The sequence below is a fragment of the Clinocottus analis genome, unplaced genomic scaffold (genome assembly GCF_023055335.1).
Source record: "Clinocottus analis isolate CAN_PGR_092001 unplaced genomic scaffold, fCliAna1.0.p SCAF_27, whole genome shotgun sequence".
NCBI classification, from domain to species: Eukaryota; Metazoa; Chordata; class Actinopteri; order Perciformes; family Cottidae; genus Clinocottus; species Clinocottus analis.
The window spans coordinates 1087535-1158656 of NW_027176009.1; the positions used below are offsets into that span (position 1 = coordinate 1087535).

A 71122-nucleotide genomic window follows, 5' to 3' on the forward strand; every position below is an offset into this window, starting at 1 on the left:
TTTTAAACTAGACTTTTCCATCACTTTCTTAATTATAACTCACACAATGTCCCCACCATACAGGCTGATTGGAATTATGAATGGAAACCACACACTCCAATCCAATGCTTCAACCAGGCAAAGGGGGCACCCTCAGAGGGCCCCTGCCAGCTTGTAGACCTACTGAGCATCAACTGTTTGTTCAAAGTCAATTTAAATTTTCTTTGGTAATATACACCCCCTAATTACAATATCTGTCATCAGATGGATGATTGCATAGAAAGTGTGAGGAAAGCTAAAACATAAAAAAGAGTTGCTTTGGTATCAGGGCTGCAGCAAGATACAAAACATATTTATGTATGTATTATTTCAATTATTATTTACTTCCTACAGTATAAATGTTGTTCCAAAGCCTTCTCCGCAGTCTTTTTTTTAATGTATTTATGTGGGAGCAAAACTCGTCGGTGTGGAACAAAGTATGGCTCTTATTTTGAAAAGTAGCCGGATGTGGTGTGTTTGTGTCCGTGCCTCTTGACACCGGTCCGAGCAGCAGGCTGTCAGTCGCAGTCTAATAGTCTCCACTCGCTCGCACCATCCAGGCGGGCAGCGATGTGACAGAGCGGCTGCTTCACCCCGGACCCCCCGTCCGCTCAGGATGGACCAGAGGAGAGCTGAGCCGGACCGGAACAACAGCTTCAACCCGGTTTCGCTGTACGGGGAGTTCACGCTCACAGGTAACCGGAAAGTCCGGTGCGCCGTGAGCCTGACCGAGAGGGACCTCGTCGTCCAGAGGCTCACTTCGGCACCTGTCGGGCGAAGCAAGGTGGTGCTCAGCCTGAAGGACTGCGTCGGCTGCCGTGCTTACCGGGAAGATGACAACGCGGACCCTGCGGCGTACTTTGCGGCGCACTTCTACCCGCTCAAGCGGCGCTGGGTGAGTTCCGGGGTCTCGCGCCAGAGAGCCGAGCAGTGCTTTCGTCTCGCGGCGCTCCAGGACCCGCGCGCCAACCTGGAGGAGGCGGAGAAGTGGGCTCGCGCTGTCCGGGAGCGCGCCGCGCGCCAGCAGTCCCTCCGGAGGAACGGTGAGTGCTCGTTTTGGTAACAAGGGGGGGAAGTTTAGTGTGGGGAGGATCACTGCGTGTGATGGAGGGGATTAAACGGTGTGACGCGAGGCTGTTTCATATAATTGATGTATTGAGCACATGTGTGCTGATAAAGTTGAAGGAAAAAGAAATACTAGCCCAACATGTTGTTTAGATTGAGACAAGTAGTTAGTGTTAACTTGATTATGAAACCCTCATAAAATCACTATAGATAGATAGATAGATAGATAGATGATTTTTAGTTGAGATACGGCTTCTGTTAGATACCTGAAAATAGAGTTCACTAGAAAATGTACCCTAAAAAATGATGAGCTATATTGTACCTGGTGATTATTGTATTTATTGATTCGTCTGCAAAAGAAGAAAAGTCTCATATCCTCTCAGATAAAAAGCTAAAACCTACAAGAATGCTCTGCACTTTGCTTGTAAAAAGAAATAAGCAGACGATCATCAAATTAGGCACTGATTATCTGCTGATGGATTCATAGATTAATCCCATTAGCTCTGTTTTATTAGCACCTGAGAGAAATGACTTCCATGACCTTTAGTAAGGCGACTTACCATGTTTCTTCTTCATTCCAGCCATTGTTTTTAATTAGTTGTATTTTATCCATTTTTTTCAGTTTATCCATGTTTAAAGAAAAACACTTTTGGAAATTGTCAATAACAGTGTCACTTACAAATTGTGACATGCAGACTTACATTTCTTAAGGCATGGGGATCTTTCCTCTCAGCAGCTATTTAGAAAGCAAACAGCGATATTTGCTTATTTGCGGCACAGAAGTGGCTTCTTGTCACTTCCTCGGACTAAGATTCCTTAAATGAATAAATAAAACAATTGGTCACATTTCAGTAACGTACTTCAAACCACACCTAGTGAGACAAAAGAAGAGGATGGCATTACAGCTGCTGAGTTTAGGATGCATTTCCTGGAACCGCTTTCTTCTCTCTTCCCTTTATCTGTCCCAGGATCTCATCACCTTTAACCTACTTGTGAATACAACAATAGGACTGGTGTGGTGGTGATATCGGTAACCCGGGACTACAACCATTTTAACATAAAAGACACCTGAGAAACGTGATTGCGTAATGTGCTATTGAGTTCATATAATGCCAAGAGGTATAATTACTCCGCTGGGAAACATTCTCTAATTGGAGATTTCTAAAGATAAGTCGTCTCGTTATTTGTCCACCTCACCGAGCTGTCCCAGCTTATTTTTTTTTGTTGCCTCGCACAAACTTTTTTTCTCCACACAGCAATGATATCGCTGGCACTCTGTGACCCAGATAGCATTCCCCCAATCGCGCGGATGTATTTTTAACGAGACAAAATATGCCGCGATTCTACCCTGCCTGTCAGAAGAGGAAAGATCAGACTCTTAGCAGCTGAAAAGACACTGTTATTTACTTTGAAAAGCATTGTGAGTCCACTGAACCTGAGACGTTCACTGAGCAACGTCTGTTCTACCTTGGGACAGAGAATCAAACACAAATGGCTCCATAGTAATGAAATACACCTGTGCCTCCATCCAGTCTACCCACATGTTGAAACACCTGCTGGATCAGGAGCAATTTCTATCAACTTAATTGTATTTCATGTTCTCTGTCGATAAGCAGGTTTCATCGTCTGTCACTAGTTAGTTTGAAAACTCAAACTGATTTACTAGTTTTTCCAGCTGCCTTGCATTGTTGAACAATATGTGATATTTACTCAGAGGATTTGAGGAGAAAGACTAAATGGTAGGTTTGTCAAATCAGCAGTATAATTCATCACAACTGCTCGTCGGCCGGTCGAGCAGCTTCGCACGTTCCTTCTCCCAACTCGCTTTTTTTGACATCGTAAGTGTTTGTGTGTGTTCAACTGTTTCTGTAACTTTCAGAAGCCGACCATTACACCTTTTAACCCACTTGGCGCAGTGATTCATTCTGTGCAAATGTGAGAAAGAGAGCTTAAGTTAACTTCTCATCCAAGTTTTCTTCAGTCACTTTTCACGAGAACAGCCCCTGTGAGTGCTCTCTGCTGTCGGAGAGACGGTGTGAAGGCGTGCACCGTTATTCACCAAATTTAAAAAACAACTGTGGCTCACTGTTAGGGCAGGGTTGTCCTTCAATCAAAGGATTAGAAGTTCGACCCCAGTCCATGTCGATGTGTCGCACCGCTTCACCCCAAGTTTCTCCTGCAGGCCGTGCATTGAGGCGTTTTAATGGGTGTGAATGTTAAAGTCCTGATGAGCAGGCGGCACCTCGCATGCTAGCCTCTGTCATCAGTGTGTAAATGGGTGTAAATGGGTGTGAATGATGACAAGTAGTGTTAAAGCTCTTCGAGTGGTCGGAAGACTAGAAAAGGGCGATACAAGTACAGTCCATTGACCATTTAAAACCGTTATTGGCGTGTAGAGAAGAAAATCAGACCGGCCGTGCGTTGTCTTGTTGCTAACCTATGACTTTTGTATGAGGGATTTAACGAACGCTCAATTAGTCAGTGAACAGTTGATTAATACCATTCAGGTAAAAACATCAAGAAACTACTGATTCCAACCCTCAAAAGTAAAGACATACTGCTTTGTCTTAAAGTTTTGTAACATTATTGTGCTAATTGGTTGGACAACAATTGTTGACACCATTAATTGATTAACTGGCAGATTAATCAATGCCAAAACTAATCATGAACAGCACCAGAAAACCCCATGAGGTACATATTTTATTGAGGGTTGGCTGTCCAGAAGTAATTAAGTCAAACAGGACCGGATGTGAACCTCCCACTGGGCTACCTGCACACGTGTCACATGTATGAGCAGTTCTGGGGTCAGTATCGCATTCATTTCCAACCTCATTCATGCGAAACGGGTCTTTGGTATCTCTGGAATGTGACGACAGGTTTCTGGTCTGAGAAGCCGTCTGCAGTGAGTTACTCATTACGAGGACGGCCTCGTGAACCGCACTAAATCATGTTCGGGAGCTCTGCGTCCAAACCATTAGTCTAAATGAGCTCAGCGCGGCCGGCTTGACCGTGTCATCGATATCAGTTCAAATGTCGTTGGCTTGACTCCCGGCGTCCTCGCAGAATTATTCAGAAAGCATCTGTTTTCCACAGATCCCTTTACCTCTGTCAGGTAGATACTGTTCCACTAAAAAGGCCGACTCTTTGGCGTGCGCTCTCTGGTATTTGAGGCGGTTGTTGAGAGCTGTCTGACAGATCGCGGACCAAAGACAACGCCGGCGCAAAGCCGGGGAACATGTCACAGCACCTCCGTCTACTTGTATTCTGAGCCAACTGGTTAATCAATGTAAATATGAAAATTGCTCCTTTGTTTTCTTATGCCTCTTTATAATTACAGATTTACAGACAAGCTACTTCCTCACAGCAGAATATACTGCGTGTCACGGCCAGCCGGCTGTCGGCTCGGTCTTTGTTGGCACTTATCGCTGCACTGACTCAAGATCCTCATAAATGTCCTCCGTGCTCTGGCAAACACAGCTGACAGATCAGATGCTTTGCCAAGTATCTCCCAAACAATATTGATCCGACGTTGTCAATGAATGGATTAAATTCAGCTGTGGACAGCATTATCATAATGAGTCAGGCGGTGGCAGCAGGCCATTACTCGTATCGATTAAATCAATCACTCTGGGTTCTCGTGTGGCTCGAGCACTCGAGCCACTGTTTACCTGTGTGGGTTACCCAGAATGCATCAGGTAAAATGACACAGCACTGTCTTCCAGCAGACACAGGCTCAGCGGCACTGTGGTCCAACCGTTTCTAGTTTTTAAGAAGCATCTGGGTCAAACACAGTAACATGTAAATATGTTAATAAACTCAGTGGCATTATTAATATAATATAGTATGTATTTCAGTTCTGAAATGTAAAATGATTTTAGAGCTGGCTGAAAGGGAAATTGTGAGATTATGTTCAGGAAGAAATAATCCTGTTGGGGAAACTTTATTATCGTAAAGACCATGTGTTAACGTTATATCTGAAGAAGGCTGTTGGTATACGCCTGAAACCATGGAAACGGGAGCGATGTAGCGTCAGAAGCACCTTATTCAACCGTCTCGGGGGGACCGCCGCCGCTCCTTTTAGCAGCAAAATCCAGGCCTCTTCTATTACTAATACATTACCTCTGGCCGAGACAGAGTTGAAGCTGGGACGACGGTTCGTATGCTTTATTACGCATCATTTAATACACGCAAGCAAAACAAAGAGGTTTATGCTAAATTATGGAATCATGTGAATCCTGTCTAAGTCTCGAGGTCATATGTGAGATCCGGAGAATGTATGTTTGCTTTTGAAGCAGTCCAAAAAGGAGTAGGCATGCGTCATTTCACATTTGATAGTTTGATATCAGATCCTATTTCAGAATGCTTTTTTCCCCCAATAAGTTAATGGTTACAGTCGGGCAGACCGTCGCTCTTCAAGATTAAAGTCATTGGAAGCACGCCAACATTTTTGGGAAAGATTTGGGAAGTTGGGGAGGTAAAGGACCCTCCCACTAATGGTCTGTCCTGCCCAGTGTCCTCCCAGACCCAGCGATCATGTCGGGGACAAACACACCACGAAGAAGTGAGGAGACATGTCGGTCTATTGTTCAACATTTCAACGGTGCTTCCAGCTTCTCAAACCTGATCGTTCGCTGCCTTTTCTTTCTCTGTGACTCTGCGATGTCGTGTACAGCAATAAACTCTAATTAACCTTTCTATATTTAGAATATCTATGAAACGCTGCGGTCCAGAAAACTCACGTTAAACGCCCTTCGCTCCGTCACCGTTCCAAGGAGGGCATCCGGTTCAGAAGCTGTGTGAAAAAATAGAGAAATCAAGACTAAATGAAGACATATCAAGATGTGACCTTGTTCTCTAAGAAAATGTAAAAGGCATTTTTTTTTAGATTTATCGAGAAGATTATCAACAGATCAATAATGAAAATAATCATTAGTTGCAGCCCAAATGATTGAGAGAAAAACATCTAAAAAAACATGCTCAGGCTTATGATGGTTACTGTCTGACTCATTGTAGTGCAGATCAGGATTATGTTGCTGACCGGCAGAAGCTGATTCTGTCGGTCAGCAACATGTTCCCGATCTTTCACTCAACGTGAACCAAGTTAGTTGTAAACTTATTTTCACAGAAGTTGTGATGAAAACACTGATCCCATCACGGCTCACACCCTCGTGATGAATCGGTCTTGAATGGACAAAAGTGATGTAACTTCCTGATTCCCTTACGACACAAACCACATGTTTCATTGCTTCTAGTAAAGGAAAAACTAAGTCTAACTTTAGTTGTACAGCAGCACAGTCCCATGTGTGTGTTTTTCACTGGAATATTAGAGGTGTGTGTGTGTGTGTGTGTGTGTGTGTGTGTGGCAGCAGTCCTCATTGGATGTATGCTGCGATAGAGCTTGATGCGCTGTCAGGACCTCTGATTCAGCAGCTCTGCAGCTCTGAGTCTTGTAATGACAGCGTCTGGCCCTCTATCTCTTTTACCACGAGCAAATCTGAATGATGGAGTGTATACAGGTGAACTTTTGGCATAATGCACTTCAGCGTAAAACCCCACGAGACTCTGTTCCCGTCGTTGTCGCAGAATGTTTACATCTCAAACTATACCGCTTGGCGTAAAGCGCTTTCGGTGCTCACCCAGTTTGCTATTCTCAGAATCAGCCTTTCGAGTCATTTCATGATACGCCGACAACAACCACTAATTGACCATTCAGCCTACAGAGCAGCTGGTTTACCTCAGAGAAAGTCTGCCTTCGCCTGGTAAACGAACATGTGGTCGTGTTTTTTTTGTTGTTTTGAATGGTGGGAAGTCCATTTCCTCCATATGCTGGCACACTGCACGCTTTATGTGCATTTAGCTGTTTTTCTTTTTAGTCTGCAGTAATGTCATGTTGTTCTCTCATGTCTTGGGTTTTTATTCAGAACTCGCTAATAGTTGCAGAAAGTAAACTGTTAAACGTAGTGCCAACCGAGCTGACAATAATGAAGAATTTAAGCCCGAGGAAATTAAATTGAAAATAAATAAAACATTACAGTAAGTGGCAATGTAACCAAGTGACTTTTGGAAAGTTTGTTTTTACACAGCAGCCTCACCACCCCTCCCTAATCCCACCCTACAGCCGAAAATACTCATAAGGACACAGACGGGGGTTACATCCTCTCTCTGCGTTGCCGACCTATCTCTCTGTCTCACACCTCCATCTCTTTAGCGTAACAATGCTGTATAGAAAGACGTAGTTGATGGACGGTGCGGGATGATTTTTTTTTCAAAAACCTCAATGTCATAAACTCTCTGCCTTTCCTAATATAGACCTACAGCGAGCTAACCACTGCCGCCACCTCCTCCTCCGCCTCCTTCCACACCCTTTGTGGTTCTGGCTCGGCAAAAATCTGCTGTGTTCAGCTTCCACTTTTTGATTTAGAGACGGCACCGTGGACGAAGAGTCACCACCTCACTGCACCTCCATGCTGCTGCAGTGAGGCCGGTTCTAGATGCACAAGGCGCCTTTGCTTCAGGAGAAAAGTCCCGTATTCAAAAGTATTATTCATTATCAGTAGCTAGTACTACGTGTATGATATACATGTATGTGTATATAATACAGTTCAATATTCTCCTCATCACATACAAAGCCCTCCCTCTTGAACTCCCCAGCACCTTACACATCCTCCATCACTTGCCATTTTCAAAACTACACTTAAAACTCACCTTTTATAATCTGATTTAACCGGTGGTGCAGTTTTATTTATTCCTGTTGTAATGTCACCTCTCAGCTCTGCCTTGTTTATGTTGTTATTGCTTTTATTGTTTTCGCCTTTACCATGTAAAATATCTTTGAGTACCATTTAAAGCGCGGTACAAACTAAATATATTATTATTATTATTATTATTATATAGTTGTGTAACGTGTGCAATATTCTTCTCTGAAATGAAGTGGCTCAGTACAAAGTAGCATACAATGTAAATACTATCGTACCTGTTCATTTTACTTAAGTAGATAAACATACCATGGTTATTAATATATCATTAGACAAAAAAAAGGATTACTCAAACCTTTTAAATAAAAAATCTCCACAATGAAAATAGCATCAAAATGCACTAACTAAATCAAATACTAAATCAAAGTAGTTTTGCTGCGATATACTTTTAATCTGTTTTTGTTTGTGCTGTAAAAGGTCTTAAAGTAAAGACAAGTGGCCAAAGCTCTGCTGCACTACTGTGGCCATTGGGCTCGTTTGATCACACTACTCGGCTAAACTGCAGTCCAGTCGGGATCCGAATCTCGGGGCTCCAAATAAAGTATGGCACTCTGGATGATATCTGAGAGGACTCACAGCAGGACTGAACCTCTAATCATGATATGTCCCCTGCTTTGTGTTGTATCTCTAAATTGCCATCCTGAGGTTACAGCTGGTATGTAGTTAACTGCGGTATGAAGCTCAGTTTAGAGGAACAGATTGGACGACAATCTCATCTGCAAAAAAAGGATGTTTTTCCCGAGATTCAGCTGGCTGGATTCAGCTGCTCGGAGCTAAAAGATGACGGCCGTGACATAAAATCATCTCCCAACAGTTTGAGATGTGTGTTGTCAGTTTGAGTCGGCTTCAGCCTTTGATTGGCGCCTAAAATGTGTTGTTTTTGTGCTCTAGATACATCAGACTCTGTGAGATAGAGACTACCATAGACATGAATATGAGAAATCCCTCAGCTGGCCAAGGACAAAAGCTAACATTTAGTAAGATTGGACATATCTGTCAAATTACAGGGGTGATGGAGGGTGTACAGTAGCAGGTCAAACACATGTTAATCCATTAATCCTTTAATGTGGAAACTGGATTCCCTCCTAATGGGTGTTTGTAAAAGGCTTAAAGCCCAAATCACCAATGAGACAGAAATGAAAGAGGAGTGGGACGCAAACCTGTTTTTAACTTTTCACTTTTAATATCAATTCATCCCAAATTCGATCCCTTCAAATGGTCCGGATAAGATGCCTTGAGGAAACGAGGTTCTGTTTCGATCCAGTGAAATCAGATCTGAGCATGTGTAACTCCTTTTTGAATTAGTTGTATTCATTGTACTATCGTTGGTATTGGACTTTATTGAGGTGTAAACCGCTGGTTTGTTGACACTTGTTGACACACAGTTCATTTTATTCATTAGGAGATATTGTAGCTGTCAGAAAACGCTTCTTGTTATTATGGTCAGAGCGATTTGAGGTGAACGCGGAATACAGAGCATCGTCTTGTCCTTCAACTGAAATGCAGTTTTGAGTCCTGATGTCTCATCTGTCCTCTTAATTCCCCAATAAATCTGGACATAGTGGGACCGGTCCCACCGAGTTGCAAATGCTTGCCGGCTGAGTTGTGTTTGGTGGGCCCAGCGAAGTGTGATGAAAGCCACTCTTTTTAATCAAGATCGCTACTTTCGCAACTGTCGCAGGCGGTTGATGCTTCGTCATGCTTCACTGCTGATGGGAAGCGGATCTGGAGGAAGTTGAGTGAGACACCAGCACGACCGGTTGACGCACATGCACAGGTCATCACAACGAGTCAGGGCAATGGCCACGTGACGTCGTGGAGGAATTTATTCATTTACAGCACAAAAGCAGGACCCAACCTGCTGAGTCACGTTTGCATTTGACCCTCATTTCAGGTGAAACGTCCCGACGCCAGTGAAATGAAAATGGACACAATTGCGATGGGCAGGAAAAGTAAAAGATGGTACATTTGAGTTTTCAAGTAAAATTTTCATCCGTGTCTGCTGCATGTACCCTAAATGGGTTGTCGGACAAAGCTAAGAAAGCCGTCTATTCTCAGACTCTGTATGCACCCAGATAGCTATTACAGGGAACCTCGTCGAAAAATATGTTTATTCCGGCTCCTGGGTTTTTCCCTTTCATTTCGGCTGTCATTTCCTGTGGCGCATACCTCCGTAGTGATTATTCCGTTAAGATCTGGGACAGTTCCCATGCTCTTAGTCTGAAAAGAGCAGTTGAGACGTCTGTAATCACAGATGAAGGGAACGTAGCTGAGATGCAGAGCAGATATTTGTCACTGCCGTGTTGTCTTTCATCTCGGCTGCTGTTTGTCTGGATGACGATTCAGTCTGCCTGTAAAGGAGAGCCTCCCACTTCATCACTTCGTCCGGGACAGGAATTCACTTTTCCTACAACTGTTTTGTGGAGGTAATCATGCCCATCAAAGCTCTTTGTCTTAACCTGTGGTCTAGTTAATGAATGAATAACGTCTACATCCAGAAACAGAAGACAAGATTGGACAAAATGATGTGGCTTTGACCCGATATGTTTCTCAGCAGCATTTGCCAGAACTACACCCGGGTGTGTCTTTTTGTTTGTATGGGATTATACAAACAAAAAGACACGTTGTCAAGACACTGCTGTCATGAACCACCACCATACCTCCATACAAATCTACTGCACTGTGTCCACATGGGGGTTAAAATACATTCCTGTTGGTTTGAGTGGGCCTTATTAGATGCATGACACACACTGGCTCCAAGCCACGATGAAGCTGCAGCCGAGCTAATGACAGAAGAGGAAACCCAGATGAATAGATAGTGTCCTCTTGAATGTTTTGACAAGGGAAGGGGTGGCACACAGGAAGTTGCGTGGAGGTTAGCTTTAGCGAACACGCTCCATGGGGGTGTCGGGCCACACAGACGGCAAGGTCAGGGCCCTCAGTGCCAGCTGTCATGTCCGCTGATTCATGAGGGCATCGCTGTGGATCCCTTCAGGAGTCCAGTTGCTATGATTTGGAGATGACTCCATAGAAACATTCATCCGAAAGCGTCACAAGGTTGTTTGCAGTTTAAAAAAAAAGTAGGCATAGCATATACCTGCCTGCCTGCCTTCCTTTTTGGGAGACGTGTCGCTGGAGTTGGACTCGAGCTGTACTCATCAGTGGGGAAGGTGAAGGCGTGGAAACCTTTGAACATATTTGGGACCTGTTTCACTACATTCCAGCGGGATCGCCGTGAATCCACTGAGAATGCAGTAACCATTCAAACCAAACCTGCTATTTAGGTTTTGAACCAGTTTGATATGTTCATGCTTGCAATTCAGTTGTTCCCGCCCTTCATTACTCACTTATCAGCTGTCAGACTTGTTTGGATGGTGCGTGTGTGTGTGTGTGCGTGTGTGTGCGTGTGTGCGTGTGTGTGCGTGTGTGCGTGTGCGTGTGTGTGTGTGGACAAGGCAAAGCGTGCCGTTTCTACAACAGACGGACTCTGTGTACCTACCTGTGAAGTCGTCCCACAGCTACAGTGTTTCCCCTCTTATCTGACTTCTCTCCCATCTGAGACGTTAGAGAAACATTTGAAGGAATTTGAAGGGAGGTAAAGGAAATCCATCATTACCATTAACAGTTTTATCAGCCCTGACTTCCATCATCTCTATGTTTCTGTGTCGTGTCGATAAACTAATATTTTTAACAAGGTACGGTCTATTCCTTGCAATTTTCCATTAATTCCTCCTCAGGCCGGGAGGAAGAAAAGGCCTAAAACCCAGCTTCTTCCAGTTCCTCCCTTCTTCAGCAACATGTTTGTATTCTTAAAAAGATTTGGGATCTGTGTGTGTAAGATCAGTGTAACCCCCTGACTACTGGTGGATGTCCAAGATATTTTAACACTAATTTGTATCAATGCTGTAGTTTAAAAAGTTACCAAAGAGGATGCTACTTAAAAAAACGTGGGTGTGACACACAAACAGTTGTAACTGACTTTTGTTTATGCCTGTATCCACAAATAGGATGGCAACAGTAAATATAATATACAGATGGTCAAAAAATATATATATATTGTAGATCACTGGTCTGAATAACAAACCAAATCAAGGAAAACATGTTAACTTTGCAATTTGATTTAATGAAAAGATGGTGCAGTTTGAACCCAAGATAATACAGATTATCATAGTATTCACAAAAAAAAACTAGTTAGAAATATTCCTTTTTCTAGAAATATTCACTTTTTGGTATATATATATATGTATATATATATATATATATATATATATATATATATATATATATATATATATATTAATACAACTTGCATAACAGTTCAGTAACTTCAGCCTTTTTAAACAGACTCAACAGCTTTCATGCACAAACATGAAAAACATGAAATACAAAAAGTCCAAGTAATGACTTGCAGTTTCAATAAAACTAAAAGTATGTAACTTTAGCTGAGAATACTCACTCACTGAATCTATGACAACAAACGCTGCACTATGGAAAACATTCAGAGTCTTGAGGAGCAGCTTTAACCACAAACTCAAAATGAATTAAACATAAAGTGCAATTAAAAAAGATTAAAGTTTACACAGTTAACTTTTCTTGATTACCTTATCAGGAGATAAATACTAAAAAAACATGAAGTAGCACTCACTTTAGCCTGAGTTGTAACTCTGACATGGAACTGAGTCCTGAGGGATTCATACTGGGAGAACTGGGGATGTTTTTTCCTCCTGACGAGTCTCAAAGTCTGGAGTTCTGCTGCGTTCAGACCAAAAGCGTTGATTACATGCAGAGATTACATGCAGAGTCAGTGCTCAAACGCATATTTCCTCCAGGCGGCGTGAATGACGCGTCTTGAAAAAGTTTGCCTCATTTACGGATAATATTATGAATCCAGAGACAAGGGCGCTTGATGTTCCGACGTTTTTGTGACTTCCACATCATGTACAATGCAGAAATAGTGGTTATTTCTTCCATGATGGATAAACCGTTTTCACGGCGATAAGCCCCTCCTCCTCTCCGGCAGGAAAGCGTGGTGTGAACACAGCATTAAGGAGTGTGAATAGACCCTTCAGAATAAAATCACAGGATTTTTCTATTACAATTTCTTTTCCGCCCAAACATTGACCCACTGAAAACAGGTCTGCGACCCACTAGTTGAGAATCTCTGTTGTAGATAATAACAGTCGACATTACCGTCTGTTATATTATTTCATTTAATCCCTTATATACTCTCAAAGTTAATTTCTACTATACTTTATTTCTGATTAGAACTTGACACACAGTGCTGAGCGGCATCTAAATATGACAAACAAACGGTAAACACTACAGTAAATATACAAAAACACGGTTTTCTCGACCGGATCTAAATGTTGAAGTGATCATCGGCTGTTTGATATTCTGTATATTAATATGTGAGGGTTTCGATTGCATTAGGCATCATTACCTTCTCTCTCCTGGGTCGGTCGTGTACTGCAGCAGTTCCTTCCTTTTTGTTAAATATATTCCAACAATCATTTTTCCCGTCCAACTTCTCTTTTGCAGGAGCCAAAGTCTGTCAGGAGAGATAAGGGTGCATGTGTGTGTGTGTGTGTGTGTGTGTGTTCATCTCCCAACATCCCGGGACAAAGATTCACATGTTCCCTCCTGCTTGTCGTCGCTGTAGATATGTTCCTTTGCTTTGCTCTTGAGTTTCTGAACTTAAAAGCTGGTTTCTGTCGTTGGAATAACAGAAGAAAAAATAATCAGGTCGACATTCTCCAGTTTTTCCTGGAAAAACTTGATAACTTATCCTTCTAAGAACATCAGGGTTTCTAAAAGAGCGAATGTGCATGAAAAGACATATATTGTGGCTTTCACATGACATCTATTGCTTCTGTCCATCCTGGGAGAGGTATCCTCCTCTGTTGCTCTCCCTCAGGTTTCTTCCCCTTTTTTCCCTGTTAAAGCGTTTTACTATCTTTATTTGGGGGAGTTTTTCCTGATCTGATGTGATGTTCTGGGACAGGGATGTTATGTGTTCAGATTGTAAAGCCCTCCAAATCAAATCTTGTATTTGTGATTTCGGGCAATACAAAATAAACTGAATTGAATTAAATTGAATTGGAGCAAGATGGAAGGAGAAATAATGAACTATTAGTTGTGCGCCTTTGTATGTTAATATATTAAATCAAAAAGTACAACTCAAACTAGGGCTGAGAATAAATACGTTTGAGATCAAGGTTTCCAAAGCGGAACAGGAGGCCGTGGTTAGAGAGTCTTCTGAAAAACAAGCAAATTAAAACTCTCCAGGCTCCAGTGTCATATTATAGCCTCGATGTACAAATCTGGCTTTGTGTTGTGGAGAAGTGACCTTGTCTCCTCTGTCCTCTGCAGGGGTGTTGATGAGCGCGCTGTCTCGTCCGAGCCGGATGATGCTGCTGGTGAACCCACAGAGCGGCAAAGGACAGGCGCTCACTCTCTACAACAACCACATCCAGCGCATGCTCAACGAGGCGGGAGTCACACACACTCTGGTCATCACCGGTGAGTTAGAGGCACCGGTACATGTGTGAAGCACGGCGTGAGAATGTACACAACACTGCTCGTACGCTTTATGCGCAAACCAGCTGCGAGCGCTCGTCCACTTTTTTAACAAAATCCGCGGTTTAACTTGAGTTCTCGCGTGAGGTCAAAGACTGTGCCGATGTCCCTTTCTACATAAACCAGAGATTCGGCCCCGCCCCTTCCTCTCATACCAGCTGATCCTCATCAGATTAATAAAAATAATTCCCCCCAAAAAGCATTATTTCAAATATGAATACAACATTCATTCAGATGGTAAAGAAATGTCTTAGATCCTACAAATAAATGATATCACATGATTTGTAATCAAAACAAAATATATGTATCCAACGCAGCCTTATTCCATCTGTCATTGATTTATTGGCAAAGATGTCGTTACTTAATTTCCCACACTTGAGGTCTTATCATTTTATCACCTCAACATCATCGTTTAACACGTTGATTCTTATCTGACCAACGCAGATTAAACCCCGCGCACAATCAGCGCTCACAAATCTCCAAACACACACACAATCACACACACATCTCAGCAAGGACCACGCAATACCACTATCACCTCCCTCCATGTCTCTCCCTCCGTCCCAGTACCCCTCCTCTGGTTTAAATCCTCTTCGTGTTTTTCCTGCTGTCATTATGCCGATCAAGTGCCTCTGACCCATATGCATGCAGATGTGTTATGCAATCAATGTGTGTACACACAGTGACACACACATATGGATGAAAAAAATCACACACGTGATAAACACACATTCACAGAAAATCCGCCTTTGCCGTGATTTGATGCAATCTTGATGCAATCATAATCTACACTGGGGGGGATAATTATTATATAGTGTCGTATTAGACCCGCTCACTCATCCCACATTGTATCATACGCTTAGCTGGATCATTGCAGTTATTCAGTTTTCCCTCGTCTTTTATTTTGAGTTTCACCCTCTGTCTGGGTTTGTTCACGAGTGCGGTGTCAGATAACTGGCAAAGCAAAGTCTTTCATCCCAGCGGGGGGTGCACGGATAGAGAAAAAGAGGGCAGACAGACGGAGACGCAGAAGAAATCCTCTTCCTGCTACTGTGCCAGAGAAAACACACACAAAACTGAGCCTTTTGTGATTTCGGAGTTGTACTTTTTGACAAGTTAATCCCGGAGAATACATAATAGATGTAATCCCCGAATCTACATCTACATGAAAAAGCATGGCCACTGAAAGGAACATTTGAATACCACAGTGACAGAAAATCCCTTTGACAGATACACTTCTCAAAATAAAACTTTCACTCTAATCTCTCCAAGATAGCCCTGAATGATGCCTCAGCAGAAGAGTGTCAAGATTTTAGTTTTTCTTACATGTAGTCTAGTAATTCCTCAACAATTCAGGGCTCCATAGTACGAGAAACAATCCTGTTTACATAATTCACTGCACTTGGATAATCGTTCGGTTTGTTGGGTCAGTGACAACGGAGTCAGAGAAGCTACACATTTCAACAATATACAAGACAACTTCAGAAAAGTTGTCTTGTATATATGTTGTAACCAATGACTCTATATGGTAAACGATTCATTAAAAAGTTATAATATGCAGGAGTTCTCCAAAAATACAAGTTATTACAATAATCCTTCTCCATCTTCAATGACCCAGGAGAAGTGTGTGGTGGTGTCTGTATCTACAGAGACCCTGCCCTTTGCTTGCATTTCCTCTTTTATTCTTATTTGGCTGTATTTGTGACGTTGGCATCAACAGAGAGTCTTCGGGCCTCGTGTGGGGGTGTAGCCAACCGCATGCACAACAGTGTGCAGCCCCCTCAGGTTCTCAAATCCCCTCCCCCCTCCTCTTCCTTCGGCGTCTGATACCGAGGCACAAATCCCCATTTAGCTCTGCCAGATACAACGTGGCCGTCGTTGCCGGATGCCACCGTGTTGTTACATTGCTGCGTTTTCCTCGGCTCCTCTCGGCCTCCTCTGCTGTTTGCAGAGTCAGAGTGTTTTTGTTTACCTTGGCTCACACGCCGAGCAGAGTCGGCGTGGTTCAAGCCCTTCGGCTGCGTTTATTAAAAATCTAGCAACGCGGTACCTTCCCACAATGAGCAAACATTACTAGATTATTAATTTCTGGAAACCTCCATTGCCTTTAATGGGCCAGGCTACTGCGGAGATGAGATTGAATGATTACTTTGCATCTGCATGTGATCACACACTGCTTTTCCCCAGGAGCAAAAGCATCAATATACTGCAGATAAGGAACAGTTTCACCATTTGTACATTTAATCAATAGAACCTGATTAAATTAAAAAATGTAACTGTAGTTTTGACAATGACAAAATCGCCGGACTAAAACTGGGCAAAGAGGCGACAAATGGCTGCTGTCTACCTGTGACAGGTGGGTGCTACCTGTCACTCAGAGCGGCCACACCCTCAATTATGTCTAACTTTTTCTTAATATATTTTAAACGTAAAAATTCATCCCCTCATGTGGTTCTCACGAACACGGGATTGTTTTTGTAAACAATGTAAACGTGTTCATTCCTGCTGTAAAAGGATTGACTCGCTTTTGGAGCCAGACTCAAGTGGACATTTGAGAAACTGCAGTTTTTGGTACCTGCGCGTCGGCTTTTCTCGATTACAGCCTCGTGCAGATTTACATAAAACAAGACAGTTGCTTCTCAAGGCATCATTGTTGCATCTATCAGTTGCTCCGTCTTGTCTGGCAATACCGTCTTGTCTGAAATACAGTCGAGTAGAAGTATAAATGGGAGGAAATGCATTGGCTGACGCTACATGCCTGCTGTAGCTTGTAAACAACCAGACATGCTAACAGACATTAGCACACTGTAAAAAAAAATGGCTGTGAAATCGACAGTTATTTACTGTGATTTAGCTGCAAGTTGTTTACTGGCTTTTTGTTTCATAGTAAGTTACTTGTCAATGGCTGCCACTTATGAATTTCTGTGAATTTCACAGTACATTTCTTCAGAGCACACTCTCCATTCCTCACATTTGTGTTTTTGTCTGTCTTAATTTTTAATTTTGGGGAAGCTTATCGTGAATAACTGGGACTCACTCAATTTGACCATAGAAGAACATGTGCTTTATGATAACATGTTTGTCCACAACACTTGCTTAACGGCACGTCTATCTGTTCTTGAGTATCTTTGCCCGCGGCTGGAGGCCTCTTGTATGTCGACGCTAACAGAAGTAGGCAGACTCATTATGGGATCCTTGGCTGTGTAGCAGCTGTGGGCACTGCCAGGGGTGGAGGGCAGATGAAGCATGACTGAACTGCTGTGGGAGTGAGAAAGAGAGCGAGCGTTTGGTTATACTTATAGTGTGGTAATAAAGACGGCACACTGATTCCTCTCAGGCGGTCTCCCTCGCTGCTCGGGCACCCTGAGATGTCTGTCACACAGTATTAATTAAACGACAGCATCATGCTCGTCCTCCTCTCGTGCTCGGACTCATCTGCTCGACACGAATTACACATATTTACCGGAGGAGACGGATATCTCCCCGAACAACCTCTCAGTGCTGCTCCTTTTTGTTCTCTCTCTGTTTCTCCTTTCACGACAACCATCCACGTGGCTCCTTTAAAGAACGCCATGGCTCATTTAACAAGGTGTACTGTGTTGGAGCTCATTTTAGCCCTTGTGAGGATGTGAAGATAACTATTGCATGAACAAGGAGCGCAGTGATCTTAGAAAGATATCCTATGAAATATGTAAATTTGTTTGCATCATAGAAAATGAAAGGTGCAATGTTTGGTGCATTGCTCATACTAAACGTTAGGATATCTCTGCCGACGCCATCTCGAATTTTGTGTTTATGTTGTGGTTTGTCTCATGCAAGAACCCCAATGTTGAGAGCACAATGGGCCTGCTACAGTTTTAAAGTACCCTTTTAGAGAATACCAGACAAAAATAGAGAGGCAAAGTATTCCCCCTTCCCTTTCTATGACGTCTTGACTTTGCTGTGAGAGTGTAAAGAGTCTGAACCGGTCTGTCCCATATTGTGATGGATGTACCATATTTGACCATTCTCGTGTCTAACTTCAGTGAATCCCTTGAGGATATTTTAGAGCCATCAGTCTACTGTACACAAGTCTCTCCACCATGACTCTGTGAGTCAAAAGCAATCATTTCCAGGATTATACTTGTCTAATGTGGTTGTTACCACTTCATATAATTGCTGCGTAGTGTAAATACACTTTCTAAAGTTGAACTTTATCTTGAGTGTCGCTCAATTTTGGTACTTTTTTTCCCTCCTCTGGCAGACCACAAAATATTTCCCATCTACTCTTGTTTGCTGATCATGGTTCAGGCGTGGCTGAGGAAATGTCTCTCAGCGCCTGCAGCCTTCAGTTCAACCCATTCAAGTCTCTCTGGATCTGGGATGAGGTGTGTTTCTATTACTGCCTGTCCCACTTCCCACCGGGGGGAAAATATAACCTTGATCACATGTTTAAGAACAGTGGGGTGAAAGTAGACCTTTCTGTGGTGATGGTTTGTGGATGCATTCATAAAATATATATATGAATACATGTAGATTTAAGAAGGAGCTGTTTCACTGAACTTAAGAAGACTGTTTTTGTGAGTTGGGGGAATGAGGAAGTGGAAACATGTACACAAGTGCGACTGGTCTTGTGTTCGCTGTGGCAGTTCAAGACCAGCTGTTAGAGAGTTTTGACTGTGCAAACATGGCGTATACGGCCAGGCTAAGTCTATTTAATGGCATCTGACGTTCACCTGCATGACGTAAATTCTCAGAGACATTTTGGCCGCAGGACTCGACTGCAGGTAGCGATGGTGACACGCTGGCAACAAACAAGGTCTTGTCAGGGGAAAACTGGGGCCCAACAGAGAAAGTCTCACACACAAAAAGTCATTTAAAAATTTGCACCTGAAGCACTCCCTGGTGTGTGTGTGTGTGTGTGTGTTTGTATTTGTGTGTGTGAGTTAGTAAGCGAGAGCGACACGGTAGATAGAATATGTGTGTGTCCTCTGCATGTACAAATGTGTGCGCTTCTCTGTGTCTCTACTCCCTCAGGCACCTCCTGGCAGCCGACCGACCTTGTCATGGTGTTTACACTGATTCTTTTTGTAACAACCCCCACGTCGAAGCGGCAATGTTTTCTAAACCGTCACCACCTGCTGTCATTTAGCACGGCAGTTATTAGACAGCGCGATTTGGAGGAAGCCGCAGTTAGGATGTGTGTGTGACAGCAGGGAGGGGACTCATCTGGAGCTGCAGAACTTTAGTGGGATGATACGAGGTCAGCCTGAGGACAAAGCTTCCTATTACCATACCCGGACAACGAGGGAAATGGATCACCTGAATCTGCCGCTCAGCTCGGCTTTACGGAGCTTTGCAGCGAGTCTCAGCTCATCCTACTGAATTTGTAAATAAGTAATCGTTCGTAAAAAAAAATTTAAAAAAATCTGTCATTGCAAGATCAAACAATATACTCATGCACACCATAGAATAGTTATGATCTCCGCCAGGAAATAATGTGACCGCTCGTGAGTGTGCATGCATCTGTGACTGTCTTTGAGTCAGTCCGTTGCTAATCTGGCATTCTGCTGCAGCAAACTGCTTCATATTTCGGGTGGTCAATTATAGCTGCATGCTCCAAGACTTCTCGTGGTTGCAGTGACTCACACTTTTCCAAAAACACCTATAAGTGCCTGCTTTGTATTGCCTTCCTATACTCCCTCTGCGTGACTGGCCCCCGGTGGGTGAGTTGACCCCCAGCTGCTACTCTGCCCCCAGAGACACGGTGGGGAAAAGCCATAGACTGTCTCCGGGGAAAACCGTTTGCTCACATGTATTGTTTTGGACGGTGCGTTTGGCCAACTGCTAAAGGAACTACACAAACAGCTGAGGGGGGTCAGACAATCGTGGGTTGTTGTCATTAAAACATCACAGCATGTTTTGGTCGTTGCAGACACGCCTGGACTCTCCTGACTTGGTCACTGCTTCCTCCCATGCTGGTAGTGGAGCGATCACTTTGTAGTTTGACTCCAGACTAAGAGATGAGGGCTGCAGCTCACGATGCGATTTATTCATTCAATGTTTGCTCTGTGAATGTCTCAAAACAAAAATCATTAATACATTAAACTGTTGCAATAACTTATGAAATTAGCTGGCAATTTTTAGTTTTAAACTGTCCAACACAAGATGGCAATATGAACATTGTCAATTTAGTGACTAAGCTCCTCAAGTGATAACTAAAGAAATCAGAAAATGTCACAGTTTTGGTCAAAGATGATGGTCCCTTGTGGTAATATTCATTCCTCCAAATATATAAATGCTCAGATATGTATGTTTGTCCCCACAGGAGCTTACTCATCGTTGTATCCTTCTAAAAACGTGCCTGTCCAGGCTGTGACCAGAGGCCAGCAGAGATCTGCATGACTGTAATGAGTTAGTCACTACCCACAGAGAGAGACTCTCGCGCACTCCTCTCCTCCTCTTACCTCTGCACCATAACCATAAAAAAAGCATCACTGCGTGACTTATCGGCCTCCCTGAGAGGTGTTTCTTCTCACTGCGTCACTTTGCCATTACCAATCTGTCTGATGAGGGGAGCTGCATTCTCAAACGGCTCTCAGCTCTCCTCCCACCACACTGCAGTGTCACCGCTCTTCAACTTTGGGCCCTTCAATCCCTTTTAGTTTCCTGCCTCTGCATAGATAAGGACATGGGATGTGACTGGACTGATAAGGAGGAATTGATTCCTTCATTCTGCAGAGTTTAGGAGAATAGAGGGGAAGAGAAAAGAAGCCGAGAAATCAGATCCCTCTCCAGAAGAGTGTGTGTTTGTGTGTGTGTGTGTGTGTGTGTGTGTGTGCGTGTGTGTGTGCGTGTGTGTGTGTGTGTGTGTGTGTGTGTGTGTGTGTGTGTGTGTGTGTGTGTTTGTGTGTGTGATGGGATAGGTTTTCTGTTCTACTTTTAGGTAAAGACATTAACACAATGGCAGCATTAAAGGGAAGAACAAGGTAGTTCATTTGTGGGCCTTTTAAATTCTTCATATAAATAAAAAGTGATGAAATATTATATTATAATTGACTGCGGTGGGGTTTCCCCCTGCAGGTTACAGTGATTCTTCCTGTTGATTATTTGTAAACCAATATAGCCAATACTGCACTATGTATTGATCATAGCTCACTGTAGCTGTAAGAGCTTCCTGAGGGCAGCTCTTCTGTACATCTGTCTGTCTGTCTGTCTGTCTGTCTGTAGGTTTGCATTATCAGCTGTTGCTTTAGCTGGACTGATGAGGAGCCCTGCTGTCTTCCTCCATTGTGATAGTTTGGCTGTCCATCAGGAACCTGCCCGTCTAAAAGTTTTTACTCAACCTTTAACAAACCGCATGTTCCAGCTCAGTCTCATCAGAAATATCCACAGCAGGAATATCTGTTCAACTTGGCTACATACAGATCGTGATTCCAGCACCGTGTTGCCATTGAGAAAATGAAAGGCATACACACTGCATGAAAAACAACTCCGCAGCTGTTTTCTGCTGTCATTACAGCAAGAAGACCTTCTGCTGAGTTGTCTTTGCTGAAATAAACAACTTTATATTCGGGGAACTGATAATATTTTCGACTTTCAGCAGCTGACCGACGATAATCAATTCCTTTATGAGGAACGTTTTGTCATTATTGTCGAGGCTGTGGTGACAGCTCTGTATAGTCTTTAAAGAAACACATCAAATGCTCTCCTGTGTTTGTTTTTATGTTTTTGTACAACAACTAAAACGCACCTTAAGTATGATGCGTCTGCATGATGCGTCTGCATATGATAAAGAATAACATAAATATTCCATCGAATGAAGGCACTTTTTTAAAAGTGGGTGGAAATGAAGAACAGCAATGTGAAAGAGTTGAGAGACAGCGGAGTGTGTGTGTGTGTGTGTGTGTGTGTGTGTGTGTGTGTGGGGGGGGGGGGGGTCTTTGAGTGTTGCTGAGAGGAGAGAGCTGTGACTGAAGTGGTGACTGTCCGCTGCGCTCCACTGACTTTGTTCACACCTCGCAGCGCTGCTTCTGCCCTTTCACCTGCAGACGGAGGGCAGGGAGACCGAGACGGACAGATGCATCCCTCCACACAGGAAAACAGACAGAAGTTTAAATACCAGAACCTCACATAGACGGTGGAAGGGTGTATCAGTGGCTGTGTAGCCTTTAGAAGAAGATCATCATCATCATCAAAGCGCCTCCACCGTCAATAGATAAACACAAACTGACATCCTGAAGAAGGTTTCTCTACAGTGACACATTATCGTACAGGCTCGTTATTTTCTGATCATTTCTGATTTAAATGCATTTCCTTGAAACTCAAGTGAAGATTCCTTCATAGTTCATACAATACTGGATCATTTATTGCATTGCATGCTGTTTGTTTTGTGTGTTTAGCTGGCCAGTTGTCCACTGAGTGGAAGACCTTTAGGATTTACAAGCAATTAATTGGGATTCAATAATTGAATGTGAACTAATTAAAGACTGTCTCTATATTTAACTTTGTCCAGGAAACGTCTAGTAAATTACAGACCCGTGAAGTGAAGCATTGTAAATGACTCTCGGATAGTGAGTCATAATGTTGAGTCAAAAGAGAAATAATGTTGAAGAAATTATCTGCCAAAATCCCACACTTACTTTCACTCTTTTGTATTTTTAATAACCTTCAGGTCTGGTTTTATGGTCTTGTGCACACTGATTACCGTCCACTTAAAGAGGACGTCCTGTCAGCTTCATCAGATCATCGAGCCCCAGGTTCATTTGACAGAGTGCTTCTGGGTAATTTAGTTGTTCCAATCTAATTGGCGGCGTGCTAGCCGCTTCATTTAAGACCGTATATCAGCTTTCACTCCCACGGTGATACTTGATTTGGCAATTAGGACGGCGACTCGAAATCCTAACCTTTCATCTCATTAATTCTTTGTAAATATGTGTGAAGTCTTTTCATAAAATGCAGCCATAAAAAGCTGTAATTACATTGTGCTTATGCAAGCAAAGGGAAGAACAAGCACTAGGAAGTTCTTGGTTCGTTGGTTAATGCTATTTAAATAAGACGTACATATTATTGTCATGTGCAACTTGAGCCGCTGATAGCAAACACCTGGGGAAATGTCTGACTCGCCAGAGTTGACCTTGACCTTTGACCAATCAAAGAGCGAGGAAGCAGACAGGACAAAGTTCTCTTCTACTTTCTTGTATAGAAAAGCAGAGCCTGTATGAAAAAACACTTTACGTTAGTGTGTGTGTGTGTGTGTGTGTGTGTGTTTATGTGTGTGTTTATGTTTTGCAGAGCGGCAGAACCACGCCCGAGAGCTGGTGAAGGAGGCCGACCTGTCACAGTGGGACGCTTTGGTCATCATGTCTGGAGATGGCCTTCTGTTTGAGGTGAAGAGAGACTTGTGCACACCTTCACTATATTCATATTGACATTATTGAAACACTGCTGCAATCATTTTAGACCTACTGGTGTGTATTACGATGATAACAATCAATTATAAAATGCTTTCAGTGCCGTTTTCAATAGAAATGTTCAATAAATAACGTGTTAGGGTCATTTAGCGCTCCAGCTAAAGCACACGTTGCTTGCGTGTGTTTGTGTACAAGTGTGAAATATACATGGAGTGAAAATATTAAATACTTAAAGCCTGAAGAAAGTCTGTTTGGGGATTTTGAAATTGTGACGGGAACTTTTCCCAATTTTATTTATAGACCAAACTGGGCTGGAGATCATTTTAATGTTTTAATACTAGTTCAACACCGGCTCTATGCTCAAGTGCTTGTATACTTGAGTAAGCTTCTACTGCTTCTTTTGAAGAAGGAAAAGAAGAGCTTGTGTAAAAACTCAAGCACTGGTACATGGACTTTGCATAAATAAAGTCTAAAATACAAAAACGTAATGTTTTTAATAGTTGTCATCAAAGCGTTGAGTTTTGACACACAGCTCTTTGTGCTGGAAAGCAGCAACTCCTCAGTATCTCTTTCTTTCTGTCCGCCTGATCAAAGCTGTGTCTCCTGCGTTTGTCAGGTGATCAATGGTCTGCTGGAGAGACCAGACTGGGACGAGGCCGTCCGGACCCCGCTGGGTATCCTACCTGGTGGGTCCGGCAACGCTTTGGCCGCATCCGTGCACCACTACTCTGGGTGAGCCACATGAAGAATCCTGAACTAAAACAATGAACTAAATGATTAATCAGCTAATCAAGAAAATAATGAGTAGGTGCAGCTCTCGGCTGTAGACACGAGCATTAAAAGTGCGGAAGCTTCGGGAAAATCGGCATATTGTCGTGACTAACCCACAACTCGGAGCTCCACAGAAACCAGTCCAACCAGTGAGGTAGCATATTTGGGCCACATCATGGCAGGCGCAGTGCTGACTCATTTGCATGCGCAAGTATAGTATGAATCCACAGCATGTTAATCCAGTTTAAACCAGATTATGGAATGGGTGTTGGTTTCATTCCCTCTCAAGCACAGCGACTTGTGGACCAAACACATGAAACCAACGCGAACATCAATGAAAGTAGTGAGTGGGGAGCTATACAGTAGTGCAGAAGGTGCTCCTCAGTGTTCGTGCTGTAGTGTCAAAGCTCCAGACACAATTACGACTGTGTGAAGATGTAACCATGAAAAGCATGAGGTTTTTTATCCTTTGTTTCACTGAGCTGTATGGACCAACCTTATGGGGCCTTTTCAGTGTAAGATGCACTCATCTCATCTATCAATTATTCATCATTTGCTAATTTGAGTGATTGTTTGAGGTTCATTCAGCCGGGACACGGAACAGGAAGGAGAAGTTGAAGGACGGGAAAGAGGAGGAGCGAGCCGATGAACAAGACTGGCAACAGATCAGATTCAGAGGTGGAGGAACTTCAGCCTCGTCGGAAATCCCTCGTTCATTGTTACCGAGTATGAGCAGACGTTCACTCTTCAGTGAGCAGAAGTATCAAACACTTGTATGAAGTTGCGTCAGCTCTCCTCCGTCTGCAAGCTCCTAGCTACATGAAGTTAGCGCGAAACACGGCGTAGCTTCGACCGCGTGAATGTCGTTAGTTTTGTCGTTAGTCGTAAATCAAAGTACCGGAAACATTGAAATGTTGACTTGAACAAGGAAATGTCAGGGATGAACCAAAGTCATGAGCGGTCATCCAATCTGTCCATGAAATATTTCCAAAACGGCGAGTCAAAAAAAACAAAACAGCGAGGATACAAGTTTTTAACCCGTTTAATGTCCCTCTATCTCCTCTACTTTGCTCCAGGACATGTTCTGTGCCACGACTGTGTCATAGAATATTAAATCACTTTGCTGTTCTTGGTCTGTGTTTCCAGCACTCTGACCTTTCTTCTCTGAATTCACCTGGTGTCACGTGGGGGAACTTAAAAAAACCTCACAAAATGCTTTGAGGCACTTTCTTTTTAAGCTGCTGCTACTGTTAGTAGGTCACATTGGGCTTTATCTTGCCCTTTTACTATTTTATTTATTTTCTAATCTGTCCCTTTGTATCTCAGTGTATTTGTTTTATTTGGGGTTTGCCGGGTGGCAACCTTTACGTCAGCCTCTGTGCTGCAGTTTATCCTACTTTTTTTGTTTCTCGGTGGGATTCCAAACTAAAAATCAGGAATTCAAATGAAAGCCACAATGAAATTAAATGAATGAAAACCGCATACACTGATGGTTCTGTCTTCACCGAAGAGCCACATTCATTCATCACTTGCATCTGCCAATCAGCTTCTCATCAAACAATGGTCTTGCAGCCAGAGCGGCAGCAACAATGGGAGGAAGGGACCAGACTCTGCATTGTTCACTCTCCTCTCACATCCAGAACACCTCCCCGCCTGCAGCACGCCGTCCTGCAGCGGCCCTGGCCAGAGTGGGTTTGGTATTATTCCCGGCTGAATGTAGGGTTCACTGAGGCTGCGTGGATCAAATGAGTGGCAGCTAGAACGTTATTTAGTATTATGCAATGCTGTGAACAGGTTCGCTGAGCGAGACTTTAATGTGTGTACACAAACATAATGAGCAGGAGCTGGAGCTTCGTCTGAGCGCTGCGCTGTGCGTGAGAGTCTCCCTCCTCTGGTAGCTCACGGATACTGCATAAACAGCTTTGAATTCAACGGAGGCGCTTATTGAAACCCAGTTGCCATTTTATAAGTTACACCTTCGGTAGCTAAAACAAGTCTAATGGAACTTCATGGTTGAAGCGGTGTCGAAAGTTAAAAATGAGTCATTCAGCTGAGAAATGGCCCTCGTGACTGCATTACTAATAAAACCGTATTACCATTTTTAGTTGTAGGTAGTTTTAAACGGTATACTACTTTATTTCGAGCTGGTTCAGACGGAGCCACTGACCCCTGAAAGGATCACAAGATACATCTGAGGGGTCGTGAGAGGATTAATGGGGAAGTAAAGAAAAAGAAGAAATGTAGGATTCACAGATTTGTGTTGGTGTATAATCTGAGAAGATACGAGATGAAATAACTCTTTGGAGGAACTGGTCTGGAGTCCTAAACAGACACTGAGGTCACAAAACAAAGCCGGTTGGGAAACTACCGGTTTAATATGTACCAGTAACTTGTCATCATCACACTTCAGTGATCCCTTAACTCACTAAACGCCTCCATCAGGTCAACTGACTCCCAGATGCAGCGGGCAGGTTGTAAATCCTGGTATATTCTTTGACCTTTTTTTTCCCAACGATTTGAAAGATTCGAAAGAACCAGAGCTGTGGGAAATATAGATGAGACTGTTTGGATAGCCGGACTGGTGAATACATTCAGGATGATGAATATGGAGATATCTGCAGGGCCACAGTGAACTCCACTGAGACATCCAGTCATCACTGTAATTGGCTGTGGGTGGTAACAGCAGGCAAATCGGTTTGTGTGTGTGTGTGTGTGTGTGTGTGTGTGTGTGTGTGTGCGTGCGTGCGTGCGTTTGTGTGTGTGTGTGTTCGGGCTGTTGTCATGACCTTCCACCTCTGTCTCCGTTCTCCCAGATGGGGTTGTCTTTGTTGTCTGACTGGCTTGTCATGTCTGAAGGCCCATAAGCTGATTCTGTCCAACCTCCAACATTTGTCGTTGAGTCCCTCCTCCCCCCCCCGCCCCCACAAAAAACCCTTCCTCCCCCCTCCTCCCGTCATAGGTCCATGGGCCTCCATCCTCCTCTTCTACCCTCTCTGTTTTTTACGATCACACAATAAGGTCAGTTACCTCACTATTGTGTAACGCAGCTCGCTCCCCGAGACACGCAGGAGCCTCGACCCACTTCCTAACCCAAAAACATTAAGTGCACTTTCCTGCTTGTATTTTTGGTGTCTGCATCTCATTTCTGAAGATAGATTCTTAATCGTGGACTGCTCGAGGGCAGAAAGGCTCCGTCAATCCATTGTTTGAGGAAAGTGCCGCTATTATTCGTGAGCTGCAGCATTTGGTTCTCTTTGTGTAGGAACAGCGGGGACACGTGCAAGAGAATAAAAGATACGTTATTGCATTTTAGTCCTGGTTGCCAAAATCTTCTGATGCGAGACACTTTTCAGACGCCTTTCCCATGTAATTCATAAGCATAGCTTCTTAACTAACTCTTCTCTCCCGTCCTCGCTTCCTGCAGAGCCTCGCTGGTGTCCACCGAGGAGCTCCTGATCAGCTGTGGTTTCCTGCTGTGCCGAGGGCTCGTGGCCCACATGGACCTGGTCTCCATCCAGCTCTCCTCCGGCCCTCGCCTCTTCTCCTTCCTGTCGGTGGCCTGGGGCTTCGTGGCCGACGTGGACGTCGAAAGCGAGAAGTACCGGCACGTCGGAGCCGCCCGGTTCACCGTCGGCACGCTGGTGAGGCTGGCGTCTCTCCGCGTCTACAAGGGCAAGCTGGCCTACCTGCCCGTCGGCGAGGACGACGACAGCGAGGACGAGGGTTCAGGGAACCACACGGCGCCGCATTGTAACGGCCAGGATTCCCCCGTGGCTCCGTCCGTGGACTCTCCCTGCCAGAACACCTTCCACAACTCCTGCCACTCCAACAACTCCCACAAGCTGAGGAGGACGGAGAGCTCGCCCTGTCGAAGCGCCTCCAAAGCCCTCGGCGGCCCGCCCGACTCGCTGCTGCCCCCTCTGGGCCAGCCGCTGCCCAGCGACTGGGTGGTGGTGACGGAGGAAGACTTTGTCCTCATGCTGGCCATGTACCAGTCCCACCTGGCGGAGGACCTGCTGGCGGCGCCCGGCGCCACCTCGGACGACGGCATCATCCACCTTTTCTACGTCAGAGCGGGGATATCGCGCGCGGCGCTGCTGAAGCTCTTCCTGGCGATGGAGAAGGGGGCACATCTGGCTACTAACTGTCAACATCTGGTGCACGCTAAGGTGCGGGCACTCAGGCTGGAGCCACATTCACCCAAAGGGATAATAACAGTAGACGGAGAAGTGGTGGATTATGGGCCGGTGCAGGCAGAGGTGCACAGAGGCCTGGCGAGGTTAATCAGCGGATGAGAGAACTGGTCCTCTACGGGAGCAACGCGCTGAATGTACGACTCATCCACTGTTAACCGCAACTCAAAGCTTCTCATCCGTACTCAGACGAGCCATGTTTCAGTTGGAAATCATGCAATATTAAGACAAACAAGTTCTATTTATGGAGACCCATAGTGTTCAATATTAAATAAATAGTGAGGCCTTCTGAGGAATACTGACAAGACAATTGTAATTAATACTTCAATACTTCTTTCACGGCTTCTTTTCACAGCCTTTTAAAGGGCGTTTATGAAAAAAAAGAAACTGCAGGAACAAAGTGAAAATGACCAGCAAACAGGATACAATTTTCATAAAATGCACTGAGGTTTGGAAAAAAAGTTTGGACGAGTTTCACGTCTCTGTTTATGAAATATTGAACACTTTGGGACTTTTTGCAGACATGTTGACCTCACTCCTAGGATAAAACACAAACACACACACACACACACACACACACACACACACACACACACGCGTTTCCTCATCTCATGAGGAATGTTAAGAAGTAAATCCATCCCCAACTTTAGCCTCTTTAACCGTTCATCAACATGAATTACGGCCGAGTGGGGTTTATGCCTCCATGGCTCCTTTGCAGTACTTTGCAGAGAGTGTGTGTTTGTGTGTGTGTTTGTGTGTGTGTGTGTGTGTGTGTGTGTGTGTGTGTGATGCATTAATCGTGAGGAGGTGGGGATGCGGGAGCGATACTTCCATCCTTCATGAAGTCATTGGTTCACTGACATTGTCTTGAATAATGTCTCATTTCTCTTCCAGTTCTTCTTCTCTTCCTCCCAGAACATGTGAGGTTTCCCAATTGCAACTTTTTTTCAACAATTCCTAGAAATTGCTTTTTATTTGAACAGGTTTCGAAACATCTTTTGAGATGTTTTACAACATCAATAAGGGCAAACGGAGTTATGATTGTCCTGCTCAAAGTCAACAGACGTCACTGTCAGTTTACCTCTCTTTATATTTCTTCAATATAAACAATATTAAAGGAGTTTTCACCGTGAGATCTGAGCATTATCCAAAGTTACCAGGACATTTAGTCAGGAAAGAGATTCTGGATTAGTTTTTACACTGAACTAAGTACCATTGAGCACCTCGTTGCTATCAATGCAGAAACCTCACAGACATTGAACCTGTTCAAATAAAAGCCAAACGATCTGCATGACTAGATCCCAGTAGGGTCTGGGTTTCTATACTTGTAATAGAGCTGAACTGACTCTGACTCTAATTGAACTAAACAACAACTTCGGGGGAATGTGAGTAAATCACAGAAGTACAGAAATCCCTGCTGCAACGACGTGATCCTCACAGACTGATGGCGGCAGGGTGGATGTGTTCAGGGCCTCCTGCAGCGCTCTGCTACAGCCGCTGCTTTAAGTGCTGGAGTCAGGCTCCAGTGTCTCTGGCCCCAGCTGCTGTTCAGACGCACACAAACACACAAACACACACAGCCCCTCAGGGGGAACTCACTAATCCTCATCACCTCGGTGTCCTCACATTGAGCTTTAAGTTAAACACAGGAAATGATGGCTGAGGCTTCGGCCTACCCGAGCAGCCGAGTCCGATTTTTAATTGTGATCCGAATCTCTTCGGGAGTACGCTTCATCCATTTGACCAAAAATCTGTGGACACAAAGAAATCAGCCTTTCCTCGTCTGAGTGGATGTGAAATGAACTCTGAGTTAAACGCAAGGCTTTGGAGGGGTTCAAGCTGGATGAAGGAGGACATTAGTGAGCGGAGGGAGGAGGAGGAGGAGGAAGAGGAGGAGAGAGATGAGGAGAGGGAGGGGGTGTTTATCGACTTGGTAAATGCTGCATGAGGTGGGAGGAGTTGTGGTCCGGACAGAGCGCCGTGTTCCTCCTGCTCGCCGCAAGAAATCATTTTAGGAACATTAGCAAACTGTCCTGACGCCGAGAGAACTACGTGTTTAATATTCTCACACGCACACACACAACCACACACACACACACACACACACACACACACACACAGTAGCGTGAACATAAACCGTTTTACTGACTTGTCATTTTAAACACTAATACAAATGTCTTGTTTGTTTTAATCGGCACGTCTGCGTTTGACACTGTAAAGAATTGACTTGAGAAAGACCAAAATATGTATTTATTGTAGAGATATTCTTCTATACATGTTTTTGCACAGTGTACATTTGTTTGCCAGCGCTGTTTTGAAGCCTTCATGAGACGTCGAGGGCGATTCTCTCTCCTTTAGGTTTGAGTTCAGTTTGCAGCGGGAGCCTGAGGCCGGCTTGGTGACTGTTGGAAGCGGACGTACGGTTCTCCACGCCGTGTTCCACAAACGTTTTGTCTTCTGACCTCTTAAAATCAAGCGACCTGGCAGATTTTTTTTTTTTCTGCTATGACCATTTTATTTAAAAAACAAACATTTAGGGGCCTTAAGATGTAAAAGTATCCAGTAATGAATAAGAGACATGAACAGAACAAAGGTTTGTGCATTTTGGGTTTTTTTTTCCTCGTGACTCCACAGATGAATATGAATATTTTTTATACGAGTGTGCTACTGATCCAGATCTTCACACACCAGATGTTTTCTATGCAGTCGGGTTTCTTGTGGGTGATGCAGTGGTCCTTTAGCTGTTTGATGTGCCTTCATTGTGCTGCCTCCTGGTGGTGGGAACGCGGCGGTGCATTCACTGACTTCTTTTGATTTCTCGTCACAGTTTAAAAAACAAACAAAACTGATCCGTTTGGAGGAAGGGACCCGTTGGACATCTGTCCATCCGTCAATAACAGAAGTGTGATTAGGGCACAGTGCTGTTGATGCGGTTGCCATGGTGCCGCCTCTTCATCGAGAGCCGGGTGCGAGGTGTGGTTACTGATGTAAATGTGCTGCAGCGTCAGAAGACGAAGGAACGGATGTCTTAAGAAACAAACTGTCGATTTGCTGTTTGCATCTTTCCTGCTTCTCGTCTGGTGTTGAAATGTTTATGGTGAAGGGAACATTAAGTCATTTGAATTGTTTTCTGGCACACATTAAATGATTGATTCTTTATTTCACAGAGAAATCTATTTTTCCATTCGACAAATGTCTGTAATTTTTCTATAATCAAATGAAACATTCTGCTGGGGTGTTTTTGATTTTGGGAGGGAGGGGGGGGGGGGAATAAAAATAAATGACAAACAACCCGTCTGAGATTTGTTTGTGAAACTGGCTGCATCGGATTTTGGGGCACTAGTGTAAAATATTTATTTGCTGATGCGGCAGAACAGTTGTTGGCCTCAGCTTATGATCATTAAACTTGACACAGATGTAATTATAAGTCCAAAAAGGCAGGTAGGTGCATGCTATACATAAACCAGGTGCAGGATGACAAAATGACTGAAGAAAAACTAATAAGGGTTAATAAACCTTTTGAATTTTAGAACTTTTTTCAATGACTGTATATTCTGTACCAGAAGAGTTATGCTTGCAATTACCTTTATGCATAAACTCTATAAATAAAACAAATCATAAGCGCATTTTGTTTCCTGCCACAACACATATCCAGATGTAGGTAAAAGGTTTAATATTAAGAAAAGGCTCATCTGCAGTCGCTACATGGGGGATCCAAATAAATATAAGCCACAATGTCGCTATGGTACCGCTTGCAAAGTTTAATACATCACTATACAGCTGTCTTAATGCAACAAATGTAAACCATTAAAAAATGAAATCAGAAGTACAATACTCAGCATTTTGTACACATATGCCCCAAGCATCCACGTGACTTGTCAGAACTCAGGTTTGTGTTAAATATATACTGTATGTATTTATATATTTCAATATAGTCATGATGTTTGTACAGAGGGAATCAGGCTACAAATCATAACTTTATTAGTTAGTTTTCTGTTGTTTTTTTTGTTTTTAAAGTATATCAATAACAGGCCACTGTGGAAATGTAGACATCGTACAGTCAAGTCTTGTGTCGCCAGTCAAAAAGGCTTAAAGCAACAAGTTACATGCTTTGGCTGTAAAACAAACTTCTCGCAGTAGTAATAATAATAACAACAATGCTTTCAATTTGAATAATATACACACAAAAAATTGTACATCATGTGCTTGATATCCTGCCAGATTTTTGCTTCGGGATCTACCGAGACGGCTTCACATTCTCGGTCTCCGCGACAGAAGACAAACGGGTGAACAGACGGAGCCGAGGTCCAAAACTCTTTGCGTCCTCAGACCACTGGAGACACAAAGCTCCAAAAACGGATTTTTTTTTATTCATTTATTTTTTTTTTTTACAAACAGCAGCAAGAGTCGCGGGCGGGGCGGAGGAGGAATGGAAGACGAAGCAAAAGAAAATACCCTCATTCGTGACCGTTTATTATGTCAAGTCTCTTTTTAAAAACACAGCAACTCTCGGCTCTTGGCTCTCGGTTCGGATCCTCTCACTTTCACAACGGCACTCATTCAGAAACACTCTTCAGCTCCTTTGTTCAAGTAAAATACCGACAGCCAGCGCTCTCTGCTTTCATTCACAGGTGACGGCGAGCACAAGGGGTTTGTCTGACCGGCATTATAATCATCATCATCATAATAATAAGAGAACCATAATATCTAGAAAGAAAAGAAAAAAAAGAGCGTGGTGTTGAAGGCGGGATGCAGTTATTTCAAAAGATGTAAACAAAGACTTCTCTGAGTTTCCAAGGAAGCACGATTGGACCCAAAGGAGTTTCTCTTTCTTTCACATAATTGCAGCGTTTCAGAGTTTCATGGGAACTTGGTGAGGAAAACCTTGATTTCTGCCTTCAAAATGAAAAAAGGAACAAAGAAAAGCAGACGAGTTGCGTCACTTTAAGTTGCGTCTGCGTGCTGTAATGCGTGAGATTAGACGCTCAAGTCGGCGGAAAAAACGAAAAGATTAAATCAAGCAAAACAGAATTGTAATAGCAACAAACCTTCAGTCTCACACTTACAGTACTTTGTGTTCTAATGTTATCAAACTCTGCACGTGCAATTTGGGAGGAAAATAAATCACAGCGCTTGCCGCAGTGTGAAGGACTGAAAAAAGAAAAAAAAAATTAAAAATCAGAGATCTGCACTATTGGAGCAGGAAAAGAGCGGATCAGAGTTTTCGCGGCCCGTATAGTTCAATGTCTAAAGCGCGACACGAGCAGCTCTGAACACAATGATCTGAGATTATTACGAACAATTCAAGTAAGGCAACATGTTGACACGCGATGACGGAATGGATGCTGTACGTGTGTTTCTCTTCTTCTGTTCTATTCTTTAAAGCGTGCCATTCGCATGTGATGTGGGTGGATCTCCGGCAAAGAAAAGTGGAGCATTGTGGGTAAAGCTTTTGCTCTGAAACCTACACTTCAAGCCTCCGCGAAGTAAAACAACTTACAGAGCATGAAAAACACCGAAAGCGCACGTTCCGTTTTGTTGACCGGCTAAAATACGACAGAAAGTGAACGTGGAACGTTTGTGTGTGGAGGCGGCAGCTGTGTTAAGCTTTGACGAGAGCACGCACGCCGAGACGGAGAGCGAGAGAGAGCGAGAGAGAGAGAGAGAGACACCTGACTATCGTCCTGCGCCTGGCTGGCTCCTCTACACAACGAAACGACCTCTGACCTCCGGAGGCGAGTCCCATGTAAACGTGTTCACTCGTGTTGGCTGCGTGGTTCAGTGCGAGTGATTGGCGAAGGAAAATACTAGCGAGTACAGTATGGTGGAGGAAGTGGTGAAGCTGTTGTGTTTGGCAGTTTTACTGACATTCAGTATGCTCTACTTGAATAGTGTGTGTGTGTGTGTGTGTGTGTGTGTGTGTGTGTGTGAGAGAACATTTTGGCAGAAAGCGTACAACCAGTGGTTTCCATTTGAAAAGAATCCTCCTGGTCGCTGTATGTGTACGGCGTCCCCTCTCCCAGGCCAGATTGTCCATTCGTTTGTTGCAGTGCATGATGGGACAGCGATATCATCAGTAGTGCTACAGGGAGCCGCAGCTGGGAGCGCCGCGGGTTTTTCCATCCCATCTTTGACCTGGTCCCAAATGCAGCTACGGTCACCAGTCTGCGTTACGTCTCCCGGGCTGATGATGCGAGTCGGCAGAGTGAGTTCATCCAGCAAATCCCAAACCAGCACGGCGTGCCGAGCGCTCGAGCGCTGCTGGAGGCTCGGTGGATGAGGAGGGCGGATCCATGGCACCAATGTATCATCTGATTCAGTCCCTTTTTTTTTTTTTTCTTCTTCCCCTTCCATCATCCGCACCGCCTCCGCTAAAGTCAAAGTCCTGCTGAGGCTGAGAGAGAGTCCGCGATGGCCTCCAGTAACAATGTCCGTGTGTTTACCCGCGTCCATGAACAGACGAGGGTTCCCGTGTGACCGCGCCGCTCCCGTAAGGTTTGTGCAAATGGGCGAGCCCCACTTTATCCATCGCTCTCATCTGCAGAGACACTGAAGGAGAACAAAGACATTGTCAAGGTGCATTCAAACCCTGAAGCGGCTCACTCTCCTGGTCGAAGACGCTGTTCTCCTGCGGTCGTGGTTTGATCCAGAGGGATTATGGGAGGAGAGAGGGGAGGGGGAGGGGGACAGAACGAGGTGGCGTTTGGGGAAGCAGGAGCAGCACAGATTTAGAAATGGAGGACAAAAACGTGGGCAGTGCTGGGGGGGGGCACAGTGCCGCAGACTTCAGTCCCCCCCCCAGACTACAACTAATGAATCCTCCTCTACAGCTCGAGGCAGATGAAACGGGGAGAAGAGGCGGAGCAAAAGAGCAGGAAACAGTGCAGAGGTGTGTTGGGGGAACGGCGAGGAGGCACTTACTTGTCCTCTGTGTGCTGAGGGATGGCGGCGGCGGCCAGCGCAGCTCGGTACTGCAGCAGCACACCTCGGACGCTCTTCACAAACCCCTTGGAGAGCGGGAAGAGTGGAAAGCCGATGTCCGGGTAGCCGCTGCCCTCCGGGAGGAAACTCCGGTAACTCTTTCTCCGTTTCTTTGGTCGCACCGCCGGCTGGCTTCCCGCCGGGCCGACCCCTCCTCCGCTGACCACGACTGAACCCGACTCCGACGCCCCGCCGCGCGCGACAAAGCCGGCGACCGCGGAGCCCCCTTGGTTTTCGCCGCACAGGGAGGCGCTCCCCTGAACGCCGTCGCAGTCCGAGTTCTGGCTCAGCTCCTGCTGGGAGGCCGCCGTCGTGGAGGGACCCAGCCCTGAGTCCTCCAGCTCCTCCTCCATAATACTGCTCACTCCTGTTCCCGTGACGACGCCCTCCTCCCCGGCAGGCTTGCCGGGGCTGCTGTGAGCCACCGCCACGAGGCCCTGCTCGTCCAGAGGCCCCACCGACGAGGGTCGCTCCCTCGAGTGCTGGGCCCGGGAGGAGGAGACGTGCGCCGCCTGGGCCCTCTCGGCGCCGTCGTTGAGCTCGAGCCACGCGTCCAGGCGGTGGACGAGCCGCCAGCCGTTGGAGGCAAAGTGCTCCTGGATCTCCTGCTTGAAGACCTCCACGGGGTGCTGGAGGAGCAGCGTCATGGACTGGACCACCTTGATCAGGGCCATCTCGTTGTAGCAGCGGCTGTTCTCGTACCCTTCCTGGAGGCCGCGGTCGCTGTCGAAGCCGGCCTCGTTATAGTACGGCTCGTTGACGAGGATAAGGCCTGCGGAAAGATGCACGCGCGTGCAAAAAACGCCAGTTTAAGTTCATTGTAAAAAAACAAAAAGGTCATTTTTGAAGTAAAGGACATGACAAACAGTGTGAGAAGACTCGCTTTACACGCGTCAGCTCTGAGCCAGCGATGAGCGGATCATCTGGACTTCGTGTGTCTAGCCAGACGCACACCAGTCTTATGGAAGTGGTGTAACGTCCGTGTGTGAGGCGTATGCTGTCAGTCAGTTAGTGTGAGGCACTTCTGAGCAAATGAACGCATGAATAAAACATTTGTGCTGCAGAGAAGAGAAGGGGGATGGACGAGTGAGCGAGGACTAACCTTGTATGGAGATGAGGACCTGCAGCAGACTGGACTTGCTGGTCCATCTCTCAGTGCCCTGTGGACGTCATCACCACAAAAAAAAACAAAAAAAAACAGAAAAAGCATGACACCTTTTCATAATCAATTAAAAAAATATATATTTTATCCCAGGAAATATTCCAAGTCTTGTTTCGTCTCACCAACCGTCTAAAGCCCGACGCTGTAAGGCGGCGCTCACCTTGCCGATCCAGGTGCCCAGCAGGCTGACGCACACCTTGCCGTTGTCGTACAGGTTGGGATTGAGGCGGCCGCTGCACTGCGACAGGTAGCGGAACAGAGGCGGCACGGACGGGTAGATGTTGGGAAGCTGGATGTCAAACAGGAAGAGGCCGTCCTCGTAGGGCGTACGAGTCGGCCCTTTGATCAGAGATGAGAACAGGTCCTGTGTGGAAGGAAGCAGAGACCTTTATGCCGTTTTATGATGGCAGCCAGCGGTCCGACCACCGGGGTTACCGTTGGAGAACGGGAGCAGATAAACGAGCGCGTCGTAGCTCAGATTAAATTATTTGTTTACATAACATGTTTCCCATTAAGCTCTGCTGCTTTCTTAAAACTATATGATCCCTCCTCCTCATTCATAACATACGGGCTCTTAACAAGGTCCATAAGGATGTTTGCTTGTGGAATGATGCTTGGGATTTATTTAAAGTCTGTGGTTGTGTATCACAGAACGCTGCATGAGAAATTAAACTCAAACACAAAGTACCGAGCACGTCTGTGTGCGTGGGGAACAACTGTTTGCTTTAAAATGTGTCACATTTTTAAAGTAGTTTGTTCTTAGGTTCACAAAATACAGAACAGGCTTTGAAAATGATTTTCTAACCAGTTAAAAATCTTTACGCTTGTTAGACACAATAACGTTAGCTCTTTGTAACAGCGATCCTGCTGTGAACTGTGACCAGACCAACGGTAGTGAGCCAGCAGGCTTTACACCAAAGATGAAGACAACCTGCGATATGGTGCTACTTTTCACCATAAATGTAAGAGATGCATCTGTTAATAGCGTGCCATTAAAGAAAACCCACCATGCGATCTTCAAATGTTTTGACCATGATGCCGTCCGGCAGCGACGTGGCAAGTAGAGCCATTTCCTTCCTCACTGTGCTGAAGAACTTCTTTGCCTCTGCTGGCTGGAACTCCATTTTCTTAAACGAGTGCGTGTCTGAAAAAGAAAACATGACGGAGAGATGGTGATTGGATAAGTAAATAATGCAGAAAGGAATAGACATCAACAAATACAGCTTCGCTTGTGTGAGCAGGGGATGCAACAAGCTAAAGCAGCGAGCCCCAGATGATTTATTCTGAAAAAGGACCGGATACATCCGTCTGTGCGTCTCAGGCTCTTGACACAGGTCAAGAGGTCATGTGATACGAAAGTACGGTTGAACTCTGCCGGTGTGTTGGATTTAAAATCAAAGCAGAATATCCTGAGATCGACAAAAAAGCTGCGAGAACCTGCCTCCATTTCCAACATCCTGTCTTTATGAAGTGGGTTTAAGTTACGGACTCGACATGACGTAAAGAACACGCCCGTCAACCCCTGAGATGGGACCGGTTCGTTGCAGAGAAATAAGCTCAGGGCTCCCACTAACTTGGCGTAATGGTGAGTTGTATTTTTACGCCCTTTATATTTGTTTTCATACCACCAGTCGGATAATTTTATCACGTCCCTTTCGTCGCCCACACCGTGAAAATATTGTCTTGCACGAAACCGGTCCGTGGCGGAAAGAAAACGGTTGGTGACCGCGGAGCGAGAGGACCTGTGCTGACGGAGCAGAAATGTTGTAGAAACTCTCTCACCTGGAGACCACTCCAGCACAGAGAAGACCTCGCCCTTGGCGCTGGTGAAGGTGACGCCGGGCTTGCCGCCGCTCTGTTTGCACAGTACTGGCGTGTCGCTGAGAAACTCGCTGGGCCACTCCTGTCCACCGACCGGTGTCTGCGGATCCTGCTGGGGCTTTTCCTCCGCAGCTCTCTCTACCTGAACAGTAACAGACCAGCGAGTAAGAGGCTGGCTTTCTGCGGGAAACCTTTTGAACTGCGCCTCGCCGCGGATTCCTTTCCACGCCTACCTCTGTCCCGGCTCCTCCGCTTGCCCCCGCCTCCACCACAGCCTCCAGCTTCTCCTCCTCCACGATGGCCACGTTGTCCAGCGTCTTCCTCAGGTTCTCCTGCAGCTTCTTGATGTCGTCCAGGAAGCGCTTCTCCTTCGTCGGCTTCTCTGGGGCCGCGGGCGTCACCGAACTCACGACGTTTGTCGCGGAGGCGGGTTCGGCGGAGGTCGGGGAGGTGGGAGACCCGCCGGTCCAGAGCTGCTCCACAGTCATGTTCTTGAGGCTCTCCAGGATCTTCAGGCTCTCCACGATCTTCAGGGCCTCTTTCAGCTCCCTGAAGCCCCGAGAGGCCCCTTCTTTACCGGGCTTCTCCGCTCCATTGACCGCTCCTGGAGTCGTTCCTGAGCAGGCAGGATTTACAAGTGGAGAACAAATTCATAGGGGATTTATTAAAGACATGTCGAACTGGACACAGGCAGAACATTTTCGCTGATAAATGCATCCAGTTTGAATTCTCATTCTGTTGAAGTCAAAAAAGGTTTTGTTTTGTTTTGTTTTAGCCCCCGCTTGAGTGCAGGAACCTTTTCAAGAACTCATTTTGAGTCTAATAAGGCCAAATAGGGCTTGAAGTTGTCTGTGTGGAGACTGAGAGGAGGGCTGCTGGTGGTCAACGCGGTGAACACACTCCTCTTTTAATAAAAATATGTTGGGGGGGTTTGGTTTTGTCTTATTCCAACATTTATTGCTGCATAGTGATAAGAGATAGAAGTAATGAATGAAATGCAGAGGAGGAGAATGAAAGTTAGAGCGCTCGTCTCCACAGTAAATCATCTGTTGAGGGTTTGATGGATTTGTGCTTTAGAACGTAACCTCCATGAAACAATCAGAAACTATTTTATCATATTCACAGCACCGCCACGCCGTCTCGCACTATCTCTCTGTCTTTCTTTCCGTTTACATTTTTTCACTAATGTTTTTGTATTGCTCATTAATAACACTTTGATCTGGTTTCTTTTTACTACATCTCTTGTTTGCACTATTCCCTATGCTCCCGTAAATCCTGTAAATGTCCCCACTGCGGGACTAATAAAAGGATTATCGTATCTCTGTCAAACAAAGAGACATGTTTCCGGGGGAAAGTTCCTGCAGACAAAAAGGGGCTTCAGGTTCTTTTAGTCCTGTAGAAAAGAGTTCACACTATTCCTGTGAAAACAAACAATATACACGTTATAATTCAAGCTCCCCACCTCCTCCAGAAGCAGGGCTAGCAGCCGCCCCCGGGGCTTCTCCCTCCTCTCCAGCGGCTCCTTTAGTGGGGCTGGGGGTCGACGTCTCGATGACATCGGCATTGTTGACATGGCCGTCGTCCTCGGTGGTGAGGCCGTTGTCCGTCTCCCAGCTGTCGCTCTCGTCCTCCCACTCCTCGGTGGACAGCACGCTGCTCGTCTCCTCCACCGAGTCGTAGTCGGTCTCCTCGATCTCCGAGTCCACGTTGTAGAGGTGCTGCGTGCGTGTTATGGAGGAGACCATCAGCGTCTCCCTTCTCAAGTCACGAAAGTCATTCACCGGCATTCGGGGAACGCGTTTACCTGTGGCAGGACGATGGTCATGGAGTTATCCGCCCACACCACCTCCACTTTGCTGCTCACGTCCACCCGGGACACCTGGCCGACCGACGTCTGAGGGAGGGCGGATGCAGAGATACGACCGTCATCGACAGCCAGCAACAGGAAACCACAATGTGAAAACACGACTTAAGGGTCTCGTGTGTTATGCCGAGCGTCAGGCCCTTTGAGTAAACTTGTGCTGGTTCTCTGGTGAGGCCATGGCAAACATGCACTGTTTACTACTCGCTTTGCCAGGAGGTCATTCAACGGAGAACAGTCCGTCCCTACGGAGGCCGACGTGTGCTTTGCCAGTTTGATTATTTAATAGTTTGTGAGCTCTGTTGACATCTCGCCCCGACGTTGCACAAGAGAAAAGCTCGTTGAGTGTCCTGAACACAAGGGTTTTCTTTTGGCTTTAAAGTGCTTTTATGTTTCCTGGTGAGCGCAACACCTGCGGAGCAAACCATCACACGCTCAGCTGACTCTTCAGGAGCTGAAGCTGCAATACATGCTGCCTTCTTGGATGCTCAGTTTCTGTTCAAACTGCTGTTTTGGGGTCCTGAAGGTTTATTGCGTTAAAGGGCAGAGTAAACACATTTGCCATGCGATTGTTCTCACCTCATTTTCGCAGTCGTTGGGTCCGTTCTCTGAGTTCCATATTCTGATGACGATGTCGGTGGTGCGGAAGTGGAAGTCTGGGTGATCGGCGATGTCGTACACGCTGACATCCTCCTCCATGCCGAAAACCTGGAGCACAGCAATTGATTGAATTATTTTGAGTCATGTACAGTAGCGCGTCATAAAAACATCTGGCAAAAGTATAGAAAGGAAACGTAGTCGGGTTGCTCTTTGGCACACACACACACACACACACACACACACACACACACACACACACACATACACACACACACACATACACACACACACACACACACACACTCTTCCACATATGTATAAATGTGTTTCTACATTCTTTAAAAGCACAAACGCCGCCGTCTTGTTTTCCTCACTGACCTCCACGTCGTCGCTGGTGGAGTTCAGTTTGATCCACTTGACGACACAAGTCCTGCCCTTGTGGTCGCCGGACTGGATCACACCGTACACGCCCGGGTCCTGGAGGGCTTGGGCTGAGAGAGCACACAGACAACACAGGTACGCAGTTCAGACTGAAAGCAAAACCAAGAACACAAAGCACTTTAAACCTGTGAATGACAATACAGCCTTGAACGAGCGTCCCCGTTTTTCTCAGTCCATTTCACGAACGACAAAACTTGGCATAGTTTCAGAAAACGACGTCGATGCTGGAGGCACCAGGTGGCAGAGTGGCCTCAATAATAAAATATCTCACCGCAGCCCACGAGGACACCAATCTGACACGCGCTTTGCTTTCACTTTTAAAATCAAACCCATTTCTCTCACGTCGTTTGTCTACCACGAAGTCCCCGGGACAAAACTCGTGGCTGTCGAGGTGCTGGATGGGGATGAGGTCGTTTGATCGGATCCCCTTCTCCACCCGCCCGTCCTTCCACATCACATGACCTGTGGTCTTTGTCGACACAACCTCCACTGCGACCCTGTACAATAACACAAAGGGAAATGTTAGCACGTTGCTCTTCGTGAGTTGTTAGCTAAACTGATTGTATCAAATGGTTATATATGGTCTCGTATTGATCACAACTATTGTTATTGTTTCTAGTCTTCAGCTCGTCCTCAACAGGTCGTCAAACGGACGATGAAAGGGCTTCGCTTCAGAAAACATGACTCTTCTTGGAGAACTAAATGGGAAAGAACAAACCACCTGCAGTGTTGTGGTTTGTTTGCTGAAGCAGAACAAGCGAGACAGAGTGTCTTCTTGAACTGAGGACGAGTGCGACAGTGTGCGGTTACGGAAATGACACCACCGGTTGTCGGCACTGAAAGACTTTGTGTGTGTGGCTGCTGTGGGGCTCCAGTGTCCCCGTCGCACAGATCCAGACACCAGCCCTTTGACCAGCAAGAGGTCGCAGGGGCACACAAACACTGTTGTCAGCTTTACAGGGTAAGCAGCTGTTTATTAGTCGATAGCAGATGATGTCACTGGTCTGGTTTTCACATGAAAGTCCTGAAACAGTTGCCTCATGGAGTTGTTAAATGTCAAAAGACAAAAAAGAAAATAAAACAGACTGGATCAATCACTGTTCACTTTTGAGAAAGAGTCACTGAATGGACAGAAAAGTTGACCAGTAAGACATGAAGAGGGTATGAAAGGAGGAAACCAAGATAAACAATGAAACAAAGAAAAGTAAAAAGCAGCGCAACCACAGCGGAGAAGGAACGCTGGCGTGTTGCTCACTGCCGTGAACCCACCGGTCTCCGGGCTTGAACTCGCGGGAAAACTTGGTCCTCTTCTTCTTGTGCTTCCTCTTCAGGTTACGGATGGAAAGAGGGATGCTCTTCTTGCGGTTGACCCCCAGACCGCCGCTCTGCGAGGAGGCGGTGGAGCTGGCCGACGACGTCAGAGAGCTGCAGCCAACAAGAGGTCAACGTGTCTTTGAGAGCATACAACATGTACACACGGGGAATTATTCAACAGACCAAAGAATTTTAGGCAGCTTTTATTTTTGGCAGCTGGTTATTTTTCTATTAATCAACTAGTGGATCAAATGACTGACTGTTAATTACATTCACAGCACAGAAAACAAGTAACTGGGCTTAACGTGGAGCCTTCTGAAGCTCATGCAGACGTCTTTCAGCAGCACTAGACTATCTTTTAGTGGTCTGAATGGAGACACACAGGAGGAATGTAGCCCTGACATTTTGTGAAGGAACAGGTTTTTAAAAAGGTTCAACCAGCTCCATCGGATCTTTAAAAAAGAGCTGCGATGGAGACTGTTGGAAGAAAAACATTCACTCCTAATCAGTTACGTTTCACTGTTATATTCAGACTTCTCACTCAGCTGTGTGTGTTTAATCTTACACACAAACTCAGCATGTTTCCTGGTGGAAACATACAGATTCTCCAGTCTGAAAGAACGTGCAGTTCCTTTGTTATCATAGGACCAGTTCTTGCAAACTATGGGACGACGGGGGGGGAAAGTTCACGATTAGGCCGAAGACGTCATGAGGGTTTCTGTTAGTGGGTCATGAGGAGTCTTTAAGAGGTGGTTCTTTCAGAGATCGTTGAGCAGACTTGGATATGTAATTTGTCTATCTCGTACTTCTGACTCGGCGCCTTCTTTGCAACAAATAAATGTTCCTGTTTTAATGATTTTACTCCGAGGTGTCGAGTGAATTTTTCGAACAGAGACGCTCGGATAAACTGACGGATACATTTCCTTCTCTTGTATTTGAGTGAATAAAAGTCCTGTTAAACTATTTCAGTTATATTGTTTTTCAGTAATTATCTCTGCAAGAAAAGTGCCGCAATCGATCGTGTGGGTGTGAGTGAGTGTGCACTTTTGTTCATGGCAACAACCAAAATGTTTTTTTTATTATTATTTTTTTTTTAACTTTAAAACGCATGTAGACATTTTCTAGAACAGTGGTTCTCAAATGGGGGAACGTGAAGACACTCCAGGGCCTACGTGAGATTTCACAAGAAAATACTTCAAATTAACATCCATTAAAAACCTTTTATACAAAAAAGGTATTTATTAAATAGTTCCTGGACTGAATTTGATCAATTCTAACTTGCATCAGACACTGATTGCACAGCATGTGTACGTCAACCCAAAATGCTTTGCGCTGCTTAGAGGATATTTCACATGAAGTACATCATGAAGGAAAGTTTGGGAACCAGCGTTCTGGTATCTTCAGTCCCTGAAGCTGAGCGCAACACGTCTGAATGTGTCACTGGTCACAGACCTGGTATCGTCCGTGTCTTCTGCAGCCTCGTCGTCGGCGTCCTGCTCTCCGTGTTCGTCCGAGGAGTCGACGGCGTTCTGGGCGTCCGGCGGGTTCTGGGTGGTCGCCGCAGAACCGTTGTTGTTGTTGTTGGGATGAGACGAGTCCGTCTGCGCCGATCTGTGGACCCCTGGCCAGAGATAAAAGTACACATTAGCAACCAATCTAAGGGACGTTCGATGTAAAACAGGAGATGAAATGGTATGTACCTAAAAACACAATATAATTCAGAAACAAAAAGCGCATTAGATGTATTTTTCAGTCTCTGAGGCAAATCAATGAAAACTGGAGAACAACAATGAGCTCACAGCTTTGATTTTTTGCTTTGGCACAAAGAGAGAGACAAGGTCATCCTCTATTTTCCTGGTTCATGCACAGACGGAGGCAGAATGCTTCGGCGTATAGATCCACTTAGTCTGGTCCCTCAGTGCCGGGACGCATTTGTAGAAAGGACTGCCTGAGGTCTCACAGGAACTTTAAATCATCCCTACTCGGCTTTGCATGGAGACACTTAGTTCTCTGCTACTTTAGGGAGGACGTAAGCGAAAAATAATGCACACTTTTCTGACAATGATTAAGCGCCGTAAGTGTGTGGGCGCTAAGGGAGAAAGTATATTTATCACGCTCCTCGTTTCACGTTCATTTAAAACCCAAATTCATCTGCTCTCACTTCCTGCTCAGAGCAAATGCTCTGCATGGTGCTCATGTAACTGCTGAATGATTACAGGTGACGACCAACGGCAGCAGCATTTGCACATTAGACACATTAGTGAGAGCAGAGTTTTACAAGAGCAAATTATCTTTAAATACCAACCACATCAGTCAAACGTTAAAGAATCTGGACTGAAAAAACAAAAACCTCTGAACAATTTTGGCCGATATCTGAGAGAAACGACCTTTTCGTTGCGCGATGAGCAAAAATCTTCCAATGACGATCTTCCCAGCCTACGTATCAGTCAGGATCGACTTAAAATGGTAATATGATACAACATGTCTATTTTTAGGTTCGAGAAAATGATCAACATCAGAGTCTTGCTGAGTTCACAATAGAGGCGTCACTGACGACATTACAGAACAGGTGTGTGTGTGTGTGTGTGTGTGTGTGTGTGTGTGTGTGTTCTATGGTCCTCTGCATATTGCGTTTTCTCTGCAGTGTCGTTTGGCACCTTGTGCGTCGGCGTTCTCCGTCTTCTTCCCCGACTCCTTCTTGAACAACCTTTTCAACTGCATGAGACACACACACACACACACACACAAAAGAGTGTGACGATGATCAAAAGAATCCCTCACAGTGCTGACGGTCTCTAATACCGAGGGGGGTTAATCCAACGTTCGAGAGCAACTTTCTTAAAATACACACTGCACAGTGATCTTCCTAAAAACAGATGATTTAAGTGTTAACCGGCTCCGTAGAGGATAACAGGCTGGATCAACATACTTTTTTAATATGTATATTTTTCTAGTTCTTCAGCCTTATTAAAGCTACACGCCGATGGAGAACATTAACGCGCTTCATCCTCACCTTTCTGGCCACAGGGTCTTCAGGCAGGACGGGGGCGCCCTCGGGCCCCTCACAGGTGATGCGCGTGGCGTCCCCCTTGGCGGGGAATATATAAAGGGCCCTCTCTCCCAGCTGCCTCTGGGTGTGGTCGTAGTATCCTAGACGCCTCACCCTAAACCCAACCGGCACAGCAACAACATACAGTTTCAGGTTGAATCCCTTCTGCGAACAGAAATCCGTTCGAGGACATTCAGAGGGACATTCAGACCGACCGGCACAGGTGCTCCTGTGTGATGGTGGAGGCAGGTGGATACACGCTGTCTGAACCTTTGGGAGAGTAGCTCTTTGTGATCCAGGTCACCTTCAGTTCGACCACTTTCACCTGAGGAGAGCGCAACGACACCACCGAGACAATTTAAGGTGATCCAGTTGGCGATAGAAAAAGAAGCAGAACGAGGACGGGCATCATCGTCTCACCTCCTCTACCACCACCCTGAACTTGCACTTCCTGCTGAGGACAGGTTTGACCCCCGACAGCCACTGTACGTTAGAGAAGACTTTGGCGGGACCGATCAGGACCTGGCCTGGGTAGAAACCGTACGCCTCGTGGAAGAACAGACCCTGAAGAACAAACACAGGAAACCAGAAAGCACACCACTTACAATTAAGAACATGACCGACACACATGTGTATTTTATAAAACAAATGCACAATAAAGTTAAGCACAGTTCAATTATAACCTTTATTTTCTACAGTGAACTGTCATTTTGTGTTGATTGTGGCGTCCCCGTGAAAGAAAGTGTTGACTGAGCACCATCCTGCCTTCACCCGGAGGCCTGGCTCCCGACCCGCATGCACCGATATTAAGCATCGAGAACAACCATATAGAAATAGCCGATCATCGATCTGATCGCTTGGTTTACTTGGCGAGGTCGTACGGAGGCCTCGGCATTACATTGAGATGTTTCAGAACCAGTTAAAAGTCCCTCTCTATTTACAGAAGGTGAACCAGCGTCTCCTTGCGCCCATGTGTTGTGTTGTGCGCGAGCTTTTTCCGCAGAAGCATAAATTAGGAATAGCAGCTGCTCCGCTCAGGGTGGATGCAACTGATCAGGTGACACATAAGAGCTTGTGGCTACGTACCGAATCGCTGACATGTGGACAGACGTCGTAAAGCTTGGCACCGTCTTCCACACTCATGGAGCACCTGGAGGGGAGAGAGAGAGAGAGAGAGAGAGAGAGAGAGAGAGAGAGAGAGAGAGAGAGAGAGAGAGAGAGAGAGAGAGAGAGAGAGAGAGAGAGAGAGAGAGAGAGAGAGAGAGAGAGAGAGAGAGAGAGAGAGAGAGAGAGAGAGAGAGAGAGAGAGAGAGAGAGAGAGAGAGAGAGAGAGAGGACCGGTTGACGTTCACTGGATTTGGCACTGATGAAAGTGTGCCGGCGTGTTGCCGACAGACTCCGACATGGTCACAGTTTAATCACACTCGCAGACACACACAGACACAAACACACACACACACAGACAGACACACACGCAGTCTACCTGGCACCGTTGGAGAGCTTGAGGATGATGTGATTAGTCAGGTCGTACACTTTCCCAAGCCAGAAGTCGTAAGCGATGTAGTCGCCGTACATGAAAGACTAGAGGGAACGCAATAAGAAACCCGTCTTATCAAACGTCTGACACGTGCCACAATAATTACAAGACCATCATTTTCTACATTTGTGCCGGGTCAAACTTGGATGGATGGACGAACAAATGTGTATTGTGTATCTGAGAAACACATTTGATAATGCTATATTTCAGCGCATGTCATTTCCTAATCATTTCCGAAAAATGGCATGGAAAAAAGTCATGTGTATTAATCTTAGAAAATACTGATGATGGCTTTATTTCTGTACAGAGAGCATCCTCAGGCATGTACATGTTGGCATGGAAGTGTTGACAGCTTGTGGAAGCAGATTTTCGTGACTTGACTCATCACCCGTCTGTACACAGGTGAGCAAACATCCAGTTTCATGTGAGCGTCGAGCTACAGTTAGCTCTGAATTACGTTGATATTTCCAAGAAAGTATGGCCCGGTAAAATGAAGCATCATCCTAAAAAGAAGTCTTACCCAGATGTGCTGCAGGTCTTTGCTGTTCACTGGATACAGAACACAGTTTGTTCCCACCAGTTTCACTGCACACTCGATGTCAATGTTGGTCACGATGCCACACTGGTTGTCCTGGAATGCAGCAAACACAAGTTCAGTGCATCATCACGTACATCACCGCCACTGAAGTAGTATCCTGTATACCCGAATGTTGCTTCTAAGCTTTTCCCAAAAACTTTCTGGAGGTGTACAAGCGCCGCTGGATTGCTGCTTTGCGAACACCACTTTATTTCAACCAAAAGAATAAGCGGTTTCGTTCAGGTGCTTTCACGGAGAAAGCCTCCTCTTAGCGTTTCGTCAGCGTCGACCTGCGATGATATTCCAGTCACGTCTGATGCAGCAAATGGAACAGAGCGGTGAGCAGTGACATGACTAACAAAGACAGAGAGGCTTGATTGAAAGACAGCGAGGAAGCAGTCAGAATGACGGGAGGTGAAGTGAAAAGGAGGAGCGACACGCAAAGTACATATATGAAGAAATCGTCTCACTTACGTTCGAATTATTTCTTCGTACAATGTCTCTAATGACGATGGATCGATCTTCAAGTTTCAGCTGAGGAAGAAAGACACAGGTTTAGGACACAGCTGGGTGAACGACGTCATTGTCTCGCGAGAAGTGCAGAGGAGAACTCTTCCCGCCGATGACCCTGTGACGAACTCTGGAGAAGAACGTTGAAATGAAACACCGACTCCACGTGAATCACAGTCGCACTCGCACCACCAGGACGTCACTGACGCGACTCGTCACGGCCTCGTCCCCGCTCACCGCCGCGAAGAGACCGCCAGGTGCACAGTCAGCAGCGCTGTAACGCCCCCCAGACAGAAAGACGCGCTTCGCCGAGCCGGCTGGCACGAGCCGGCTCGGTGTGAGTCAGCAAACGTATCGTCGCCATCAATTATTAATCAGAACGTTGACATAAAAATAGGGCTTGTAATACGCCGCGGTTTTACAACTACGGCACCAACAGCTTGATGGACAGACGGCGGCAGCACAGCGTTGATCAAGAGCTACAAGACCGGAGAGACACGGGGGTTGGAAATCAGGAGCCGCTGTGGGCTGAACTTGGCACCAGCTCAGCTCCCAGTCGCAGTGGGAGAGCTCGCTCCCGTGAGCCGCACTTCGCTGTGGCACACTCGGCCTGTTAAAATAGCCCCTCATTTAAATGGTGTTGGTGGGGCGTTGTCGCCTCAGGCCCCCGTGAGATGATTAAATGTGATCCAGGGAAGCCGGTTTGAGCAACAGGTTCCTGAGAGTGGAGGCTCACCAAGTAGCAAAACTGTATTTTAGAACTTCAGTTTGAAAACGGGATTCGACAACAATCATTGTATCCGTCGTCACAATAATCTCCAGGTAAACGTAATAAAAATAATAGGCCATAACACTACAAAGCAATCAATCCGTCAAATTGTTAGACAAAATTTACCCTGAAGTCCATTATTAACCTGCTTTTTCCTGTACTTTCAACAACATTTCACACTCATCTTCGAGGAGTCTGATCACACTGAAAGCCCTAAAAACACATTTTCTCGATTAGCTTCTTCCTATTAATCAATGGGCTCCGACACAAACGCACTATTTACTGCCGAAGTTGAAAGGTTTCGGGTTTGTGAGGGATTTCACTGCGTTGTTTTGTTTGGGCTCCTCTCACTTAGAGAACAGTGATGTCACATGCTTCGACAAATTAATGAGGATTTATATGATGACAGCTGTGAGGTCGTCTGCTTATGGAGCCCGCTGTCAATCAAACCGAACCACACGGTCCAAAAATAAATCATAATTGAGATCTACAGAAGGCCAAACTTAATGCTACTCGAGCGCCGTTACCATCCAAAACCAGGAATCAGCGCAGCACCCCTGCCTTCCTCTTCATCACCTTCATCTGTATTGCCTCTAGAACTGAGGAAACAGGGTGATGAATGCACCTCGTCTACTTAACTTGACCTACTTGAAATTAAGACAGAGAGTGGGGCAGCATTTCACACCACAGCGACGCTTCTCCAACAATGAGTCAGGCACAAAATGGAGCCAGGGGTCTAAGCCTTTCTCAAGCCATTAGACAAAATGTTGCGTGGGTATAAATATTATTTTATGAACTGCTGGATTTATCCTTTCAAAAGGACAGCTCAAAGTTTTATGAAGCACTCAGCAAAGACAATCAGCCAAGATTTGCACCACTATGGTCCATTTACTATTCAGGGCAAGTAGCTGCAGCTCTCTCGTCCTCACAGCGTCTCTGCAGCTCCTCGGCCTTCATCATCTCCACTGTGGATTCACAAGTGTGGAAGAAAACAACAACAGCTAGATGCAGAATTGCTGAATAGACCAGAGGACAGCGAAACAATGTTTAACAACTTTTATTGGACGCACATAAAAGTAGTAAAGGTTACTTTAATGGCTTGGGGTTCTGTTCAGCCCCTGAATGCAGATTTAAGGCACTTCCTCGTTGGCTTTGCCACCTGAAAACACAGATTACTGATTTCAAACCACAACTGAAGCGACAAGAAAACACCATCACCTGCAGAAACTGAAACTTCTTCTACTGAAACCGTAAAACGGAAAATTTTGGATTTCCACTTTGTGTCATCGGCTGAACAGAGAAAGCAGCGTCAAACTGCCAACTCAGCCAATTCCAATGCGCGTCTGCGTTACATACGCGGATCTAAATGACGCCGCCACAGGTCGTCTGTGTGGCAGAAAGTGAAGAATTATAAAAAAAACCAAATGTTGATTATGAAAAGAGCTCGTCTCATAAGCTACAAGCTGCAGCACAGGCTGCTCTACTGGAAGCAAGTACACAGCAAAGTGGCAGCCAGAGCCTCTGAGTTTACGCAGAGACAGATGGAAGTAGAAGAGGAGAAAGCAATTAGGAGTAAAGAGAGGGAAGAAATGAAAAACATAGCGGCCTGCAGCCTGTTAAGTAATAACTGGAGGGAGAGTTCTTCTCTTAGGATGTTTTCACAGTCGGTCCGGACCGAAGGGAGCGGGATGATACGTTTGAGTTCTGGTCCGTTTCCTGTTCACTCCTTCCAGGAGGAGTAAACATGGAGTTATGCAGACTGAAAGGCAACTTGTTGATTGGACATTTTAGGAGATTCCGCATCATTCGAGTCAATGTGAGGAAACTGCATCCCTGCGAGTTTATGCAGCACTTGGATGCTTTTTATGAGCATGCGTGTTCTTTGATTAATAACTGATTACAGTGATCCCTCGTTTATCGCGGGGGACACGTTCCAAAAATAACCGGCAATACACGAAATCCGCGAAGTAATCAACTTTATTTTTTACAATTATGATACATGTTTGAAGGCCGTAAAACCCCTAACCACACACTTTCATACACTTTTCCCAGACAGGCATTAACATTTTCTCACATTTCTCTTATTTAAACACTCTCAAAAGTTCAAACTTTTGCAGATTTAAAAAAATAAGCCCAAACATGTTTAACAAATTTCATTTAAATGGTCAGTCTACGAGGTCCTCTGTCCGTGCCTCTTTGTCCTTTTAGCCGAACATGTTCTGTACTGAACGTATTCTGTACTGTACAGGAGACTCTGCACGGAGGCGATTGATTGACAAGAGTGTACAGTACAGTCCCTTAGCCAATCAGGACCAAAGTTGAAAAAAATGAATGGCGATTAATCGCATGATTATGTACATATTCATATAAATTTGCCCGCCTGTGAGCGCGTGTGAAGCGGCTCGCAGCTCGCGGCAGCACCGCTGCTCGTGGAGTACAGAAGCTCCATGACAATACATGCTTTATGTCAGTTGGCGAGGCTGCGGCAGTGATTTAAAGCGATAAGCCCCTCCCAATGCAAAAAAAAACAAAAAAAAACCCGTCAAGATTATTTTCTACAACCGAACGATTTTTCTATGTGTTAAGGACAGTGTGTGTGTGTGTGTGTAGGAGATACGATCGATGGGTCACAATGTTCCCTTGTAATCTATTAAACAGCAGCCTGTCTGCTCCTCATGTTGCTGCTGGTAAGAAAACACCCACACACACCAGTGTGCTAATGTAGTAACTGATTTCCTCCACAGTTCAGAAACACCCAAATGAAAACCATTTAGCCCAGTGTAAGAGGGAGGAGACAGCGACGCAGACGACTGAAGCTCTCGTTGCGAACTTTGACCAGGATGTGAACTTGCTGGGCAACCGGCGATATGAAGCAATGCCATAAACCTGTTAATAATTCAAACCTTTATTTGAATGGAATGATAGATACCCCTCTTTCCAATACCTGCTACAGAGCAGCAGGTCCCTGCAGCGAGAGGGATTTTTTTCTCTCCCAGGAAGAGACTACGGAGGGGAGGGAGGATAATGCCATCTCAGTGTTTTCAGAGTCTTATGATGGAGACAAAAATACATACTTTAGGGAGATGAACAGGAGTGAGCGCACAAGTGTCCTCCTTTAGTCTTCCCATCCAAAATATTGAGTAAATCCCAACGCAACTCCAGCGGAGCATCTGCTAACGTGACAGGCAACGATCCAAAACCTGGAGAAAGTGTCAGAATTTTACGGTATTGTGGTAACCAGGATGAGAGGGTGTCTAAGGTTGACATGCAGGCATGTCACCAAGGGGCGCTTACGTCAAGGAGAGGGACGTCCACACAGACTAACAGACTTGAATGAACATCACAAAATCAAGTGGCGCTGAAGCAGTTCCATAAAAAGGTCAATTCAAGTTCAAGCAATCAGACTAATTCAAGTAGTCAAGACACTGGAGTGGCAGCAGTCCTCTTTAGATGATGTGGAACTGTGCGATTGGCTGATAGAAATCCAATCAAACGGGCCAGATGACAGTAACAATAGATCTAGACATCCAAGGAAAGTTAGGTCCATTGGAAGGTTCACCGTGCTCGTCGGGGGTTCGATCCCCAGCTCCTCCAGTCTGCGTGTTGGAATGAGCGTTGCAATAGGACCCTGGTGGCGGTAACGTGCATTGCAGCCTCAGTACGCATGCAGTATGAAGCGCTTTGAGCAGTCAGAAGAACAGCTATATAGATGCATGTCCGTTTACTTAGAACAGAAAACTTGTTAAAATATATTATACAAGAAAACATAGATATTACACCTCAAGGCTGGATTTAGATACTACATTTCTGGTCAATAATTATTTGCAATTGTACTTTAAATTGTACTGTGTAGCTTATATATCTGTTGGGGTAATTTAGAGTCAGAATAACCCTAAACATTTAACCATAAAAACTAACTGTGTATTTAGGTCTATATTATAGCATTTAGCAATGCATCATTTGTTTCATACTTACTAAGTTAGGATATTGTTAAGGTGGTAAAAAGTAAAAACAAATAATATGGCAGCACGCTCAAAGCTCAGTGGTGAAATCATTGCTTTCCCATCAGTCAGTGTTACAGAAGTTTGAATGAGTTAAGACACAACTCAGGCTTTGACCTACAGTTAGCATGTATTTGATAAACTTGCGTTACGGAACGGGTCCCGAGATACTCCTGCAACTGTTCAACTTGAATAAAAATTGTCAACATGCAAATTGTTTCGGGGAAAGTAAACATTTGTGCAGGTTTTGGTTAAAGATGCAGCACGTGTGTGTTTCCACTGTTAATTGTTTCCACTTTATTTGTATTTTTTAAACACAATGTCATAAGTGATGCTTTCAACAGGGACAGGTAGGGTCCTGCGACCTTGTGATTTGTTTACAAGCGTAGCCAATGGCGAGTTACAGTGAGTGAAGGTCATCACTTTGACTTCTCGTCACAAGAAGCTGCTCCGCGCCTTGGAGGTTGTTTCTTTGGCACACATGCGCAGACGATATAATCACACCAATGAGTTATGCATTTCTTTGGTTTCAGATACAGGCAGACTCAACAAAGTGTGTTAGGCACTTGAATAGTCTCAAGACATTTATTGCATTAACGCAAACTGCAGAAGCCCAGACAGCCAGGTTACAACACGCCGGCTGCCTGTTGCTATGGCTCGTGTGGTGATGAGGAGAAGGGAGGCGGGAAGGTGGTGACGGACCCAGAGTCAGACAACAAAAGAAAAAGACATGCTCATTTGCACGAATGCATAAATGTGGGAGTGTCTATTGGTGTGTGGCTCTGAATAGAAGACAACCTCGGCTGCGTCGCCATCCACACGGGTGAAGGGAGAAGGGGCCGGATCGGTGACAGGGATCGATGGAGGACAGCATTTGCTTTGACTTCCAGGCCTGATTAACACAAGTCATTACTCAGGTGCCGTACGAGGAAGAGGAAGAGGGGGATAAAGAGATACTGCAGAGGACTGCAGCTCGGGGCCACGCCTGCTCCCACTTTGACAGACAGTTTTCTACACGGCCGGCCATCTCGTCTTTCAGCTTAATCAGGGAAGGCATCAGATCCACAAAACACGCCGGGGAGCCAAATGAGCAAAGGTTGTAGTAGTAACAGATGCACATACTGTATTTCTCACCACAAACACATCTGACCCACAGATTCTGTTAAATATTGACCTGTGAGGACGACGCTGCAGTCATCATCACACGGTGCTACATCCTCCCCCGCATTGAGGAGTCTAATGTAATTTACCGATCTCCACGCGGCGGTTTCCAGACTCTTATGGAGCAACAGCCTTTGTTCTGTTGAGCCTTTAACTCAATTCAGTTGATTTTGTATAGCCTCAAATCACAACTTTGCCTCGAAGGGCTTTACTGTCTGTACACATACAGCCTCCCTGTCCCGGGACCTCACATGGGATCAGGAAAAACTCCCCCCAAAAAACTGGAAGAAAAAAAATCATTTCACAGCGATACAAGGCAAGAAACGTTCATGAGAGCAACAGAGGAGGATCCCTCTCCCCGGATGGACAGAAGCAATAGATGTCATGTGACCAGAATGAACTACAGCACATTCAATTAAATTATTCATACGAGTAGTCGGCATGGAAAACAATCCAGAAACCATGATTCATGTCAAGCCTGGTGTCCTCCCCAATAGCTACTTGCTATCCTGCAATTATTTGAACAATGTGCAAAGATTGCAGGACATTGTGTAGTTTTTAAATGGAAATATATATATATTAAAAAAAACATGAATAAAGCCTCATAAAACTATGTCATTCTACAGTACAATGTGTTCAACAGGACCATCAGCCCTTTAAAAAGGCTCTACACACCCACACCGGTGTTTTCAACCCTGTCTGGCTCGGTTGATCAGAACTATGCTGGGAAGGACACGAGGAAATCAAACCTCTAATGGACCAATGGGAATGATAAAGGTTTGAAAAGGTACAGTTGCATTAGCCTTCTTAGGCCACACTTAGCCCAGTGTGCGTGATGTGATGCTGGAGCTTGTTGTTTAGTATTTGTATCAAACTTGGTGAACTCCAAACCTGAGGTAGATTGAGCGAGGAGTAGGACAGTAGCCTAAAGCTGCGATATACGTGATATTCAGAGCTCAGCAGCAGCAAACAACCATCGTCTATAAGGATCAATGTGACCCACTGCCGAGGACACAGTTCCTCTCATACAGCGGTCCCAACCGATAAAGTCAACCCCAGCGTTGACACCAAGGTGAATCCCCCACCCTTCGGTTTGCCCTCACGTGAACACGGTTAGCTCCGTCTGGCGCTTTTGTCGTGCTTATCACTGTTAGCAGCGAGCCGCCAGCTCAGTCGTCGCCATGTTGAGAGCCCAATCTCGCATAATGTTAATGTAGACTAGTTATTTAAGTTATTAGCTCACGATGCTCCACACATCCGAAGCACACGTGTTTACTTTATTACTCACACACCTTTCAGAGCTTTGTGCGTTGGTTTGCACATGTTAGAGAGCACGGCTCAGGAGAACTGCTTTGTCACTCACGACTTCCTCATGGGCCAACATGATGCCGCACTTCCTAAACTAAATAAGCAAGAGGTTGGCACACATGACAGTGACTTAATGTAGCAAGGACAGAGATCTTTATAAAACCAGCCTAATGTCCGGTCTTCCTACATTTCTATCTGAATTCTACCAAAAGTACAACACTTAAATGGAACGGGGGTAAAAACTAAATCAACGGCGAGTCCTTGCAACGTTGCTTGAGATGGCAATAAACAACCGAATCATCGATCAATCCTCGCGCCCTGATACCTGCTCCTCGCTGCTGCCGGACAGTGCTGTCTGACTATTGATTCAGACACACCGGAAGGGTGCACAGCTCTATTAAAGAGAGAGCAGATACAGGGCCTTTTACCCGCGGAGACCGCAAGGGAATGACATGCAGACTAATAGCACACAGTATCTATTATAGAGCAATCTTCTTACGCTGTAGTTTCACCGATGAAATGAAAAGGGATCAAAAACAGGAAGAAAATAAAAGATACAGAAGGGAGGAGGCACTGAGGGCAGAAGGACACAGAGAACCATACATTAGAGGAGGGAAGAGAGTGTCAACAAGCAGAATATAAAAAAAAGGGAGAGACCGTCACGGAGAGGCAGAGAATATAAGATGGAGACAGAGTGGGAGATGAAGGATGGGATGGAGAATACTCGAGAGTCAATCACGGAGATGAGGAAACGGATGGAAAAAGTCGGATGGGGGAAGGAAGATGGCTTAGGGGAGGCGGTGGGGTGGGAGTGGTGGGGCCCGGGCGCGACGTGGGGGGGGGGGGCATGAAGTCGAGCAGCGAACGAGGCACAGAGGAGGCTGCAGCCAGCCCAACAAGTGGGGGATCGAGACGGATCCCAGGGGGGAGACGGAAGGAGTGAGGGAACAAGAAATGGGAGAGCCAGAAATAGACGGGAGCACAGCAAACACAGCCGAGAGTGGGAGAAAAGAGAAAGAGAGAGACGCCCAACAGGGCAGGGCCAATGCTGCAGAGGAAAAAAGGGAGGATGAGAGGATGAGGGAGGAAGGAAGAGAGAGAAATAAGAGATGGGAGGAAAGAGGGCTGGTGGGATGGATGCAGCTCGGCAAGTCACTTCAGAGTGTGTGTGTGTGTGTGTGTGTGTGTGTGTGTGTGTGTGTGTGTGGTCTATGCAGAGAAAGAGAGGATCAAATGATCCATTATCTCAGGGCAGGAGCTGGACGACCATCCAGTCAGCAACCCATTACGTCAACATTCTCCAACACTGGTCTGCTGGGACGCCGAGCGAGGAGAGGAGGTTAACGCAAAGGGGAGGAGGAGGTGGACAGGAGGGGAGGGAAAGAGTGGGGGAGAGGGAGAAAGAAGGATAAGGAAGAAGAGGGGTGAGGGTGGCGAGGGGGGGGAGATGAGGCTCGAAAAAGAGGAACCTAAAAGGGTGAGGACTCTGGGCGGTCATGTTGTGTACGTGTCATATCAGATTTCCTGTAAAAACAAGCTGCTGACATCATCCCCCCAAGCGCTAACAAGAAGTGGTGCCACTGGGAAATTATTTAGCAGGCTTGGATTGGTGCGACATGATGCTGCAGATGCGTTTCCATCAACACAGGCAGCCGACGTGGCCGGAAGTCCACCGGCAACGGTGCAAAAACATCCAGGGACCAACACTGGGTAGCGCACATTCAGAGATAAAATAAATGTCAATGTCTTTCAGCCACTAAAAAGGACTTTCTGGGGGAGAAAAAAAGAAGCTTCATTATGAAGCAGATTCATTTTAGCCATGAAAACCCGTCCTGTGCCTGAAGCCTTCCATCAGATCAGGTAAAACATTAGCAATGCGGCACCGGTGCTGCTTTTCTTATTTTTGTTCGATGACAAAACCTAGTTGTGTGTGTGTGTGTGCGTGCGTGCGTGTGTGTGTGTTCCTGCCTGGCACCTGCTCAAAACCATAACTATGGCTCCGCCCTCCATGGCGCTGTAGGGCCTTGGCAGCGGCTCCGTGGCCCAGATTACACCAGCGTCTGCCTGCCTACCTCGAGCACCTGCAGACGGCACCTGAGCACACGGCGCTGAAGGATTGCACATCGACACTTGAACCCCTCGTCTGAGGGCGTGAAGGAGGCGAACCTGGAGCAGAATGTCTGGGTGGCTTGTTGTCATTGGCTTATTTGGCAATATCTAAGTGGAGATGAAGAGCTACAGGATGCAGGCTAATGATACACATTGCTGTTGTCATTAAAGGCCATTGTTTATTCATGGGGATATTGTTATTATTTCATAAAAAAGGTATTCATTTAATGAATTAGGTGCTTGGAAATGCTTGAATAGGAAAGAATGTGTGATCGTGAGCGGCAGTCAGCCTTTTTAGGACAGCGATGTGTCCGTTCTGTGGGTCAGGCGGGGTGCGACCACACTCTTGTAGTTGGATGGGCGAGGGCAGGGGGCGGGGCCAGCTCGAGGTCAGCGAATCCAGCACCTACAACCCTTGACTTTTTACAAGATTTATTATCAGCAGATAAAACTTTAAAATCGGGTAAACAGACCATTTCACTGCTCCAAGAGCAATAAAGTCATGTTGAATTGTTTTAGCTCGCACAAAAAGGTTGAACAGTACAAAAAAAAGGACCAAAGTGATCGATGGTTGCAGTTACAATCCGACTCGCTGAGAGCAGGTGGTGTCGCTAAAACTAAAAAAAAAAAAAAGCTATCAGCACAATAAAAAAAGATAAAAGCAACAGCAATCCCAGAAGTCACCTTGTTCACTTCATAAAGCATTTGCCTCAATAGGTTTTCGTCACATATAGATATCTTTTTTTTGTCCATGGCTACCTGTGTGTCATTCGTAACTGAATGACTACAAAACGCAGATTTTTTTTTAATCTTAACTGAGAGAGAGGGGTCATAGACCTACAAGAAATTTCAACACAAGTCGCTGTAATCTGATGGCGCCGGCGTCCAGGAAAGAGCAGCTTTGGGACAGCGCCACAGAGCTGCCATCATGTGGGTACCGCAACCGGATGAAACCGTTTCGCTGCTCTGCCTCAGACAGCGAGCCAGAGGAGGCCGGCCGTTTAAAACGGCTCAGAGAGCAGGAGGTGGGACCGCGTCAGGGTTTAAAACCCTGCACATTACCACGAACCGCCATCTGGTACCTGTAACCACCTGTCCTATTACATCAAGTTCAGATTAGTATTATTTTTACTTCATTTAAAAAATTTCTAGGTTTTTTTTAAATGTAATTCTTACTTTTTTTTTTATCTCTATCTACTTCACAATTCTTTCCCCCGCCTCCTCACTTTATTTCTCTCCTGTCACCGGGTCGCTCTCTGCAGTCAGTCAGTCCTGCTGCGCCCTCGCCGGTCACCTGACCACACCTACCTCCTCCTCGCGCTGCACCTGCTCTAAAAAAAGGGTCCAAACAGAGCGGCGGAGGAGGCGTGCTGCGTCACCGTACCGTGCATACCGGGAGTTACCGGTACCTTGTTTTGGGGTTTCGGATTAGCGCGGAGGAGCGTTCCAGTTAACAAACGAGTGACGGATTCAGGAACATCTTCAGGCACGCGGCGCACCGACGTTTCATCAGATAGATACCTGCTGCTGCGGCGCACTCCTGTCCTTGGATGGAAATTCCAAGGTTGTGCTGCAGTAAGAGGGCGCTCTGTGTGCGGCAACGCAGACTGGAGACCGGGGCGCGCCGAAGAAGCAACTTCTTATGAGGAAAATAGTCTCTCCTTGTCAACAAGTTAGGTTTAGAACTGTTTTTTCAAAACATTACACCATGAGTAAAAATGGATAACTAAATGAGCCCCATAGAGGAAAAAAAACCCTCACTGGAAATGAACAAATGCATCAGGATCGTATTCTGAATCGGGTGCCATGGTAACCAAAGCCCTGCCATGCTGAAAAGTACAGAAAATCCTTGGCTACACGTGCTGCATGTTAAGGAAGTCTTGGTACTGAAAACAGAAGCGCAGAACACGAGCACATCAGGCCACACTGTCAAGTTCATCAACACCTCGAGCTGTTAATATACTGCGAGTGCACCACGCAGGGGGAAAGACAAGGGGAGCGCTCCGTACGCCCGCTCAGCCGCTTTGAAGCCTTTCAGGCAATGAAAATAAGTCGTCCATGCGGCTGACTGACTCGCGGCGAAACCACAAGCAGTGCGGCTGACGACGCCCGAGGTGTTCATACCTGCACCGAGATGCGGATCCAAGGCCCACCCCCTTCCTCTGGAGATACGATTTCATAAGGTGCAAATGAAATGCGGAGTAAAGAGTCAAGCAGTGAGCTGCAGACATGTTCCCATTCCCGAGCCGCTGGTAGAACTCCAGCCTGACACACTTTCGATATAACTAGCCGGTCTGAGAGGCGCCGGCCGAGTCCTCAGGATGTGACCCTGAGACGGCGGCCCGGATCCAATCTAAAGTACTTTATTTGGTCACGGAAGCGTCTCAGGAGTTACAGCAAACGGCCAATGCACTGACAGTACAATGTTGTACGATGCTGTGTGCCTGTGTGGGCACACAGCATCTGTGTTATTTACCTCGTGTCACCAAATGATCATGAGGAAGAATCTCAGAGCTCACGGGAGGCAGACCGTTTCGGCCTTAAGATACAAAATCAGGGTTCATACGCATTTTCACTAAATGGATTTCCATGACTTTAAACCAAATTTCCATGACCAAACATTTTGTAAAATCTCGGTGTATACATGAAAGTGAGAAAATGTAATATTTAAACTAATAATGAGAATTCAAAGCATACAGTATACCTAAAATTACACAAATGAATGAGAGAATAGTTTGATTAAAATAATAAACATTTATATAGACGCCTGCATGAATACCTGCTTAAATTTTGAGCGTCTTTCTTTTAAAAGGATATTAATTATTTCAAACTCAGCGTAAATGAACGTCATGAACATATGAATTCAACACATTTACATGACTTTTTTACATGAAAACTTTTGGAATTTGATTTTTTTTCAATAACTTTTCTAGGCCTGGAAAAAAACATTTTAAAATTCCATGTCTTTTCCAGGTTTTCCTTTACCGGAAAAAACCCTGAATATGTTTTGAACATTCGTCGGCGTGAGCGATACAGATTTGGCAACATTGAAACTTTCCCGTTAAACAAAGCCCCTTTGAACGCTACATTTTCTCTAAAGAAAAACAAATCAAGAAACTGTTTGCACCTGATTGCAGCTGGTTTGCTCTGAACTATCAAAATCCTAGTTTTGCTGTGAAAATTCAGTTTTTATTGGCCTTTATAGGACAGGTTTTATGCAGCAGTGATTGCTACTAAGAAAAAAAGTTTTTTAAGTGTTGAATAAATAGAAGTCAAACTCGTTGGAGGAATATGACCTTAAAGATGTCCAACTTTGCATACTGCAGGAGATAATCATAATTTATTGATTAGATTCACGCTCGCAGGACACACACAACCAGGACGCAGCCCGCTGAGCCGGGGGAGGGGTGCCTGTGGTGGATGCAGATAAACCCAACGAGAAAACAACAACGAGCCGACATGAAACGTAAACAGGACCAGCGCAGAGAGAAACCCGCGAGCACACACTAGACCCGCTTTGGGGACGCCGGCTCGTAACCACACAGCATGGGCGGCCTATGAGTTGTGTTGTTTAACTGAGCCTTTGTTGTGACAGAGGGTTCAATGACACTCACGCCAGAACTTTACTCGTTTAGCACGAGAGACAAAGCGAGGCAACACGGGCCCTCACATAGGCTTCCTTCTGGTCTCGTCCCGGGTCTCTAAAACAAGCTCGTTTGAGCCGCTTCCAGGACAGTCCTCTTTTAAACCCGCTGACCCTTTCCCACAAAGCCCAGGAGAAGAGTAGAGAAGCCCTTGGAGACGACAGATGACGGCGGATTCATCTGGATTCATCGCGTTCATTATTTGGTTGAAGAATAAAAACGTTGATAGAAATGTGGCGATATAATAAAAAGGTGTGGTGCTAAATGAAACAGATGTACAACAGATGTACACCGGACTGTGTCAATCACCCTAAAAAACTTGACACTGCCCTTTGATACGGTCTTAATTATTGATGCTCATCATGTTCGTTTTGTTGGGGGGGGGGGGGGTTGCTGAGATTACACTGGCAAAAGAGCTCCATCTGAAGCTCCAGGAGGCAGGTTAACCACGTACCACCAGAACAGAGTCAAACCCTAGATGATGTTTTAATGTCTACAGTCCATATTTCAGGGTCTTCTTTTGGTTTTACTCAGTTACCTCAATAACCAGCTGGCTTACCAACTAAAATATACTACCTATACTACCACTGCCTCCTGCAAGTTGTCAAGGACGCTTCACTGGTTCCAGCTTCCTTAATGAGCAATAGATGGTTGGCTGACTAATTCTTATAATAATGATTATATAAATTGCAGAAATGATTATTATTATATAGAAACCCTCAGAGAACACAATACACTACATTGGAACAGCAATTCTATGGATCTGGAACTGCAGCGAATGATGTACATTTCATCTTTAAAATGTCTCGTTTTGTATCTTGTCGCTGAGGAGGACAGACTCGACTGATTTGACATACGATGCAGGTGTGTTCCAGGTGAGAAACTGAGACGTGATGCACAGAAAGAGCGGCTGTTCTTTACAGTGTTTGACGACGCTTTGGTCTCTGGCCAAGTCACACCCTGACGAGGAACTACCAGGAGTCATGGAGGAGATACTCGACAGGGGCAAGGCTCCTCGCGGGGTCCTGCACCTGCTAAAAAGGGACCTGGAGCCGCCGCGCAAACAGACACAAGGCCGCTACCTGTCCGGCCACGCGTGTGCGAGGTATTTCGAGGTGTGGAGCCCTCAGCACCAAACACCGGCTGAGCGGCATGAGGCGGTGAGCTACATTGCTAGCTAGCGTGTGCGCGTGAACGCTAGCCAGCTGGCGAGCTAGATGGTGCGTTTTCGGGAGATGGGTTTAAGTGAACCTCGTCCCGGACGACTCGTGTCTCCCCCAAAACAACCACCAGGCAGCTAGAAACAGCGCAGGGACAAGGGTGTCAACAGTTACCACGTTAGCTAGCTGGAGACGTGAAGCGGTACCTTTGTCTCCTTGATGTCCTGCCTCCCTCCTTCAGGGTACCACTGGACGCGGACAAATCCCCGACAGAGAGGCCGACTTGGGGTGTCTACCGCACTCTCAGTGTCCGAGCCACACGGGACTCGTCCTCCTCCGCCTCCGCCTCCTCCTCCGTCTCTCCCTCCGCCATCGTCGAGGTCCGAGTCGGAGTTGAACTCCTCCTCGCCGTGGATCATCCGGACGAGGCCAAACCGGACTGAGCTGCGATACCGCCCGGAGACCAGGTCGTGGGAGAAGAGCAGCCGCTGGGAGCCGTCCGCCGTGGGAGACAGAGCCATGGATGGAGGCTCCGAGCCCGGGCTGGCTAGTGGCGAGAGGCCCGGGGTCGGGGGTGCGTCTGCTGCGGCCGCCGCCTCCGATGCTACGGGCTCCGCCATCGCTGCTGTTGTCAGGGAGTGATGCGAGAGCGCGAGGATGACGGCGGAATGAAAAAAATGTAACCTGGAAGCGGCGAAGTGCACGTGTTTACGTCGCTACGGAGAGCTGCGTAACGAGCGCAGTGCGCGCGCGTCATCGCGCAGTACTCTCTGTCGCCACGGAGCGGCGCTGTGATGCGCTTTGGACGTGGTTCTTTTAGTGGCTTTTTAAAGGAGAGAGAGAGAGAGACTCTTCTAGTGTTTGTACTGTTTTAATTATACTGTTTGAAAGGAATACACACTTGATATTTAGAAGGACTTAAAACATCAAGTCACATCTTCATTCATATTCTGATCTATAAAGAAAAAAAACAGAAACAGGAAGGTGAAATTGGGAATTTCACAATTTGTTAAATTACAGTAAATCTCTCAACAGTGGATTTAACATAAACAAATATAAAAAATTGACACCAACAAATCTTATTGAGAATCTGAATTACTGAGGGCAACATGTTGGTAGTCCTGATAAAACATTTATCCCGAGACTACTTGAAACCTCTCATATCCTAAAATATAAAAGAGCGTGCCTGGTAAAGCTTCCCACACTTTAAGCTCGATGTTTATCTGGAGATGGAGATTACTTTCAGCCCTGTGACCTTTACAGGGAGATCACCTGCTCTTGGTGTCCGTTTGTGTTGAATTAAACCTCTCATAAACACGAAACAACACCTGCCAGTAACTTATTGAGCTCTGTGATTACAGCCTGTGTGATCCTAAAACTTGTGGGAAAGTTGCGTAAAGTCAAGCCAGGGAGGACCGTGACTGTTGCTTCCCGAAATTCTTGACGTATACACGCATCGTATTCTAAAGCGGTGACAAACAAACTACGTGCATGTAATCCTCTTACAGATCTGGAAAATAAGGCGTGCACAAAACCGTGAGCTCGACTTAAAGGGACAATGGAAAGTCTCCCTCACGAGAAGTCACATGAAGAGTGGCAAGTCGAGTCCTTAAGGTCCTTTCAGGGTGACAACATTAATGACGCTGACATTAAAAGTGAACCAATCAGAATAGCTCATGCCTTTCCAACTCTGTAACACAGGTGCGTGTCTGATACACCTGAGGTTGTCATCGCTAACATGTTGGTGTGAGACCACCAACACGTGATCAGTAAAGTCCAAATCTGCTGCAGGTCTGTTGGTGGCATGACTAGGATAATTCTCAACTCACCGATATCGCTCTTGACCCCGACTAAATATGTTTATTGTTCAATTTACTCACGGGGAATTGGTTTGAGGAGCTCGGGGGTTTGGCCTTCCAGCTCGGGATTATAAATCAAACGCCCCTGCGCATCGAGGGTATAAATACTGCGCGCGCGCCGCTCTGCGCTCAGTCTCCGCGCGCCGCCTGTTACGCACGGGTAAGGGTCAGGCTTTTTGAGACGAGGAGTTTATACATCACGTTAAAGTAGAGAGCGGCGCAGAAGAAAGACAGTCCTTCACTTTTAAACATTTTTGACAAAGAAAACGACAACAACACAAGAGCATGTCCGTGGTGGGCGCACTGCCGTTCATGCGGCCGCTCCATATGTCGCAGGGCCGCAGACACACGCTGCCGGCCAGCGAGTTCCGCTCCCTCAGCCCGGAGGATGCCATCAGCGTGTTCGAGATTGAGAGAGAAGGTAAGCAGACTCTTAATGCTTTACTGAATTAGGCCTGCAGCACTTTTTTTTTCCTTTTATAGCCGTCTTAGCAAATTCAGAACAGCGCCGTTACGCACACAGGAACGTGTTCCTTTATATAAAGCGAGAAGGGGAAAAGCCTCAGTTCAGGTTTTCACCCTCACATAGAAACTTACACTCACTAATACCAGCTGGGAAGGATAGCCTCCATTACATGTATCATTTTTTTAATGAACACACTTTATTGTGTGGCCCACTAGAAAAATGAAGTTACCATGGTCCTTTTAACTCTTTCCATGCAGGTGACATTTATGTGTTGTGGTGGTTTGGTATGTTGCATATTCTATAGATATTCTGTTGAATTCTAGTGTTTGTGTCTAAGTTTTAATTATACTGTCGTAAAGGCCTGTCTTTAACCTTCTATAAGATCATTGGCTGTGATCTGCTGTCCTCATCATAGTCATGACAGTTGGGACCTTTATGTCCACTTCCTCAGCACCCAGGTGTCTCCATGTCTAATTTCCTCCTCCTCCTCATCATCACAGCCTTCATCTCAGTGTCTGGTGAGTGTCCTCTTCACCTGGACGAGGTGCGTCATTTCCTCACCCTGTGCCCTGAGCTGTCTCTTGGCTGGTTCGAGGAGGGACGGCTGGTAGCGTTCGTCATCGGCTCACTGTGGGACCAGGAGAGGCTTACAACGGTAAGTCAGAGCGGAGGACACCTGGACGGTGGTTTACAGGCGGACTGGCAGGGGAAATGCAAAACCAGGCTCAAATCAGATCAACGGAAGAGGTTTTGAAAGATGTTGAAAAGGCAAATTTCGAGTTCAAAAGAGAGATGCTTGTTTAACATGCATTGCAATGCAGGGAGTATCTGCAAAAAAGAATGACAAAAAAAAAGCATGAATTGGAAATAGAAAATAATTGATCATTACAATTAAAACAGAACATTATAAATACATTTAATTAGTTAAGCAAAATAATGTGGTGGAAGTTTACAGTGTGTACAAATCACAGTCACAGTTGTAATGCTTTGCATTACAACTGTGACATTAAGATTTGTACGTGTGGAAATAGAGGTCCGAGTCCTCAGTGTGTTAAGTTCAATTCAACTCTTTTAATGTTAGACTAGGTTTTGATGCATTCTTCAAGCTCCAAAGATCTGTGTGTCAACTTCAATTGTCTTAATTTCCCAAATGTAATTCTGGTGGCAAACGCCAGTACTTGGCTTCTCCCAGAAAACAATGAATCAGAGTTTAAAGTGATGGATCAGAGCTTAAAGCGTTAACTTTGCTGAACAGTGGAGTGTCGACAGGATGACAGAACATGTAACTATAGAGAAGCATCATTAATAAAGAGAGCAGGTTTTATTATTGTCAGTTGCATAATCAGCAGAAATGAAAATACCATCTGACCCCAGAACAGCAGAGCGACAGCCCGACTCAACATGGACTGTTATTTGTCTCTTTGGTACTAAGAAGTTAAAACTTGCCATCTGGAGCCCGGCCGGGTAGCATTTACCGGTCCTCACACCTCTCCCCTCCACCTCTGTTTCCCAGGACGCCCTCACCCTCCACAAGCCCCACGGGACCACCGTCCACATCCACGTCCTGGCGGTCCACCGGACCTTCCGTCAGCAGGGCAAAGGCTCCATCCTCATGTGGCGCTACCTGCAGTACCTCCGCTGCCTGCCCTACGTCCGCCGCGCCGTGCTCATGTGCGAAGACTTCCTGGTTCCCTTCTACCGGAAGTCTGGTTTCAAGGTGCAGGGCCCCAGCGAGATCACAGTGGGGCCCCTCGCCTTCGTCGACATGGTGTACCCGGTCAGGGGCCACGCCTTCATGCGTCGGAACAGCGGCTGTTAGGGAGAGAAGGACCACCTCCCTGGCTTTCAGCGGCGGTGGGACCCCTGCCCTCTTGGAGACCGAATTCGGGGACGTCTGAGCAGCTTTGTGGCGCGACGGCGGCCAGCGCAGTGCACGTGAGCGTCACTGTGGGTGAGACCTGTTCGCCAGGCGGCGAGGAGAGCGTTCTGACTGCAAGTCTGGAGACAGCCAAGAACGAGGAGCTGCCATCCAGCTGTCAGCAACAGCTGTTAGGACAAGCGGTTGGAAACTACACGTGTATTGATCTGTAGTTTAAAAAGCAAATCATAGAACAAAGTACTGAAAGAATGTAAGCACTTATACTTCAAATTGACTTTTGAATGAAACTCGTTTATTTTGAAAAATGTATTGTCGTATCCAATAGAGCGCAGCTGCCTTGTTTCTTTCTTTGCTCTCTTTTTTATATTTGTTATTTAACCAATCGAAGACGGTGTTTGGCTCTTTAGTATGTCAGTATGTTTCCTAAAGTATGGGCTTCAATGTCTCCTTGATAGTCTCCTCTCACCTTTCCTCTTGTAGAAAATCACCACCTCTGCCTCCCAAAGTCTTGAATCAAGACAAATATGTTTAGTTTTTTTCACCATTTGTTTGTTCTTCAAATAATAAAAGTTATATTTTCTAGCACGTCTGCTTTGAGGTCTTTCATTCATTTGAACACTTCCACCGTCAGGGATCCTTTTGGAGGCTGTTCTGGAACTTTTGATCACATCGCATGATTTTGAATATGCTTATTGTTAAATGTACTTTAGATCCATGAAGATATAACATGCAGTTATTCTAACTTTATTGTAAAAAAAAAGGTTCTCACACCATCTGGTCAACATGATGTTGACCAGATTTTCACATATAAAGTAGAAACAGAACAGTACCTTGACCTGAAAGTTCATTGAAACGTTCCCTTTTTATTCCAACAAATAGAAAAAAGTGAAATGATTTGGTCCCAATACAAACACAGCAGTGAAACTGCAGCATGCGGTCCTGACTGAAGACAGCTCAGATTAAACACTCGCATGTCAGAAGGCACAGTTAAGAGGTTTCTTATAAAGAGCTCACACTTACTATACAGTATGTTTGATAGACAGATGGTGGCGTTGAAATTATGCAAACATCAAACTACATCTGAGAGAATTAACGGGAGCCTGAGGCAGAACTCTTTCACTTTAGATACAGTACAAAAGTTACTACGATCTCACAAAAATGCCTGTTTAGATTATCACTTCAGGAATAAATATTGTTTTCACAATTGTTTTCAGAGTAAATAAACAAGACCGGTTTTAGACACTACTCTGGTGGTGAACAAATGGGACCAAATATGAGAAATAAGCAGAGCTTGACTGTTTGTAGCAGTGACGTACACAAAACGTGAGTTACTGGGAGGAAGAACAACATGCATATACTGTACAAGCAGCACGTGGAGCTGCTTTGTAAGGTTTTCATCAGCATGCTGCGAGTTGATCACGAGAAGTATGCACAAGTCAAATGTGGCATCTTGGTAAAATGGCATAGTCTGTTTAAGGCAACTAGTGGTTTTAGATAGAAATCTTACCGTAGTTGACCATTGCCATTTCACTTGAAACATTTCAGCTGCACAGGTAATACTGGGAGCGTAACGTTTCACTGCTCCAAACGACATCGACATGCCTCGACATTCACGACCAGAAAACGGATTGAAGCAGCCGGACTGAATGGCAGCATTGTGCACTAAACCCAGTGTTTTACAACATAAACTAGTGACAGGAGGCCTCTGATGCATCTCAGTCCACAAGGCCACAAGATACCAGACGACCCCCCCACGGTATCGGTCCTCCTTTGTCATTTCTGCTGTTTGTCGTCCACAGAGTTAGAGGGAAACGTAATTGCAGTACCGAGGTGATTCATTTGGTTCTTTAGATTCATGGGACTTTGAGCTGAAGGAAACAGACAGTCCTCGCTCTGTGGAACACATCTTCAGGTCCACCCAGCAGTTTTGTCGTCCTGAGTATCCTTTCCCATCCTCCGGTTACTAGCCCAATAGCAAATGAACATGCTAGGTAGTGCCAGACTTGACTCAGAATTAAAAAGCAGTACAGTTTTATGGAGGTAAAGGTCGAGAAGAAGAGACTGATTCAGTGTAATTCACAAGGACATTGATCAGTTCCTTTGATGAGCAAATAATAAAAGAATATTCTTAAGCTGACCTGATCAGTGATGAGAAGGTAGTGGATCGGCAGCACAGTCACATCAGGATTGCGATTAGTGCACCACATCGTTAATGTCATGGTCTATGTCGTACCGTTCACAGAACTTGTTTGTGAAGGGCAGGCAGGTGAGATGCTCCAGCCAGTGCCAGTTAATCGGGTAAATGTAAAACCAAACGATGAGCGAGGAGAACAGCCCGGTGTAGGCCAACATTGAGACGGCGATGAGGATGCGCTTCCGGTACTTGTCGAAGGTCCCGAAGGTCACGTAGGGCAGGAAGGCGAATGAGAGCAGGAGGCCGCTGAGGAAACCGAAGATGTGGGCGATGTTGTCGATCCACGGCAGGAGACCGCACAGGAAGAGGAAGAGGACGATGCCCAACAGCTTGAGGAAGGCTTTCCACGGCTTCTCCAGGATCTGCCAACCTTGAAACAGCTCGACAAACAGGCAAGCGAGGAGTCCAAACTGAGACCCTGCTGGACCCACCTGGAGGGAGAGGAAGAGAGGAAAGTTTAGGCCTGGCAAAAAGATGAAAGAGTTCTTCTTCACATAGAAACCGAACATGTATGACCAAGCACTGGACACACGCATTATCTCTGGCGTTTAAAAGACCTTGACGGTAGTTGACAGCCTTCAGAGGTCCTTCAATAACATTCTGAACAGTGAAAACCTGCTCCGCTTATTTGGTAGATAACACAGCATCATACAAGTGGGTCATATATACGAGTTAAATTGTCTTACACAGAATTCTGTTTCTTGAGCGATCAATAATGTACAAGAGATCATGTTTCTGATGTTAAATACTAATTTCCTGACAGCAGAAGACGATTAAACGTGCACACTGCTGCCGACTCACTGTGACCATCTAGGAGGGTTTAGCTCTCTCTTGGTTTTAGATCGAGTTCTGTGGAAGAACGGCAGTACGAGCCCCGGGTCAGGCAGTGAACGTGAGCAGATTAGAGTGACGTCAGAGCAGTTTGGAGGCTTGGCCGGGTCACGGGCAGATGGCTAATCTGTGAAGAGGTCAAACTCCCACGTACAGAAAAGGAGCACGCAGCCCCGCCCCACACGCAACGTGATGCTAATGCTTAGAACCATTCCTTTTGTTGTTCTGACAACGTTTTCTTTTTCTGCACACTCGCGTTAGTTTCCATGGACAGACGCAACATTCGGGTCCGCATCTAGTTAATCATGTGACGCATCCGGTTTGCGTTGACTGGCTTCCAAAAGACACAAGAGGTTCTGTTCTTCTGTTTGCTCTCGTCGTGATCAATTCTGATGAATATATTTATTACTGACACCGAAGGGAGCAAAGGCCACATTAAACCAGGGGCCTGTTCACTGGAGCAAGATTTGGGGTTAGCGAGGTAACTTCAGGATTAACTCTGAGTTTCCAGTCCCACAATAAAAGGTTCACTTCTGAACAAATAAGCTGCAGATCACATCGTATAAAAGTACCGTCTACTGACCAATCAAAGATCGGTGGGTGGATTGTTAGAAAATATTACACAAATACAGAGAAGTTCTAGTCATAAGAAGAATAATGTGTGTATTATGTTAAATTAATGTGTTGCTGATGTATTCTTGTGGCGTGTGAGACCATATTTTTAGCCTTATTGTATGCTTTATATTTTCCCTGTATTTGTAAAATATGCTGCTCTGATGACGGCATACTCATCCTTATTTGTGATTGGTCATGTGCTGTAAACGCCACCTCTTTATGTGAGCGTGCTCACAGCCTGATTGAGAAACCCTGGGTCGCTTTAACAAGTCGATAACAAGCTTTGTCGGACCGCTGAGCGCGATCGCTGTTGTGAGGCGGACTGTCGCCGACATACTGTCCTCTTTCTCTTAATTCTTTCTGGCAAGCAACACATGTAAATTACCTCCATTTACACTTCAGGGTGACCGTTTGTACTGTTAATTAGAAGGCACAGACTTAAAGATCGGATCAGCAAAGATTAAACTACAACACTGTCAGCCACACGACTGGGCGTGTATGTT

At 45.6% G+C, this 71122-nt stretch overlaps 4 protein-coding genes across 4 annotated transcripts in view; 2 read left to right on the forward strand and 2 right to left on the reverse strand.

Moving 5' to 3' along the window:
* The first annotated feature begins 581 nt into the window (after positions 1-581).
* On the forward strand, positions 582-30676 carry LOC137795056 (sphingosine kinase 1-like). Its single transcript, XM_068592287.1, has 5 exons — positions 582-1061; positions 14208-14357; positions 23688-23782; positions 24423-24538; positions 28002-30676. The coding sequence occupies exons 1-5, from the start codon at positions 635-637 to the stop codon at positions 28870-28872; spliced, it is 1659 nt and encodes a 552-aa protein (XP_068448388.1). The 5' UTR covers positions 582-634; the 3' UTR covers positions 28873-30676.
* A 1840-nt stretch (positions 30677-32516) lies between these two features.
* ube2o (ubiquitin-conjugating enzyme E2O) lies at positions 32517-63462 on the reverse strand. Its single transcript, XM_068592286.1, has 23 exons — positions 62982-63462; positions 48588-48647; positions 48057-48167; positions 47483-47580; positions 47086-47149; positions 46420-46563; positions 46215-46324; positions 45964-46114; positions 45608-45665; positions 44403-44571; positions 42906-43061; positions 41979-42133; positions 41574-41686; positions 41175-41303; positions 40539-40628; positions 40197-40452; positions 38968-39350; positions 38696-38876; positions 37921-38057; positions 37074-37277; positions 36854-36911; positions 35692-36523; positions 32517-35319 (listed from the first exon to the last, which is right to left on the reverse strand). Exons 1-23 carry the CDS (start codon positions 63393-63395, stop codon positions 35292-35294), a joined length of 4101 nt encoding a protein of 1366 aa, XP_068448387.1. The 5' UTR covers positions 63396-63462; the 3' UTR covers positions 32517-35291.
* A 1409-nt stretch (positions 63463-64871) lies between these two features.
* On the forward strand, positions 64872-66919 carry aanat1 (arylalkylamine N-acetyltransferase 1). The gene is made up of 3 exons (XM_068592289.1): positions 64872-65055; positions 65601-65755; positions 66614-66919. Exons 1-3 carry the CDS (start codon positions 64920-64922, stop codon positions 66917-66919), a joined length of 597 nt encoding a protein of 198 aa, XP_068448390.1. The 5' UTR covers positions 64872-64919.
* Positions 66920-67822: 903 nt separating this feature from the next.
* LOC137795258 (inactive rhomboid protein 2-like) overlaps positions 67823-71122 on the reverse strand; it is a 24980-nt gene continuing 21680 nt past the window's right edge. The window contains exon 18 of the mRNA XM_068592626.1: positions 67823-69604. Within this exon, the coding sequence (XP_068448727.1) occupies positions 69173-69604 (432 nt within the window). The 3' untranslated portion in view covers positions 67823-69172. The remainder of the gene's footprint in view (positions 69605-71122) is intronic.

Bases quoted from the DNA above. Each gene is read 5' to 3' on its own strand.
- LOC137795056 (XM_068592287.1), top strand. From the start codon at position 635: ATGGACCAGAGGAGAGCTGAGCCGGACCGGAACAACAGCTTCAACCCG. The intron at 14,358-23,687 runs GTGAGTTAGAGG...TATGTTTTGCAG, and splicing joins ACACACTCTGGTCATCACCG to AGCGGCAGAACCACGCCCGA. The intron at 24,539-28,001 runs GTGAGCCACATG...CGCTTCCTGCAG, and splicing joins TCCGTGCACCACTACTCTGG to AGCCTCGCTGGTGTCCACCG.
- ube2o (XM_068592286.1), bottom strand. From the start codon at position 63,395: ATGGCGGAGCCCGTAGCATCGGAGGCGGCGGCCGCAGCAGACGCACCC. The intron at 48,168-48,587 runs GTAAGTGAGACG...GCTGCATTCCAG, and splicing joins TACGAAGAAATAATTCGAAC to GACAACCAGTGTGGCATCGT. The intron at 39,351-40,196 runs GTGGGGAGCTTG...CTGCCTGCTCAG, and splicing joins TAGCCCTGCTTCTGGAGGAG to GAACGACTCCAGGAGCGGTC.
- aanat1 (XM_068592289.1), top strand. From the start codon at position 64,920: ATGTCCGTGGTGGGCGCACTGCCGTTCATGCGGCCGCTCCATATGTCG. The intron at 65,056-65,600 runs GTAAGCAGACTC...TCATCATCACAG, and splicing joins GTTCGAGATTGAGAGAGAAG to CCTTCATCTCAGTGTCTGGT. The intron at 65,756-66,613 runs GTAAGTCAGAGC...TCTGTTTCCCAG, and splicing joins ACCAGGAGAGGCTTACAACG to GACGCCCTCACCCTCCACAA.